The following is a 72,089-nucleotide window of genomic DNA, read 5'->3' as shown; positions in this document are numbered from 1 at the left end:
CTTATTATCAGTAGGAACTCCAGGTTATTGACTCTGAACAAAAAAACATTACGGTGTTTTGCATAGTCCTTATGGCACAAGTCACAGACTTCGATGGGCAATTGCAGTGAATGGAGCAGAGACACAGAAAACACAGGATGGGTGACCCTGGTACCTTCTAAGACTTCAACCACTGCATCTGGGAGCACTCAGAACAAGAGATTTTTATTTCTTTACTTTTTCTTTTCATTATTTATTTTTGTGTGTGTACTCTTCTTATGGAGCAAGCAAAATAAAAATTAGATTACTTTTTTCTTAAAACATTATATTTTTAGAGCACTTGGAGTATCCTGCTTCACACCACGGTGCCACCACCTCTGAATTTGTCATGCAGTCCCAACTACCTGTGGTGGGGGAAAAAGGTTTGCCTCCCAAAGTTAAAAAAAAAAAAAGGTAACCCCGAGGGGGTGGTGTCACCTGATGTGGACCCAATCAGCACTCCTGCAGAATATAAACATTATCACAACAAGACCAGAAAAGAAGGTTGATCTTGTAGTTGTTGCAGAGAGTAGCCGTGTTCTGAAGCCACGACGAGAAGGGGCAGGAGCCCCGTTGGGGGCTAGGCATCCCCCAGCCCCCGGTAGGAGGACTACAAGAACTTGGAACAGTGTTAAACTGGGTCAGGTTCTGTAGCTGAGAGCTGAAGGAGTTTCTCCACTGTAAGCAGCAGCAGGAGATACTGAAAAGCGGCAGCAGAGCAGCAGCAAACGGAGAACGGTGGCAGAGAGCCAGAAGAAGATAAGGAGCAACAAAACAAGCATGCAGCCAAGCAGGAAGACACAGAGTTGTCTGAAAGAGAAAGAGAGATGGCTAAAGAGCAGGACTAAGCTCTACAAAGAGAGTTTTGGGGTAAGAACTGAAACAACCCCCCCAAACCCCTCTGAGACCTCCTAGAGAGGAGGAGGAGATGGACTCCTGTTTGAGAGGAGTCTTGGAGTGCAGCATGCAACGGAGAGAGGGGAGCTGAGAAGCTCGGGCGTACTGAAGCTGGACTGGGACGGCCAGACGGAATGTGGAGGGGGTGACCTTGGCCCCCTTCGCTGCTGCTGCCAAACCTAGCAGCCTGAGACAGAGCACAGGAGCTCTGATAGAACTCTTGAGGCAAAGGCTTCCAACTGAAAGCTGCCCAAGATGTTCTGACTCAGGGGTGAATCCCCTGAGGAAAGGGACCGTCATGAAGATGCCCCTGCACCTTGTGATATGACATGTTGATGTGAGCTTGTCCCTGATATTGCAGTCCAGGGAAGGGAGGCGGGAGAGGAGACCCCCTTGTGTGTATTGGAAAGAGGTCCAGCTACAACGATCCAGCTACAGCTGCTGCACAGGTAGAAGAGAGACTGCTGCACTGAGAGTGGAAAGGATCTTTCCTTTTCCCTTCTGGACTTTTATTGGAGAGAGAAGAGATTGATCCATTGTAAATACTGCTTTATCATAGGAGAGATAGTTAAGATTATGTATATGATGTATTGTAATATTTATTTGTACAGTTATTGTAATATAATTCCCTTTTCCCGCATATTGAGTCTTATGTAGTGTCTGGAAAACCCATCTCACACTGGGTTGAGATGTGAGAGGGGGCTTGGACTCAGGAACTGGATTTTAGGGGTCTCAAACCAGAACACTATCTTAGATTTAGATGAAAGGTACATACCTGTCATGGTTTAGGAATGGTACTCCCTAATTTAGTGCTCCCACTGAGACTCTCCAAACCACATGCCTTTTCTTGCTCTCCTTTCCTGGCTGTGGCAGACTGGAGCTGAGAATTTGAGACACAAAAGATAAAGTTCACCGGCTGAAATAAGAACAGGAAACAGAAATGAGATAATAAAATGAATAGCAACAGCAAAAATACTAATGACAAAAGGTACAGGAAAGAGATGAATGATTCACATGGAAACCTCCTGACAATAGACAATACCTGACTGCTCCCTGCACCACACTAAGCCGATCCAGAAGAGAGCCCTTCTCCCAGGATGAGCCTCCTTTCCACCCCCCCACCGCCCTTTGCTCCTGGCAATGAGGTGAGGTGGTATAGAATAACCTCTGGGTCTTAGCCATGTTCCTTCCTGGCTACTGCAAAAATTAACCCTGTCCTGGCAAGAACCAGAACAATGGCATTTCAACCCTATTAAGGTTTGTATCTTTCTCACTGAGGTACAACCTCATGATCTGTTAGTGAGGAGAAATGGTAACATTTCCCAGTGAACCAAGAGGAGTCAAATATGGTGATTTATTGTGTTGATCCTTTTAAAGAAAGTACTTAAATTCCCACAGATTTGAAATAAAGTGTATTTAACCACATTAAAATGATCCACAAATTTATCAGTGGATAATTCAATAGATAGGTACCACACAGTTTAAAAGCCTGTAACCAAAAGCCGGTAAATTTTTCTTGCTGTTATCCCCATTATACAAGCAAGAAGTTTTTGAGAATGGTGTCTAAAGTCTTGATTGTTATTTTGCCCCAGGTATTGGATTTGCTGACCATAAACTGGTCAGGCCACTGATCAGTAGGAATTCAGTGTTGCAAGACTTCACAAGAGGGAGGGAGTGAGTCACCTCCTTTTTAAGGATTTTGCTGAAATTCTAAGCCATGATTGTGAGTACAAATAGCTCACAGTGTTGTGAACTCCCAGAAGAAAGCCCTCACTGCAACTGCAAAAAGAGTATTGCACTCCTTGCTGCTATTCATTCCATATCCCCAAGATAATTGAATGCTGGTGTGTTAATTGGACATGGGCAGGAAAAAAAACAGTCAAGAACACAGGCAGGAATAGAAACTAGGTCCATTTCCATTTGTGAGGTTTTATCGGAACCATGTTGGAGTGGGCTGTGACATGCTACTACAGTTTGCCTGATAGAAAAAGGACAGCATGACACTTGACAGTGTGACAAGGGTTTGTGGAATACCTTTACTTTTTATGGATTTGTGTCACATGTAAGATGGAAATATTAAGTCTAGGAGACACAACTAAACTATCTTGTAGTAAAACCCAAGACCACCTAGAGTGTTCTGCAATGGTAGAATTTCAGTTTATTCTCTCCTCCTATTGTACCATTAGTAGGTAATTCCCTGCTAATGTAGACCTAGACAGTGAAGCCTGGAGGCTGTGCTAAATTTTCTCTTTGGAAATCCTCTCCATAGCCCTATCTTCAAAGCGTCAAACTTCGTGTGGTTCTTTGGATATGACGAATGATTCCTGTCACACTAGAAAGAATAAGCAGTGATAATGCAAAAAAGGCGTGTCAGATTAGTTATATTCATAGAAAGGGCCACTCTCTGAAGGACAGTGAGAGTAACCAGCAGGGAAAAATAAAACTGAAGAAATCCTTTTGTAGTCCCTTTTGTTCTTCTCTTTAGTCAGTGGAATAGGAAATATGTAACATTTCTATTCTTGGCCGTATCACCAGAGTAGTCCCTAACATTAATAAAAATTATTTACCTGTGTCTAAATGTAGCTTTGTTTTTCTTCCATCATCCTAGTGTCCAAACTCTGTGCTGCTTAATCAGAGCTTTGTAATGAGGAACAAAACAGAACTTCAGAGAAAAACTACCTTTCCTATTATTTCTTGATAGGTAACAAAAACCAAAAACAAGACTAAAAAATGTTGAGATAAATTCTCTTCTCCAGCAAGCTTGCAGGTCTGTCGCTGAAGTTATGAATCACAGGTGCCCATAGGAGAATGAAGAGATGAGATCCAATCTATATATAGCCCTTCTTGAATAAAACTGCTGTCAGGAATCTAAGATATTCTCTTTCCAATGTTTATTCAGAATGTATTTTTGGTGCAGCTGGGATTATTATACTAACAAATAAGCAAACCTGAGGAATGAAAATGTAGCACAGCTGATATTCTTAAAGGTGAATATGAGAATTTGTATCACTTCTAGTACAAATGCAGATACAGCTCTCAAGACTTATGTGTGATGAGTGACTAATGCCAGCTCAACATGAAAGACTTCAAAGCAGTTCTCTGATCATGAATCCTTAAGGGATAACATATGATCACTTAAAAGTCTAGGAGTTTCTGAGTGGAAGACAATTTGCTAAAGGTCAGTTATAGATTTATTTATTGACAAATGTTATGATGATTTCAAAGCAAAGCTATAGTAAACATTTTTCTAATAGTCTCATTTTTCTATCCATTAAGTGGTTATTTAAAAACAGTTCTTTTATGAACAGAAGGGGGGGGAAGCCCACATTATAACCAAGGGATGAAGTAAATTTTTGCAGACTATGAAACTAGTGTCAAGAAGAAAGTGGTTAAACAACATTCAGAAAATAGGGTCAAATTCTACCAATTTTTTTATTTGAATATGGAGTATTTTCATCTACTCTATTTAGCATATTATAGAATTAAACATAAAAGCAGAGAAATAAAAGGCGTTATGTCCTACCAGTAGTCCATGAAGTAGGAAGATCAGGTCTGATACCAACTCAATATTGGTATAAATTACTCTAGTAAAATTCAAGAGAAAAATTTACAACTGGGTATATCAAAGGATATATATCTCAAGTATAAATTGGTTTTTGACTGCACAAATGTACTAGGAATAAAGACACAGTAAGAACACTTTTTTAATATAAGTAACAGTTCTTGATCTGAATATGTCAACTTAAATTAATTATATTAATCTTATTAACTCATCTTGAGTACACAGAAAAAAACAAATAGAAGAATGAGAAGAGACCAAGTTCTACGGTTTTCTTCATAATCCTGGATGGAGTTAATAAGGAAGCAGTAACAACCATCAGGTAGTCTAGAACAGAAGTAAATTCTTTCTTTGGAGGAAGAAGAAAGCCAAAATGAATTTACTCCTTCATAGTTTTGGTCAGGGCTGAAAGAGAGACAATCTGCACATCCAGAAAATTAAAAACTTGCAACAATCTAAATGTGCTTATTATCATCTATCTTTTCCTAGACAATGTTCTGGCCCCTGTTTCCTCTTTAAATAATCTCAAAATTCTCATTTGCATTGAGAGTATGATTATTTTATGTGTCTATATCCTCTTATATATATCTATAATGTTTTTTGGAGTTTCACTATTCCTTTCACACAAAAATGCTATAACTACTCCAATTTGTTTTATGCACATATTCTTAAATTACAAGGAATTTGCTCATCTAGGCAGATTTGCAGAAATTTTCAAAGCTTTGGAATGTATTCCCAAACACCCAAATGGATTTTGTGGCTTGGACAATAAAATTCTTTGTGCATAGAACTATGAATAAAACTAAATTTTTTAATGATACGTAACAAATCAATAAAGAACTACTTTTATAGTTTGGGATGGTGACATGTGGTTTATTCATTATAACATAAAAATTAAGTTTTATGATGTCATTAAAATGCATGTAAAGTAATAAGAAATCAACATTTATCAGGAAAATAATGATTTGGAAACAACTTTGTAATAAGACAAACAAAGAAATGAATAAACCTATCATTTTTATATCTGTACAGTAACAAGATAATGCAATGTCTGAGAAAAACACAACAAAACAATGAAATGAAAAAGGCTCTATAATTGTACCCTTAATTATAGAAGAATTATAACAGCTCCAATTTTTCTAAACTCATTTTAAAATCTACTTTTAGGTTTTAATTCATACAAAGTAATTTGATACTTGAAGTATATGATGGTATTTGCTTGCTATTCAATGTTACATTTAAATACCAGTCTATAAAAAAAGAACTGAGCATAAATTCAAGCTGTTAGTTTGATGCCTGTCAGGTTTTGTGAATATTATCTATCTAAACATTTTGAATGGAGTACTGACAATACAAAACACAATTCTACTATCCTTTCTCACACATAGAAACAACTTGATCCATTATAAGTTCTACTAGTTCCAGTGGGGCTTTTTACAGAATGAAATGACCCCTAATATATTTGAGATTTGGAAAAAATAAAAAAAAATCAGAGCTACTGAGTACCCACAGCTCAGATCAAGAGACTAAAGAGCTAAACAAATGTGCATGCTCATGTAATCAATCAGAGAAATTCTGAAAAACTGATAATTTAACAGGTTTTTTTCTTTCATTTTTCTTCCTCCCCACAATATACCCATATCAGGGACTCATATGTCATTTAATCAAGCATATAGTGTAGATATGACTTTCAAATTAAATTGGAATATTCACTAATTGTCCATATAAAATAGCAAATGTATTTTTTATTGTTTGAAATCTTAAAACAAAAATTAGCAGAGGGATTACTTTCCAGAACTACGTAGCAAAAGTTGTGTGTCTTACACAGATATCTGTATGAAAAGTAGGTATCTAATACATTGAGCAATACAGACGGAGATGTCTAGAGAGCAATTTAGCTAACCAATTGCCCATTTGGAGGGAGATGTAAAATTTCTTCTCCTTGGTTAATTGCATTGACTAGATCTTCAAGCTGAAATTAAGTTTCTAAAATATAGGAATTTTGGATGTCATCTTATCTTTCTTCAAATCTTTACATTTTGTTGTGTAAATAGGCTCTTTTAACACAGAAACTAAAATTTTGATATAAAAATATCCGTGAACCAAAACATTAATTTTATTTTTTATTATTTTTCCTGATCTAGAGCTGTCAAATCTTGCTAGTGAAATCCCTGAACTGGGATGCTGCCACTGAGCATCACCAGCAGAATCAATTCATGTGACTCTCACATAATACTGTTCTCAGGGGACTGTTTTGCATACAATAAAAGAGTTAGTAGTTATTGTATCCTAGTATTATGAGTCATTAATCAGATATTTCTGACAGTTAAAAGTATTAGGCTTCAAATCTAAGCAAATAGTTCTGTAGCATCTTCTTGGAATTCTGTCTCAGTATGTGAATTACAGGATTTCAGGATACATGTTGAGATGAGTAAAAACAAATGTTGCATAGAAGAATGCATCAGAGAAACCTGAGCAATGTATCAAGTTGTGTAGCCTTCTAGATATAATAATTAATGTTTTATTATACTGAGTGAATAAATTATAAGCTTTACTTAGCGTATTGAACTGAGAGAAGGGTCAGGAGTTTGAAGAAAACTATCAGGACACTAAAGAGAAGAGTAGGAGAATTGACGAAAAATCGAATTTATCTCTGAGAAGAGATGTGTGGTGAGTAGTCCTGTATTTCAATTTCTATGCTGTGGTAGAATATTAGGGCTATCTTTCAGGTCCAGTAAAATTGCCTCCAATGGTAGTGGAAAAGATAATGTAAAAATGTATAAATATTATAGCAATAATGTAAAACCATACAGTTTTATGATCTTATCAAGGTCAGAGAATAGACCAAGGAGGAGACTAATTTTTTTTACTACCTCTTTCTTCTCTTTTATACAAAGACAGAGATGTGCAGATGACGCTAAGCACGCTATTTCAAACTCTGCTTTACAGATGGCAGGGCAGAGAAGAGTATCAAAGAGATCACTGCATCATGAAATGGTACCCCAGTGAAATGACAAGAAGTTATGCATTAATTACAGTTCTGATGGTATGGGTAGCTGAACCAATTAAGATATAAGCTCAGTTTTAGTGCATGTTTTATATTCAGAAAGAAAAGGGTACCAAAAAAAGCATCAAAAAGGATGCCTCTCAAATAAATAACATGAAGCTTTGAGGGAAGGCAAAGTCTGTGTTCCACTACACAAAGGAAGGGGAAAGCTTTTCCATGCTACTATTTATTTGCATGTCTAAAATATGTTTGACTAATAAGGCATTTAAGAGGAATCATACTATAAAGCAATGAAATAGTACATCTTTACCTTTAGGGACACCAGCCATAGACAGGGATGTGCACTGTGCAACCATTCAAGCAACTTTGTTTTCCTTTCTGATTGAGTTTACATACTGAAGGCTGTTACCCCAAACAGGTCATTAGTGTCAAGCAAGGAGTTTGAAATTATTTTTTCCCATTAATTGTTCTTACATTTTTTCTACAATGCTTAAAAAGTTTGCACTATACTTCTGTTCTATCTGTAGCATTATAAAGAATTTAGACCTTATGTCTTTTTAAGCATCTTTTAATAGTCAAATTTCTTTTAAAAATCACTGTCTTGTGTTCTCTGAAACAGCCTGTCCTAGTTAGAACTGGGACCAGTTCATCACTGGATAGGTGTAACCCAAAACTATGAATTCTATAGCCTTCCATGCCATTTCCCAGAAACTGTTATCAATGAACCATTTACATCATCTGCCCATAGCAGGCCTGACTCCTCAGGCTATAAACTAGGTGTTGACAGGCCTGGGAGATAGGAGGGTGCCCCCTGTCCTCACACCCATTGTGGAACTCCCCGCCCTGAGGGAGGTACTGGGCATTCCTGCCTGAACGGATGGATATATAATCTTGGAGTCTTGGGACTTTTTTAACCACTCATGGGATCTCATGGTTCTATCATGTTAACAATATATTGCTGTGGGGTTTTTTGTGTACTACAATCTCTTCATTGAAATTTCTACCTAATTTCTGAAATGTTTGAGAGATTAAATTAGAAATTTTGAAATTTTTGAAATTTATTTGTTTGTATCTCTATTTTTAAGAAATACTCTTATTTTTAAGAATATCTCAATCTATGAAAAAAAATTACCTGTGACACTCAGAGCTGTTTAAAGCCTACCGAGTTCTGATGATAGTGTGGCTTAAATCCCTGAAGTGCCGACTTAGCTTCCTTTATTATATGAGATGTTGCCCAAGACTCATGATGAGTTGATACACCCATGGACAAGGACCCTTAGAGTTTACAGGTAAGTAAATTCTGTTGAATTTTCTGCAACAGTTAAATAAGTTTTGTGGAGGCTTTTTCCTTTTGTTTTTATTTCTGATTTCCATTCAGAGAATTAGATCTTAAAATTAAGATATATTGAACTAAGTTCCAAAGTATGAATTTATAAAATATTGTTTTCATAAAAATCCAGATAAAGCATTTATCCTTCCTTCCCTAATTATGTTGATTCCCTGGTATGAAAGCTGCTATTTTCAGTTGAATATGACAATGCAAGCAAGAAGCTGATCCTTGGGGAGGACATAATTTGGAAGAAGTATCTACAAAATCTCACAGGAGAAATGTAGGTGGAAAATGATGAACAAATTGTTTGAGTCAAAGCTAGCAAGAATTCAAAATTAGGTTGGCAAAAACAAAAGAAGTAAGAGTGTAACAGGGAGATGAAGGAAGGCAAACAGGACTTTTCAGTAAGCACTATTGTGTCAAGTCTCATGGCCTTGATCCTCTAAGATTTCCTGATGTGGTGGGTCTGGCTGAGCTGGAATTTTTTTCCCCATAGCAGGCCTCACAGTGTCGTGCTCTGCATTAGCAGCTAGAGGAGTGTTGATAACACACCCGTGTTTTGGCTGCTGCTGAGCACAGCACTGTAACATCCCTTCTTCAATTGAGGGCGAGATCCTGGGAGAGGACACAAGTAGGTCAACTGACCCACCCTGACCAAGGGGATGTTCCACACCACATGATGTCAACCCAGGTATAAAAGCTGAGACAAGGAGCAGGACCAGAAGCATTCCCTGTCTCTGATGGCTGCCTGCTGACAACCGCCACGTGTGCTGGAGCCCTGCTTCTCAGAGAAGTGGCGACCATCGCTGCTGATGGGAAGTAGAGATTAACTGCTGGATTCTACTTTGTGTGCGTGCACGCTGCTTCTGCTTTCTTTTTTGCATCAATATAAACTGCCTTATCACAACCCACGATTTGTGTTGTTTTCTTTTTCCAGTTTACTCTCTCCCCTGTCCAACTGGGAAGAGGAGAGACAGAGTGGCTGGGTGGGCATCCGTTATTCAGCCAAGGTGAACCCACCACACCTGACAACCTTTGTTTAGGCTACTCATATGCTGCTCATAGTCACAATGAACTAACTACAAAAAAATTTCCGGTTTAGGATTTTTTAAATTTTTTTTAATTTTTTTTCTAACCTTTTAAATGGAAAATCAAAGCAATTCCTATGGAGTTTAAAAGGCATCTAAGTAACTTCTTATATGGTTTGAATACTTTAAATTAGCAATTGCATTTTACATTTGTAGGTTTTTTTATATCTGTAATTTCCTGAGTTCATTCATTTATAATTTCATTATTTCTTTATTTCCAGTCAACTAGGGGGAGGGGGTAGGTAGTGTGGCTGGTGGGGGGGAACAGAATTAGTACTATTTGTTCTATTTGCATAGTCATATTATCAATCTTTCCCCCAACTTTCCTTGCTATAACTTGGATAAATATCCTTTTTTTTTTTCTTTTTTTAATCCATAGCTACTTAATTTCTTTGTTCAAGAACTACGAAAGACTGTTTTCTGAAAATGGACTATTCAGATACTAATTTGCATCTTTGGATCAATTGGATTATCTTCAGCTAGAAATTTGTAGTAGTTTGGCTTCCCCATATAGGCATGTGATTCTAAATATTTGGCTTCATGCTTTCATGTGCACTGTCTATGCTTGGCACTGGAGGCAAGAAAAGCTCACAAAGATTTGTACCGAGGGTTGTAAAATTCTGGTGGGAATGGATCCTAACACCTCTAAGGCAAGAGCTGCCCTCACTGTCAAGTAAGAATTATAAATGTCTTCCAGTGGGGATAAAGTCTGCCTGTCACTTAGGCAGTCAAACAGTGGTTCTGTGAGGCATTTGGAAACATGTAAGGTGTTGTGAATCCTCCTTTCTTGTTTGAATCAGTGGGAACTTCTCTGTCAGTTTCTAAAACACAAAAAGTTTATGTTTAGACAGTAACAAGTCTGAGGACTTTTCTTTCCCCTTATTTCATGATTTGTGTGTTTTTCTTCCCAAGGCAACGAGGATCAGGGTTTTCTTGGTAGGAATTTCTAGGACTATATATTTGTTATTTTTAAAAAAATAGTGTCATACCTGGATTTTTAATAGCCCAATGTCCATGACTTTTCACAATAATTATTAATGGTGGCTCAGTGAGTCAATTAGCTAATTCCCTCTGGGAAGCCTGTAGAAGGCCAAAAGATTCAAATGATGGTAAAATAAAAACAAGAAAATTATATTAAGTTTTATAAATTTGTATTAGTTTTCTTGAGACATCATTTATGTGCTTTTGAAGAAAAAAAAAAATCCTTATTTGCTTTAAATTATGATCAACTTTTTGCATTTCTCTATACTTCTTAAAGAGATCATTTTGACAAGCATAAACATACATTTTCTTGATGAAAATAATTTTCTTTTCATGATTACACTTGCTGACTCCTCATTACTTAAACTGCTAGAAAGAGATCTCAAGGGAGTGGCTTAGTCTATTCCCTTAAGGTCAAGAGCTTCACAAGTGGATGTAAGTAATTGAGTTATAGGGCAAAGATGAGTAAAGCTTTTAGGAAGTTAGGAAGAAAAATCCTCTTGATAAAGAAATGAATCTAATTTACAGAGCGTTATTTTAGTACATAAATTGTCTCATTATATTATATCTCACAGGCAAATTTCCTATTAATTACTAAAAATGAGGGACCAATTCTGACCCAGTTCCCATAATCCTTTTATCACAAAGTGGTGGAGTTAGAAGTTCAATAAAACTGATTGTGCCCTGAAAATAAATTTTAAATCCTGTACAGGCTTTACTGTTGATATTTTGTCACATAAGTATAGCTAAGTTGTTGGGACACAAAGAGATGTAGTTTTCTAGGGATAGTAGTTTCTACACCTTTGGTGGCAATTTTTCTGAAGAGGTATAGAAATGTGTTTACATCTACATCTCAGTCACAGGGAAATTGCTGTAGGAAAATTGACATTTTTAGGTCACCATTCATCCCACCATAAAGTACCTGTGCAAAATAGATCAGATGAATCCTGCTCTATAGCTTCTTCTGACTATAAAGGAAGCTCTTAAGAACTTAGTCTCATGTGGCAATATCTGTTTTAGACCTTCACACTGAGGGTTTAATTTAGTTACATTAAGTAGAGTACACAATGCCATGCTGGTTCCTCAAGGGAATTCTGCATGAGAAAGAGTATGAGTCTACACTGTATGTGTCCTCTGGAAAATCAGCTGGATGTCAGATGGTACACCTAAGGTATCTCTAATGAGATTCTGTCTGGGTGACTATACTGATCTGATATCATCATGTGAAATGCAAACACCCTTTCTGGGAATTGAGTGTTGTTACTTTGCTTCCTGACACATTTGCACCATATTCTTTGCTGTGTTTTAGTCTTCTGATTCAAACCTCTTGGAAAACCCTACAGTCTGTAATTCGCTCAACCTGTAATTACAATACTTGAGATGGGAGGAAGGTTTGTGCTTTTTGTCCCAGCTCACAATCTAGTCACTGAATATTGTCACACTGCTACATCAAGGATACCCTGAACAAACACATGAAGGAAAGAATTTTTATAGAAATTAACCAAGAAAAAATAACAACTTAAAAAAAAATCAGCTTATTGGGAATTAGTCTTTAAGTCTGCTGAGGCTATCTTTGTAATTGTCTAATGTGCCAGGCACTACAGAGCTAAAGAGCCTACCCAGGCCAGGTCTGGAAGATAACCCTTTGGTAATAAGGATTGCTTTTGACTTTCTCTGATGCAAGAGTGGAAGATGACTGATACTTTAAGCATGTTGTTACTGAAAATTACAGTGTTAATGAGCCATCATCTTGAAAAATACAGAGATGACAAAATAATTTGTAAAATTTCTAAAAAGTAGTGAGAAAGAAAAAACAATTACACTAAAGAAAAAACAATGAGAGTTATTTGCTAAAGAACAGAAAATAAATACTTATGCAAATGTGCAGGTGAGTCAGAGAAGTCAGTGGGATTACCAAAAAAAATAGTTACTCAGTTTCATAAATGGTCAATATTGACAACTGTGTGGGATAGGTTCAGAATATTAACGAATGTTTTAACTCCAGAGATGCAGAAAAAGGACAATAATGTGGAGGAGTGGCAGATAAAGAAGTAATAAGACATATAAAATTATGATACAGGAGCAGTAAGAAGCAAGAAAGAGGTAAATAAAGTCAGAGCATATTGATTTAGGCCAAAGGATGATTTCATAGTTTTTCACCATGACACAGAAAGAAAACAAAGGAAGGAAATGTAGGAGTTAAAGAGATTGAGGAATTTATTTTTAATAAGTTCTGGCTGATCCTTTCTCTTCCATTATGAATCTAGATAAGAGGTAGTAAACAGTTTTGGTTTGCTGGCCACGCAGCTTGACTTGAATATATAAAATGTATTGTACATTATTCAGAAACTCATAAATGCAAGGCCAGAATGGATCATCGGATCATCTTGTCTGACCTCTGCTATAACCCCACAGAATTTTACCCAGCTGAGACCTATAATTTATGCTTGAATAATATATACAATAGCATTTCTACAAGTTTTTTTTCCCCAAATCTTCTGAGAAATAGCTAGTTGCATTAAAGACTTTTCTGAACTGAGAAAACTAGAAACCCCAAAATCTTAAGACAGAATGGTACCTCATTCTCAGACTTGAATAACTTGAGTAAGTCAAGGTGAAAATTATTTTGATATAAATATTCATGTTTGCAGCATTCAGATGTTTATCTCTTTGCTTAGTGAAATGTGATCCTACCCTGTAGCGAGCCAGTGCAGCAGACCATAATGATGAGACAGTGATTTCAAGCAGAGTTTAGGCAGAGTTTAACCAGAAGTTTCATTTGTAGAGACTTGTAAGTTAGCATGAGTGCCTGTAGTTTAATGCAAGCATGTACCATGGCTGCTTTTAACAATATCGCCTCTATGTCCTAGAATCATACAATAGTTTGGGTCAGAAGGGATTCTTAAAGGTCATCTAGTCCAACTACCCTTGAATGAGCAGGGACATCTACAAGTAGGTCAGGTTGCTCAGAGCCCTGTCCAACCTGACCTCCTGTGTTTCCGCCTCTCTGAGCAGCTTCTTCCACTGTTTCACCACTCTCATTGTAAAAATTTTTTCCTTATATCTAGTCTGAATTTACCCTCTTTAGTTTAAAATCATTAATCCTTTTCCTATCACAACGGGCCTCTGTTCCCAGGAACTCTCTTCCCATCTTTCTTATAAGTCCTTTTTAAGGTTGCTATAAAATCTCCCTAGAGCCTTCCCCAGGCTGAAAAATTCCAACTTTCTCAACCTTTCCTCACAGGTGGTCCAGCCCTCTGGTCATTTTTGTGGACCTCCTCTGGACCTGGGAACCATTTGTAAGTGCTTGTTTCTATGAAGATGGGTAAGAGGGTATCACTCAATGTGTCCCAGTGTGTCATCTAGAAAGGTCAGTATTGCACAGGTAAAAGACTGATAACTTTGTTTACTTGAAAGAATATTCCAGAAATGAGAAGAATAGGGAGACTCTTAAACTTCACAGCATGCCGTGGTCGGCAAGTAGAGGCTTGCCAGATGCTACAGGAGCATAGGAAGAGATGTAAGATTTATGTGATTTTCCTGACAATTTTGATTTTGTACAGAATAAATCATTAACTAGCCTTTTGTGTGTGGACATTTCTTATTGAGATCCCAAAGGAATTCATATCACGTTGGTGTATAAACTCATGAAATATACACTGTTCTTTAAAGTTTACCCAAAATATTATTTAAAACTTCACATAATAATTATGGACATATTTATCACTTTTCAAAAACTACTTTTCTACATTTTCTTCTATGTCTGTCCTCTTCTGATCTTCCTAGTTCATCTTTCTCTATCCTTGCTTTACTAGTCATGGCATTATTTCTTCTCATGTATATAAGTTTTGTTTGTTCTTCTATGAAGAATTTTTTTATCTTCCTATAGTTCTTGTCAAACAATTCTTCTCCTGTTTTTAAACCTTTATTGTTGGTCTTTTCTTCTAAAAGTAGCAACATGAATTACAAGAACACTGGTAATTTTAGAGAAATCAAAAACAGTAACATTTTTAAACATCATTACATATATATCAGGAAAAAAATGAAGTCTGGTTTTGCACCAAAATTTCAATTTTTTTGCAATTTTTATACTGCACATTTACCTTTTTGATGATGATTAATAGATTAGAACTGAGAAGGACCATTCTTATCCATGTATATATTAAAATTGTCTTTTTTTTCCCCCTCAGATTATAGAAGTAGTACTCTATATGGGAATTGAGCAGAGAAACGAAGAAAAAAAATTGACCAAATAAATTTTTCTCTTTGAATGATCTACAAGTATCTTATATGGAATAATAATAATGATATTGTCTTTTTGTAATTCATATTACAAAACGTGTCATTTCAGTCTCGGGAAAATATGAAAAGAGACCTCCTTTTTGTCTTAGGAAGTTCATTGAGTTAAGCCTTTTCCTTAAAGGAAACCACATTGTCTATTTTTAAATATCCAAAATTTAACAGTCAGGTGTTAGTGAAGAATGTACTTGATAAATCTCACTATACAGCAGAATTGTATTGTCTTCTACACACATTATCTTTTGAGAAAAGTCAGTTATGCATGAGACTGTCCTGCACATTTTGACATGAAACTAAGCCAAAATCATGTTCATATTATTCATACATGACTTGTGGTTCACCAAACTGTAACAACACAAGCCATTTCACAATGTCTTTTAATGTTAAACTGGCAGAGCCACTTTCTCAAGGGATTTTCTATGCCAGCTCAATCCTTGATCTCCTTTGTGTAGAAATGCCAAGAATATCAACTTTTGGTTAGGAGTTCTAACAGATACTATTTTCCATTGGAGAGCAAATCTGAAAAAAGTATGTCTCCTCCAATTCTTTGACTCTTTCAGTTCTTAGCATGATACTGAAACATTGGGAGTAATTAAACAAAATTCTATTGTAAATCCCAAAGTAAAAGTGAGACTAATGATTAATTCTCTGGTATTTTGTCAAAACTCTTCTCATAATTTTAGAGCTCTAGTCAATATTCAGATAGCTAGTTCTCCCTAAGTAAATTTTTCTTTCCACTATGAAAATGGTTGGGTGCTGATTAATAAATAATTTCTTAAAGTTCTAAGGATATAGATTCTGTAGTTATTTTTCTTTAATATTTTGATCAAAATTTTAAGTTTTCAAACATATATGTATTTTGAGAGTCACACTAATGGATTTAATTTTTACACATATATGTATTTCATTCTTGCATCAAGAAGACAAGTAAGACTTATTTTCCATACAGGTGTAAAAAAATTTATGCTGCATTTTATATGGTCCTGCTTTACACTTCAGTTAAAAGGCAGGTTTTGTTCAAAAAAAGAGCTTTCAGAACTGTGTTTCTTAAACCATGTGTGCACAAAGAAAACAGATACAGAAAAAGCAATTTTTAAATCTCATTTATGTATTTATGTATATAAATATGTATTTATTAAACAGTAAACTATTACCTTGCTGTCTTTTAAATCTCCATTTATTCTTGCATTGCATTCTGTTGCCCATGATCTATCCATTGCTCTATAGATGTCTTTAAAATCAAACTACAAAACTAAGCAGTCAAATTAAACTAATTTGTTGAACTACAATACTTACATCTAAGCAGGGCTTTAAGCAGTCCATATAGTAACAAATTTCACTGGATATCTTAATGGAAATTTTTTGCCTATTGACTTGTAGCTTGAAGTTTCAGGGCTGAAGAATATGACTGTCTACCTCTAAGAGGAAAAAGTCAGGTAGTTACTTTCTTAATCAGAAAAGGAGAGGAATAGACAGTTCTACAGAACAAAAGTTGGATTCTGTTTCAGACATCAACATTAAAATAAGATACACTGTGTCTTTGAAGTTTGTGTTTTTTTCTACATGAAACCTAGAGTGAAAACTCAGATGTAGATGCCTAAATAACAGTCAACTCTCTTCCAAGACCCAGTGACCTTAGACAAGGTCTACATTTCAGAAAGTTGTAATTACTCAGGTGCACTGCAAATTATTGCTTCACCACATTTACTTATTTAGAATTTCTCTCTAATCCTGGTCTGACTGCATTTGGTTTTGATTTATACCATAGAAATTCTACCAGTGAGCTATGACACAGCTCACTCTAAATCAGGAATGCCAAGTAGAAAAAAAAAACCTACAAACCCCACAACCCATAAATAATGATTAATTTTTAGATACCTGGGAATATGGAAAAGAGCTGGACCACATCCTATGTATTACATGGATAGTCAGTCTAGAAGAGATTAGCCCTACTCACAAGTCAATCTGTATCTGGAGGCCAGGACTGATCCTGGCATTAATGCCTTAGGCAGTGTAGAGGTCACCAGATTAGCGCAAAAGTATTAGGGATGAGTACCAGGAGAGAATTTATGTCTGCCTATGTTTAGACACCTGTCAGGACAAGAGATTTGTACAGCTCAGCAGCAAACTATCTTTATTTATGGAAATTATAGAGAGCTTCTAGAAAAAAAAATTATTCAGACAAAGATCTAGGTGCATGTGAAAGTGCACATCTAGATACTTATAATAGCTCTGCTACACATGTTGTAGTGTCTACTAATAGCACCTTCCGTCTCTTAACAACCCTGTTAAGTTTGGGTCAAACAAAAGTGACCTTTTTAATTTTGACTGTTGGGAATTTCAAAGCTATCTGTTCTTCTTCAAACCTTATGTCTATTTACCATGACTGGTTATCATTTATCCCATTTGTCACTGTTCTCCAAAATCTCTGAATATTTAATTATACAGACAGATGTATATAGGTACTTACAGAAATTGGAGGACATTTGATTTCTATTTAATTAATTGAAAATTAAGTACTTGGAAAATGCTGTCAAACATCTACCAAAACCTTGGTAAGAATAACAGAATTAGTTTATGATCAACAGTGTTGGTCTTTATATAAACAATATCCTCCTTCAAAAAGATTTTCAAATTTCTCGCAAATGTCCACAGAAATAAGACCCTGAAGAAGAATCTGCATGCCACACCAGAAAGCAATGTCTTCAGAGAAACTCTTTGTTTCCAAATCCAGTTCTAATCCTGAAACCAATATTCAGTGTATACATAGAGAGCCACCAGAGAATACCTTAGAATAGAACTATGACCATCATAAAATTTCAAGGCTCCGAGACCTGTGTGAATGTCAAATACAAAAGATTTTGACTTCTTCACTTTTCTTCCTTAAAAAAAAAAAAGTTAAAGTAGAAAATTGAAAATTTATTCCAAGAAATAAGTTATTTGGAGACATTTTCTGAGGACCAATCTTGCAGCATTTACACAAGCAACAGTTTCACTTCCTCTGCTGGTGTTCATTCAGTTACACATCATTACCTTTTGCAAGCATGCTCTTCTAATGCTGTTTCATTTATTATTATTCTTAGTAGTAGTCCTAGTATTGTTAGTGTTAGAAATTCAGGTTTTATTATGAAGTTATTTTATATAAGACCTTAAGGCCAATTAACTTGAAGCTTTGTTGAAGCCTACATCCAAACTCACAGTTACATTATATAGACTTTACGTGTGCTTTTTATCTGAAAAAAATAAGATAATTTACCTCCACTTTTTACATTTTCCATTAAAAATAATTAGTATATACATATATACTGTGACAAGACAAGACAGAACAAGGACCTTCCCCTCCCCACCCTGTAAATTGTTAAACCCATAAAGAAACTACAGAACTTCCAGAATTTCAGGAACTATCAAGAGGCTCTTTATCACACCTCCTTTTTCTGTAGGAAGATCTAAAAATTGATTATATTATCTAGGTTATATTTACACTTATTTCTAATGAATATTTCAGGTAGTAAGTTCCTCATAAATATCAATATTGAACATTCTAACACACGTACTCTTAAAGGAAAATTTTCTAAAATTTGTTCTCACTTTCAAACCCAGGTTTTCTTGAAAGAAGTCTACAGTTTTATCTTTTTTTTTTCCACACTTTTCTTCTTGAGATTTTAAACCTGTAGCATCATATGAGAGAAAAGATAATGGGATTTTATTGACACCAAAATGTTTCTCCCAACGTAAAAGGCATAATCTGTTCTCCAGTAAAATGAAAATATATGGTAATGATTCTGTGTTAATAACCAGCTCTTGTTTTATAATTCATTTCCTCAAGAATAGGTACAGAAATATTAGAGACATTAGTTACAAAGTATATTCTGTTTCTTGTGAAACCTGTTCAGTTTTATAGGTATAAAATGAGACATCAGACATAAATCAGGCAAGGATTGAACAGTTTTGCAAATCCTACACATAAACTACAATAGCAATATTCAATTTGTGCCCAACTGCAACTTTTCTGTTAAATGTCAAGCTCTAGACTTCAACTGAATATAACTGTCTGATAGGAAATACTGATAGAAGAAAGAGAAAATAGGTATTTGGTAGTTCCTAAAAAGATCATTTCCTTTTCTTTTTACCTCCAAAGTGGATAAATCATTTTAACTGCTAACCCATTACCAGATAGGAAACTAGAAACATGCCACTTGTCTTTAGATACTCATAAATTAGGCATTAAACTCTAGAGTAGAAAATTAGTAGTCAAGAGAGAGGCAGAACCCTCGAGCTAATGATTAACATCACAAAAAATCTCAATCATAATTTAAGGTGCTAGACTTAGAGTCACACATTATTATGTTTAGGCTTTTAAAGTAGGGATGCCATTTACATTGGTAAGCTGGTAGCAAAAAAAGTTGTTTATCAAAAAGTTAGTAGCTAGGGATGTTAGTAGATAAGGATGAAATCCAAAGAGCTAGCAAGGCTCCTACATAACTAAGCTGAGATCTGAAATACAAACTGAGCAATCTAGTGAACAGTCAGCTAGCGGCTTAGAAGTCTGCAAGTTTTTATGCCCATCTGTTGTCACCAAAGAACTTACTTAGAACATTGTATTTATAAACTTGTCAAAATCCTGAGATACCTGAATATCTATGTACTATCTTATGCATGTGAACTTGCATAAGTAGAATCACATGTACTTTATTCAATCCTGAATGGGTTAGAGAAAAAAAAGAAAAATATTTTGTAGTTCAGAGATGAATGGACTTTTACAGGGATATATCTTTCCTAAGACATTTCTTACTGAATGACTTAGGTAATTTCCTGTATAGCATATTCCCTACTAGAAAATCAGCTCATAGGGTCTCATTACAAAAAAGATCCAAGGGTGTGTTTTCCCTACATGGTTTCATAGGATCCAAATCCCAGACCACAAAAAGAAATACTACATTTATACTGGGACAAGCCACAGAAGACAACATGAAATTCATTAGAAAATAAATGATATGAGACTAAAATATTAGTACTGTGATGTGTAGCATGCAGTATGCTACCCAATACTCAGTATTTAAAGGTACCACGTGGTTGAGATGAACACACAAAGTAGGCTAAGTAATATGCCTTTTTTCTTTTCCTTTTATTTTTTGGTAACTAAATAAACAATATATATTACCTCTTGATTATAACAGTCCCGCAATTTAAATATTAAACATTTTTTGCATGCTAATAAAATATCACCTGGCATTAAATTGATGTTTAACTAGCACAAAATTATATGTGAAGATATAATTAAAAAAGCCCATAAAAATATAATAGAATTCGTGTGAGGTATTGCCAGTTTTACATCCAGACTGAAAAAAGTCTTCAGAGACTTTATTTGATACTCACTAGCCACATATATTTTCCTTGTTGTTTTAACAATGTATGGAATGGAAAAGAAAAGCAAAATATCCCCTTGTAGATAGTCTAAGTACTGTGTGAAATAAGACTCTTGCTAATCACACATTACTGTACCTATATCTGTTTAAATACATTGAGAAAGAAAAAGCTACCACTTAAGAAAATAATTCATTACCAATAACAAATGAGGTTAAGTTCATCCAGATAATTTTTTTTAAAGTGCATAATTTGCTTTGTGGTGTGTTTTTATTTTGTTTTGTTTTGTTTTGAAAAATGACTGTGAGAAAATAATACCTTTTCCTTTATAATTTACTCTTTTACTTAGTGTATCTTAGTTTGGAAAGAGAACATCTCTTAGGCAATGAATTGTATGAATTCCTTCTTTGAAATGATACCAAAAGAGTGTTTAATATAGTTTTAATAATATATATGTACATAAACCAACCAGATCTAGTAAGATTCTTAAGTACCTTGAGGTGGATAATCTGAAGACCTCTGCTGACACTGTAGACTTTTGCTATGACAATATGAACATCCTACAGTTTATCTGTAGATCTATTTGTGTTTGGAAATGATCCATTTTAAATCAGTTTTCAGATAACAGGTTTAAGTAGTTTCATCCCATTGATTAAGCAAATTTAGGACACCATTGAAATTGTTCTCATGAATAATTATTATCTGACACACAAATTCTCATCCAACCTTGGTTAGCCTCAAATTGCCTACACATGCTTCAGGAACTAAATTTCTGAATGCAGTGCAATGTTTTTCCTTTGTCTTGTTATCTAGGAAACAAGATACACAGCAGCTTAATTGTTTAAAATAAACTGCAATTCTTTGCTTAAATAAAAATCCCATGAACTGAATAAAATCAAACCTACAGAATAATCTGGAAAGTTTCAGCATTTTCCTTACAACCACCTGTCATATTTTCTGGAGATAAATTCTCCCTCACATTTTGGGAAAATAGAAAATGAGGAAATGTTCAGATACAAGTGTAACAAAATACCTGGATATTAGTTGCTTTTATTCTTCATCTTTACTAAGAAAGAAGTTAAAATGACAGCCATTTCAAAGGCACAGATCAGAGGCAAACACAGATTTGATTTTGAATTGATATCAGTCCCATATGGAAGCCTGGGACTAATGCCATGTATTGGGAACTCAAATATCATGCAGTTTATAAGAAGAAAGAATCAAAACCCATAACCCATCTTAACAGAATTTAGCTACTATTAAAAAGGATGCTTTCAACAGTCAGTAGCTTCAGTTCCTTTAGTAATTTGCACAACTTCCAGCAATCATGGAAACTTAAAGCTTTTTCTCACACAATAAGCTAATATTTTCTTCATCTGTTTGTCCCTGGCAATTTACGTGAAAGTAATTTTCTTACTCATTACTTCTATATCATTTTTTAATAAATGGTATTAGATGTGTCTTAAAGATTCATTTTAAATGGCACCAAAAACTGTCTCCTCATAATACAGATCTGAAATGATTAGGCAAAGCTATGAACAAACATCATTTTTTTTTTATTTAATTCTGCTTATTATATTTTGAATGAAAATTATACTTTTTAACATTTCCTTCTAAATTGATTACTACATATTTATTCTACATTGTTATGTGAAGTCAAGTGATAAAAAAATTATAACATTAAATATTTCCTTATAAAAATATTTTTAAAAATAACTCTCAGGTTTTCCTATGAGTTACAATGTAACAATTTGTCTTTTAATTCTCTTCTACATCACAACAAATCAAATTGAGGTGCATTCCTTACTGAAATTCACTAACATCTCTCATTTGGAATGACAGAACTTCACTGGAATCCACAAATGAAACACTTGGGCTTTCAGGACCATGTAAAACTGAATTGATTTCCTGATTATCTCTCGTAGGTATAAAACTCTTTTTACTTGCAATTTAAAAGTAAATTTAAATTACTTTGGAAGATTTGTAAAGGAAGTGTTAACCTTGCTCTTTTATACAGCTCATCTTCAGGTAAGTAACAGGCTTTCCTGTGAACTCCTTGATTTTATTATTTAAATGTGGTATGAATCTATAATCAATAAAATAGCTTCTATGCAACTTCAGCTCCAAAGAAGTGGTCATAGCTAAAGCTCCACTAAATCCGGTAGTCATCAAATTGTCATACTGAGTTTTTTGGAAAAGCCAATGATCAGGAAATGCATTTTCCCTTCATTAAAGAGAGTGCATTTTCCTTAGGTTGTAGCAAAGTGTCTTTGATGCTCTTTTTAAAAGTATGAGTGAAATTATTTTTTTATAAGCAAAGTACAAATAACTGATAATTTTAACAGATAGAAAAAACATAGCTAGCCAAAACATTGCTTTATTATATACTGCCTCTGTTAGAAACAACCAGGTTCCCAAAAGGATAGCAAGAATTCTGAATTATTCAGGCCTTTGGATACAGTGAAAGGCTTCCGGACTCCTGTGGTGTGTTGTGGTTTAACCACTGCCAGCAATTAAGGCCCACACAACTGCTCGTACACTCACCCCTGGTGGGATGGGGGAGAGAATCAGAAGATTAAAAGTGAGAAAACTTGTAGATTGAGATAAACACAGTTCAGTAGGTGAAGCAAAAGCCACCCACAGAAGCAAAGAAAGAAGGAATCCATTCATCACTTCCCATCATCAGGCCACTTACAAGAAAGCAAGGCTCCATCATACAGAACAGTGACTTGGGACAGCAAACACCATCGCTCTGAACATCCCCTCCTTCCTTTTTCCCTCAGCTTTATATTCTCAGTATGATGCTATACGGTATGAGATATCCCTTTGGCCAGTGGGGATCAGCTGCCCTGGCTGTGTCGCCTCCCAGCTCCTTGTGCGTGCTCAACCTCCTTGCTGGCGAGGTGAGGTGAGAGGCAGAAAAGGCCTTGACCCTGTGTCAGCACTGCTCAGCAGTAATAAAAACATCCCTGTGTTACCAACACTGTTTTCAGCACAAATCTGAAGCATAGCCCCATCATTGGCTACTATGGAGAAAATTAATTTTGTTCTGGCCAAAACCAGCACGTGCAATTAATGACATAATTTTGTAAACTGTCTGTGGATAATAGAAATGACTCATATTCAGCAGAGATATACTCCCTTGAAAATTATGCAAGTTCTTTGTATTTCTCCAGTTCTGACAGAATTAACAGCCATAAAACATCCAAGAAATAAAAGTATAATTATTTATAATTATGATGATATACAGAGTAATGTATCAAAAGTGAATAGACTATGGGGGGTTTCAGTTTTGTTTTGTTTTCAGGACTATATTCTTTTATTCAAATAGAAGGTAAGATAAGATTTTGAAATAAATGCTGTGGATTGAACCATTGTGATTGAAACATTGATTTCTTTACTACATTGACTGTAAATACATGATTTAAATTAACCTGGAGTAAACTTTTGTCAGAAATGTGAGTCATCATATTTTTTTCTTAAGTTATCAAGTCTGTGGCTGCAAAGACATGATTAGAGTAAGCTGGAAAAGAAATCCATCTATTTAAAATGAGAAAAAAATTTTAAAAAGTCAGAAAAAAAGGTGATTTAAAAGTGAGAAAACAATGGAATGGGATGAATAGCAAAGGAAAAACGAAAGATACCTCAAAACCAACAATGCAGGGCTGAAATGGCCCATCCCAAGGATATATGTGTAAACAAGGAAGTGCCTACTGGACAACATTATAGAGGAAGCTCTTGCACCTTTTCTGTCAAAGTCAGCATGACAGCATGCCTTCTCAAGTCTTTAGGAAGGACAGAGTAGGACAGTGAGGAGAGGAAATTGCCTTTTTGTCAGAAAGCAGTGAGAGTTCTCACTGAAGCTCTGCCTAGGAACAGGTGTTGACCAAGCTGAGAAGTAAAGGGTTGAAATTAGAGATCAGATCAATGTGTGCATTGTCACTGTAGGTGCCTTCCAACTAATGGAGGCAGCATTACATTTACAGAATCTGGTCCTCATGGGAGACCTTAACCATGCTGATATCCACTGGGAGGGAAGAACCACAGAGCAGAAGTAACCAGAGAGGTTTCATAGAGTGCGTTGATTACATCTTCCTGGCAGAGGCAACTGAAGAAAGAAAAAGAGAATATGCTTTACTGGACTTAAAAATAATGAGGGACTGGTCAGGAGCATGATGGTCAAGGGAAGCCTTGACTTTAGTGATGAGATCACGGAGTTCAGGATCATGAGAAAAGGAAACTAAGCAAAAAGCAGCACAATAACCCTGGACTTCAGGACAACAGTCTTTAATCTGTTCAGACATCTGATTGGAAGAGTGCCATGGGTTACAGTCCTGGATTGAAGAGGGGTTCACTGGAGCTGGTTAATTTTCAAAGAGTTCCCTCCTCCAAGCTCAAGAGCAAGCTGTCCTGATAAGCAGGAAATCCAATAAAGGCAAATAGAGGCCTGCATGGATGAACAAAGAGCTCCAGAATAAACTCAAACATAAAGAGGAAGCCTACAAGAGGTGGAAGCAAGTTCACCTAGCCCAGGAGGAATTTAGATACATCATCAAAACAAAGCAGGGTGAGGTTAGGAAAGACAAAGCCCATCTGGAGTGGAAACCTGTATAGAAATGAAGGACAACAAGGAAGTTTTCTACAAGTTTATCAGCAGCAAAAGGAAGACAGGGATGGGAAAGAGGACTTGGGGACAAAAGAAAAAGAAGAGAGAAGTGTCAACAGAGATGGACCTTGGGGTCCTTTAGGACAACAAGCTAACCATGAGACAACAATATCCCTAGGAAGAGAGTTGACAGTAAGTCAAGGGAGGTGATTCTTCTCCGTTCTGCGCTAGTGAGACATAATTGGAGCTCTGGGTCTAGCTCTGTGCTCTGAGGTGTCTCACCACCTTCATCATAATATATTGCTACCAAGAAGGTGTAATTTCTTTCTTAGAAAAAACAGTATCTAATACAGAGCAAAACTTGTTTGTATAGTCAATCTTTTAATTTTGCTCTTCCAGTTTGACCCTCAATCCATTACTAAGAGTTTCATGAGCTGCGTAACCAGGAGCAACCATATTGACTTCTGTTAGTGCTTATGGTTATTGAGTTTCACCTTGTTCAGAATTTTATGAAACATTACATCTATAGTATCAATTATAAGAAAAACTATTTGGTTTTAATGACAAAATTGCTGAGAGAAAGGGTATTGAAAAAGTCCACTTATTACCACTTACTAAATTATTTTTCAAAATTCAGTGCAAGGTAGATGTTTCATTACAATAAAATTAGATTTAATAACAATTTCAAATGTAATATTTTTAATAGGAGAGAACTCAATAAATATACAACATAAACAGAACACTTTGTAGAAATAATCAAGGTAAATATGAAATGATCTTCATATCCATTGACAAGCAAATCTCTGATCTGTAAACCACATGAAATTCTTTTATTACAATATTGTTAGCAATTTCCTGATATGACGATCAGAAAAACAACACAATAAGCAATCTTGGAAACCCTTTTGCAAATATTTATGAGTGATCATGTTAGTTTTGTCCATGGATAAACTGACCTGACTTTCTGTTTACCTTTTCACAAAGATGCCTCCTGGCTGGAAGAAATGTAATGTCACCTTAATTATGTTCTTGTTTTGGTAGCATAAATTATTTATGCCTTAACATATTTATATTTGACCTTCTCTAGCTTTCACTTCTGTCCTCTGGTGTGTGCACTCTGTGAGGAAGCATAGTGTTAAGCTGTATGACCTGGCAATGTTTTGGATTTTTTTACTTTGTCATATCTCTTTGTAACATGGATCATTGAGACAGAGCAGCTACGCTAGTCAGCCTATGAAGTTGTTAAGGGGAGACTGATCTTGGTTGTTTAAAGTGGATTAAGATTGTATGCACATCAAAAAGGTCATTCCAGCTGTTACATCTACTTTACCATAAGTGTACATTTCTGGAGATTGACAATGGGCAAATTGTCATTAGCTAGATCATTAAATTGAAAATTGTCATCATGGGACTGTTTTAGGAATACTAAAAGTTATAGTGTACCTCTTCCCATCATCTGCAGGAACTGAGAGCAGCCAGTACTTGAAGGAATTACAAGACTGGATTTCAAACTGATGACCCAGTACCTCTAAAATACATTTCTTCTTTTGTGCCCTTTTCCCAGAATCAGTATAAACAACATCAGCCTCTCCATCAACTATAATTCCTGAGTCAGGAATCAGAAAGTTGCAGAACTCAAATGCTTCTGGAGCCATGGAAAACATCACTGTCAGCAGTAGATTCAGTTTACTTTCTGGACACTGTTGACATTTTGGAGCCATCAGTTACTGAAATTTCTTTCCATCCAGTGCATGGTAGCTCCTGCAAAGCAGTTGGTAGCTGTGCTCCCACTTAACTTTTTGGATAGTAGTTTCAACACCAGAAACTTTAACTTGTTCCCATAGCTTCCTTCAGAGAAGTGGTACCACTTCAGAGGAGAAACAGACCGCATACACCACACAGACACACAGACACATGAACGCACACACACAAAGGTTCTTGTCTGCTACTGTGCAAAAGCCAAACTTTTGATTCTGAACTTCTCCCCTGCTTTCACTTCAGTCTGGAATAATTCTGCCCCAGATCTTTATGATACCTTTCTCGGAAGGCAGCTGCCCAAGTAGTCCTCAATTCCTCAGCTATCATGAAAACAAATGGATTTTCTGTTTGGAAATCTTAGCAGCAGTTTATGAGGAAAGCTAAAGAACAGGATAAATATACCTAGGAAAAGTCTTAGAGACTGACACCAACCGGTGTGGAATAGCTACCTCTGTACATTAAACTTCCCCAGGGCTCCTCCAAGAATGTCTATTGAGAACAGTCTCCGGGTTGTACTAACTGGCAATTTTCTGAGGAGCACTAGCTGGCACATCCTTAACCATAAAAGAGAATGTTCTAGCAAGTTAATAGAATAGACAGCAAAGTTCCATATTCAGGAACGCTCCCTGACACAGTTTTATTTAGTAGCGTATATATGACTTTTGATTTCAGTGCAACACTACCACAGGTAACCCCTGGCCTTGTCCAAAAGGTGCCTGAGCATTCTGGTGTGTCTAGCCCTGAATAGTTAAAATACAGTCTGTCTGGATTTGCTTAGTAATCACTCTAAAAAACACAGTAAAAACCTGGTGGTTTTTACTTACTGCACAAGCTACACTTCAGAAAATCAGCATAAATCAGGCTATGATTTCTGTGTGGCTACTCAAGGTATAGGTAGATGTTCTGAAGTATCTGAAAGTAATATCAAATTAAACTGTAATTTAAGTATCTTCTTTTCTTCGTGTTGTTATATCCACTGTCAGCAATTTCTCAGTTATTTTACTCCTTTTTTTTAACAAACATTTCTGTTCACCCATAACTGTAATAGTAAACTTGTCAAACGCTTCTGGAAATATTTTTATTTCTCCATTGTAGGGTTTAATGAATACCTGAGTTGATCTTAATACCCTGCATGAGTGTCAATGTTCTCCAAAATACAGTTGACCAATTTTTTTAGAGCACCTATAAAGTAATTTTGACCAATCTGGTAATAGCAAACTAATGAACTGAAGGTATAGATTGTTTTACATACAGTTATTATATATTGTTTCTTCTGCAAATGGACTTGGGAAGAGGGGATAATTCTAAAAAAGATCTGAAACCCAAAACTGCATTCATATTCCTATTTGCTATCTTTGCAATGTGTATTGTGTTTAATAATAGTAAATGTACAAACAGTGGTAATTACTACCCCACTCATATTCTGATTCCCAACATGAGTTGAGAAATCAGTGATTCCCACATTTTTCAGGACAATGGATGAAATTAATGAACTAGGCTCAGACTCATCTTTATTCGTGATAATTTCAGGGCCATCTTACTCAGAGTTTCTAAACAATGTTTGCAGAAGTTTAGGAAAGCTATCCCCCAGAAATCAATAAGAATTCTACAGATTGTTTTGACTATCACATCTAATCAGGACTTTCCTGGAAATAGTTTCGGCTTCTAATATTCTTGATATTCCAATCTGAAATTCTTATAAAATATGAATGAATTTTACCGTAGAATCCATTTATAATATTTTAAGAGAGACATTGTTTGGATAAACCTATATAATTATTTTGTCTTCTATTTGTCAAAAGAGAAATGAAGAGTAGATGAGAAGGAAAGGTGGGAAAAGGCATATATATATATATAAAGATTGCCCTGAAATGGTGTCTGAGGGGGACATACTGAGATGACATTTAGCTTGAACCTCTGGAGAATCAATCAATCTTAACTTGAACACAGATGTAGACTTGGTTTTCTGTCTTTTCCATTGTAACTTCCCCCCCCCCCAAATAAGCAAACAAATGAAAAATTAGACTATCTATAACACCATGCTCCCAAGCTATAAGAAAGAGTTCTGGACTAAAGCTTGATAACAGTAATGTCTAAAATTGTTCAAGTAAGATTAACAGCTATGGACCATTTCCTGAGATGATGCCTCCCACACTTCTGAATCACACTGTTGTGTTTGATTTTTGTGTTATTTCTCAAAGGAAAATTCTATGAGAGAAAGAAAATGAGTAGAGCTATTTCTGTTGATTAGAACAAATTTGAATAAATGAGACAAAAGTGAGGTACTGTAAACCTTGGCAATTGCAGTTATAGGACTCATTCACAATTTCTAATTTTTTTTTTTTTGTGAATGCGTACCAGGTTTCATATATACAGAATGTTAAAGGCAAACTATTTTGTCATCATAAAGTTAATAACACATCAGATATTATATTTGGAATTTGAGTATTAAAACAATTTCCCTGATCATGTGATTATCCTTCTGATTACTGACCGATGGTTGAAAATTCAAAAGAAGACGAAGACCTCTAGGAACAGGAATAAAAATATATTCTAACTAGAAATGAGAATCCATGTCATAATAGCCTTGGATAATTCCATTCTGGTATAATTTCTTCAGACTTTCAGTGTTTGATGATAGTTCATGAGTATACTAGTCATTGCTAAATTATTCATATGTAGTCACAAATCAGAGGGAGTAAAATCAAGTTCATTAGTGCTTAGAAATGTCTCATTGCCTCAAAAATTCTCATGAAAGTTTAGTCTGGGCTCAAAAATTGCTTAAAAAATATTACAGGCTAGACTCAAATAGAAATGTAGGTCTGAAAACAAAAAAGTGTCTAAGCACCTGTGTGATCTGCAAGTTCTCACTGGCTGAAACTCGGGGTATATAAATTTCAGTAATGGTCTTCACTTCCTTTTAGAATGGATAACACGTCACTCATTGAGAAGTCAGAAGCCTCAGTTAGATTTTGGAGGTGACATACTGTTTCATATGAGGCTCCACTCTTGCCAGGACCAATGCAAGATAGGGAAACATTCAAACTTCGCATCAATTTCTTAGGTCTTTCAGAAGGTTAGTAGCAATTATCCACTTCAACGTGACAACAGTTTCAAAGGGACTGACCTTGACCCTTGGTTCTTCTATGTGTAACCTAACAGCAAAAGGCTAAGTAGGACAGTTATGAGTATGCATAACATTAGCTATAATCTCAAACTACTTCAAAGGGAGAGAGAAAAATATAATTCATTCAGCCAATTCTGTCCTGGAGGAAACAAGGTATACAAGCATATAAACGTTTGCTACCAAATCATTGGCCTTATAGGACAATAGTAGTATGTTGGCTATGCAGTGGTTATGCAGTGTGGATACATACAGAAGCCTGTAGGCTATAACCATGCAGTGCTTCAGTGTACTCTAGATCTATACCCAAGTTAGCTCTCAGTAAGAGGTTTCCCTGGAATCAGTTCTACCTATTCGAGAAGATCAGCAATTTGTGCTAACCAATAGTTACTATAAGAGCCAACTCCTGAGAGAAGGTCAGTATTTTCCTGCCAACAAATTGTTAATTTTGCCTACTTACTTGAGGTAAGTGCTAGAGACATTTGCATTATAATATATTTTAATAAAACTCGTTGCTGCAAAAACAGATGGTGTTGCCCTTACAAGTCGCTTAACCCTTATAGCGAAATAAACTGTCTTTGAAGATACACTGCTGAGATGTCTTCCCCTGAGCAAGACAGTATGGGAACTTCTATAGAAAGAGCTATATGAATAAGAGCTAGGAAGCAGAAACACAGCCAGAAATGTGTGCACCACTGACTCATTTCCATGATGAAAAATCTAATAATCTGCTGTCTCTTAAAGAAAGTCCCTGGGTCCACTGCCCATCTGTTTTACCTGTGTGCACTTAATGATGGGGGAATTGTCTATTCAGTCTTACAACTGCTACTGGGGTGATATTCAGACTCTTTTGAAACCCATCATGTTACTCAGTAAGAGTAGAACTCAAATAGCATTTTGAGTCTGTTGCAAGGGAAGACCCCTAGTGTTCAGAGCCTCACCACTCATTGTCTCAAATACCACCGAAAGTTACGGGACTTTTAGGGTCCGGGTATCTGGATTGAAACTAACAGCCAGCTGCCACTGTGCACCAAATCCGATGATCAGTCTTAACACCACATGCACAGGATACTCTGCATTGAACAGACTTGGCTTCGCTGTACATAGACATAAAACCACCTTACTTGCTTCCCAAAGAGTTATTTGCCAACTTTAATGGTGTAACTTCGTAGACCTGTAATAGCATATTTTGTTGTTAGTAATAGGCCATAAGCTCTGTACTGAGTTTGCATGGCCTGAGGGCTGATGCTTGTCAGATCTGCTCTATCTGAAGTTGTCTTGGCCTGCCTGCAGTTTTGTTTCATTTGGTTTATCTGCAACAACTATTTCTCTCAGACAACAGATATCTATGCCTAATTTATTTTACTTTTGTTGTCTTTGTATGGTAAAAACTAAATTTTAAATATATATCAGGCAGTTATTAGTCAGGATCAGAGCCTTATGACTGTAACATAATGATAGACCAGAGGAATAGAGCTACACTACTGTCCTTGAGATGTGGGAACTTAGGATGTGTCAGAGAGGGGTACAGGAATGGGTCTTTAAGGGATAGGATGCAGGTTGATGTTGGAGGTTCAACAACTATGAACAACTCAGTGATGGACATTTAAAGAAACAGACTGGAGCAAAACCAGTTTTGTCAATAAGAAAAGAAAGACATATTTATATAACATACATCAAGGGAAGCATATGGAGTAATTTTGATACGACATAGAACTGTAAATCATTGAAGAAACAGAAAAAAGTGTAAATGTGTGTCAGTATATATATAAAGGACCAAAAGAGGACCTCAGAGTGAGGAAGAAGCCATTAACACAAATATCACATTCCTCACAGCCAAGGACTCCAGCTGCTGATGAATCACCATAGCACCCCCACCACTGTTGCCATTATGAAACCACCAAGGAGCAGGGAGAGGATGAAGTGCGACATCAGAAAAAGGAGCATGTAAGGGATGTGTACATAATTTTAACTAAATTGCTATTCACTTTTTCTTTTCTGTGATAATCAGAACTATGCTAATGATTATTTTTGAATTGCACTGGTAAGATTTCAATGACATCAACAATAAATTCTCATCTTTATTTGAAAGATGTCTTTCCCTTTTTTTTTTTGCCCATTTACAAGATTTTGAGCGTAACAAGAAGAAAAAAGAAAACAGTCTGTTCAGACTGACTAGTATCTACCTCAGAACACTCAAATTATTCAGTAAAACCTAATGTATTGTTTAATAATAATGTTATTAACCTTTAACAGAGGTGATATTACTCTTTGAATAGTAGAAAGATAGATAAAGTTGTGTTAGTAATTACCACAGTATATTTCCCCATGAAATAAAATTTAATAAAACATGGGCCATGATCCTACCCATAGTGTTTTGTAATAATTAAATTGTCACCATACTACTGCTTTGAATGATATTTTATGAACTTTAATGTCTATATAAAAATTGAATATTTTCTTCTCTCAAGGAATAAACCAAAATAGTTTGGTTTTCTCTTTTAAGCCATACAATGTCCTTAATGACGTTCGGAATCCAAGAGATTTGTTAAAAATACACTGCATAAATTAAAAAAAATACACTTTGTGCTATATGTAGAATCTCGTGTGCTTTGAATATTTCTATATTTCTACATAATGAAGTACATGTACTGAATGTGAAAACCTTGTGCTGAAACAAATATTACATGTACCCATAAATTAATGTGTCCCCTTAGGAAAATGAAAGTTCACAATGTAATTACCCCATTTCTTCACTGAAGACATAAAGGAATTTATAGAACTAATTACCCTGATAATGGAGAGGGATTTTTCTTGTCCTCTTTCATTGCAATCCCACCTAGAAGCACAATATAGGAAGATGTAATTCATTGAATTCCACAGTGACTCTGCTGTTATATATTTATTAGAAGAAACTGAGGCATTTTAATACTTTTGTGTCAACCTGATACATAAACTTCCCATATAGTGTTGCCTAAAGATCCTGGAGAAAAAACTCCAGACAATGTTAGGTATAGATAAGGTAGAGAATAGCTTTTTTAACGAAGGCCTTCTGGCCATGGAGTACAAAGGCCCGCGTTCACATACAGAATTCTTACATTTTTATATCTTTTACTAATTATCATGTCTAATGGGGACATACAATTCTAAGACCCCTTTTGGCCTCGTACCACCCTCAGAACTGCCCCACTGGAGCCCCTTGAGCCCAAGGGCCCCCAAGTGCCCCCAAGGGCCTTGAGCCTTCTATCTTGTTTTGTCTACTATATCTCTTGTTATTCTGACTCAGGTGTGTTGCAATCCAAAATTCGGATATCAGCAGAAAAAGCTGCTAGGCTTAAGCCAAAAGCCTTGGGCCACAGGGGCTGGGGGAAATCCCACCATCTAAGGACCAGACAAGATCCACTGATATATTCATCTGTGTTGATTGTCCTGTCTCTGGCAGCAGGATATGGAAAGACTGTGTGATAATGCTATCAGTCCATGCAGAAGCCCTTTTTGTTTTCTCCCTTCTCTTGTAATTCTTGTTGCGGGAAATGTTAAAACCATTTTTACCCCATATGTAATCCTTGTTACTAGAAATGCTAATCAATTGTGGAATCCCCTAGTTGGCATAACTTGGCCACCTCATTAGCATGTTCTGCCCCCGAGACCCTTAAATAGTGTTTCATGTGTTCAATAAAGCATTCCAGTTTCTTCCCCCAAGTCTGGGATCATGTAGTTCTTGGACCTTTACACAGGTGCACATCCCAAAGGAATGTTCTTGCTAAAAATCTATTACCTTGAAAAGATGGTTAAAAGACGGTTAAACTGAAGGTTCAGGAATGTGGTACACAAACTGTGAGAAAGTAGCAGTCTAAAGTGAAAGAAAAGTACAGTTTGCAAAACACAACTAGAATAAAAGAGTTAATAAAGAACCCCCCACATAGAATCATAGAATCATTTTGGTTGAAAATACCTTTAAGATCATTGATTACAACCATAAACTGCCAAGCCCATCACTAAACCATGTCCCTGAGTGAGATATCTGTACATATTTAAAATATTTCCAAGGATGGTGACTCAGACACTTCCCTGGGCAGCCTGTGGCAATGCTTGATGACCCTTGCAAGGAAGAAATGTTTCCTAATATCCAATTTATATCTCCTCTGGTGTAATTTTTGTTTGCAAACAACACATCCAGTTGCCTTTCTTAGTTGGATCTCTCACCAACCGTATCAGGAAGTTATCTTCCACACACTCCAGGAACCTCCTAGACTCTTTCCCCTCCACTGTACTGTATTTCCAGTAGACATCTGATAAGTCCAGCAGACTTGATGATAAGTAAATCCTCCATGGGAACAAGGGCTAGAACTTGTGAGACTTCTTCCAGCTGTTTATAGAATATTTTGTCTGTCTTTTCATCCTGTTTTGGTGGTCATAGCAGACTGCTACCAGAATATCTGCCTTGTCACCTTCCCCCTGATTCTGACACATAAACAACCCTATCATCACTATCATCAACCTCTAGACAGTCAAAACACTCCATAACATACAGGGTTACCTCACCACCTCTCCTTCCTTGCCTATCCCTTCTGAGAAGTTTCTAGGCACCCTTTGCAGCACTCCAGTTGTAGGAGTCACCTCACCACAGTTCCATGATTGCAACTATATTTTTATACCATTTTAAAAAAATTACTTATTTTTTAAAATGGCAAAATAAAGCAATCAGAAGAGTGAGACTTCAAAGACATTTAACATACCCTACTCTTACAGAATTGTAAGGACTAGTTATTATATCAAAGTGCAGACAGTCATAAAAGAAATGTCAGGTAGGACTGGTTTACCTGAACATCAGTGCTTTAAAATTCAATGGCTAGTGCTGTGCTAGTCATCTTGGGCTTCTGTTATTATCAGTGAAAAGAAACAGGCGTCTCCCAAGAGAGATTAATCTCACTCTATTAAAGGCAAGCAAATTAGATCAAAGCAGCCACCCTCTGCAAGTGCATAGTTGTCTTCAACAACCATAAATGAAGCCTGAGGTGAACAGCTCAGACTTAGATGTCTAACACAAATGTTAGGTAAAGTGAATCTCTAAAATTTAGCACTGAAAATTCTTTACATTAACTCCATGTCTTTCTCAACTTCTTTTATTTAGCATACAGCACAAGTCTCATGCAAGGATGTATAAACTTAAGACCTTTAGAACAACAACTGAAAAAGTTTTGCAGAGATGAAGTCGCATTGACAGTGTTCCGAGGCATTAAATCCCATAGCAGGGAATTTGAGTGAAAATGTCCAGATAATCCTGAGAGCAGACTGCAGTTCCCAAAGGAAGAAGCAAACACTCAAAATAAAAATGTCACTACCAGTCTCCTCAGAAGAAAAAAATTTTTTGACCTAGAATCTGAATGTTTGACTAATACTATCTAGCCAGGCTTTTGAGATCAGAAGACCAGTTGCTGAAATTTTCAGTATTTACAAGGAAAGTAAAGAAGCAAGACAGAAAAAAGTGTTCATCATCTGGTTTTTGCACCAGTGTATGCACAGTTTATTTCATATATTGTTCTTATCTTGCGTTATTTAATCTGTTATGCATGTTGGGAATAGTATATAGTTTTTCAAAATCAGTTCTATCACAGTGATTGTAGAAAAGTATGCTGTACATGCTGAGTTAATCCATAGATCCTAAAAAATTCTCATCTTTCTTAAAAGAAGAATAACTTTCCAAACTATGGAAAGATCACTGATGTATACTTCTATTCACTTATTATTTGATGTAATGCCTATTTGTGTATTATTGTGATTGCAACAAATCATGATCAGTTGTGTGAAAATTTTCTAGTAAACAGTAGTCATAGTAAATATAGATTAGATATAGTCTAATTTTTTGATAGATTTTATTCAGAAAATTTTCCTTTAGCCTTGCTTGAGTACTGTAGTGGAAGTTTCAATGGATCAGCAAACAGATGGATAGATAGATTGAACAAACTCAGATTTTACTTTCTGTTGTGCGGGATAGAAAGTCACATCCAGGGAGCAGGAGCCAAGTATGCTCATATGTGAAGGAAAAGGAAACTAAAAGGTGAAGAATGAACTCCTAAAAGTGTTAAAGTATATCTGCCTGTGGCAGACTAGAGGAAGTAAATAAATGGCAGGCAACTGGGACTGAAACAGAAACTTTGAGGGAGACAAGATGGGATACAGTGGGCAAAAAGTAAGACAGAAGTGCACACGTAAGCTGAGAGAATAAATAAAGATAATAGAAGAGCAAGATAAAGAGCAATGCACAGCAAAATGTGAGGAAATACAGGCACACAGAGACCAATGCAATAAGTAGGAGATCATGAAATGTAACAAAGATGAACTGGTATCCAGATAACTCTGGTAGGAAAAGGCAGAGGTGGAAAGAACTATAAAATATTTACACCATATTGTCTTCCTAATGCTGATTATATTCAAAAATATAATTACAATATGGAATTGCAGTGTTTTCAAGCTGCGGTCCTAGAAAAAACATGTAATAAAAATTCATCGATGTAAAGTTCGAGTGCTAAGGAATCAACACTTCTCAATGCAAAAAAAGCATCCTGCAGAAAAATGTAAATCTAGGTCTACCACCTAAGAGTTTATTATTGTGTATTGTATTTCCTTCAAGAGAGATCATATTTAAACCATCCTAATTAGGTGTTAAAGCTAACTATTATTATTATTATTACTACTACTACTTCTATCTTCGAGATAAGTCCATAGTTTTTTATTTGACTTATTTCCCACCCACAATCTCTTTGGAGTGTTAATGGAAATAATATCTGGTTAGATCATACAGTATTTTTCACAAGAAGATGGTCTCTTGCAGTTATATAAATGACAGGCAATGTCAATGCAGTTATAGAAAACAGGTACAATAGGAAAAATTAAATTATTTTATAAACAACTAGGCAAATTTCATCTCCTTTGTTTTACTCTGGAGGGCAGTCAACAATCTTCTAAATGCCAAGAACAGAAGGAACAGAGGGATGTATCTTGGGTAGTATGCTTCAGAGATTGGTTACCTTGGGGTAACAGTGAAATACTGGAGAACTTGTAGAAATTATGAGGCTATCAAGTAGGAAGAGAGATTGAAGAAAACTTTCTGATGCTCCCTGTTTTCGGAAAAACAATGATTAGCAGAACACCTTCTGTCCTAGTTAGAACAGCTGGGACTAGTTCATCACTGGATGGGTGTAACCCAAAACTGTGAATTCTATAGCCTTCCATGCCATTTCCCAGAAACTGTTGTCAATAGACTATTTGCACCCTCTGCCCAGAGCAGCCTGACTCCTCAGGCTATAAACTAGGTGTTAAGAGGCCTGTGAGATAGGAGGGTGCCCCCTGTCCTCACACCCATTGTGGAACTCCCTGTCCTGAGAGAAGTACTGAGTATTCCTGCCTGAACTGGAGAATATATAATCTTGGAATCTTGGAACTTTTTTAACCACTCATGGGATCCAGAGGAAGACTGCAGACCACCACTCTCAACCAGACTGCAACCACCACTCTCAACTGGACTGCAATCATCACTCTTGACCAGACTGCAACAGCACTCTCACCAGCAGATTTTTTCCCGTCTCCCTTTACTTTGGACTCAGGGGGCCCAAAGAACACCACTCTGTCATGCCCCAGGGTGCTGGGTTATACATTTGGGTTTTGTGGGTTAAAACCAATTGTTTGTCTTTATAATCGTACTTATTGTATTATTTTATTAAATTGTTATTCTGATTTATAATCTCTCTTTTGAGTTGAGTTCATTTCCCCTGCTGGTTTACCTTTAAACCAGCACACCTTCTGAAGATAGAATTTTCTTTTTAACTTCCATATTTACAGAATCACAGAATGGGTAAGGTTGGAAGGGACCACAGTGGGTCATCTCGTCCAACCTTCCTGCTCAAGTAGGGTCATTCGAGAACACATGGTACAGGATTGCGTTTGGATAGTTATTCAAAATTCTGAGTTGAAAACTAAACTTTTTGTATCATGACAAGATTTCACAAGATTAAGAGTATAGTAAGTCATTATCAATGAAGTTTTTTATGTGTCTTAAGGAAAAAAATTATTTGGTCTTGCTTTATTTTACTCCTAAAAGTATTAAAGTTTTTCTTTTTTAAAGTTCTGGATTAGCTGAAATTTCTTTTTCTTTTCTTTTCTTTTCCATTTTATTCAGTGAATGATCTTTTACCAGCCAACAATGAATCCCTCCTTACAGAGAGGTTTAATAGCTGTGGATCTTGCTGAGGTTCTGTGAGAATTAGGCATCTAACACTGGTAGTAAGTGCTTTACAGATGAAAATTGCAAAGTAAGCGCTAAATATAATTACTGTTATTAGAGATACATTCCAATCCAAATGTTTCTTTGATTTTATGGTTGACATAGATTCCATTTGGTATAATAAGCAAAAATAGCTATTATAAGAGTGGTCAGGTAATAAAAGTTCCTGTGAGGTGTCTTGCCGAGCAGTTCATGACAATTTGTAAGCAAAGAATCAAATGCATTTTTAAACAAACAAGTAGTTCTTCTGGTTTTAATAGAAATGCTTTCAAAGTAAGATAACATTTTCCATGAGTCAAAATGGCATGAAAAGGCTATCAGAATTGAGAAGACTCCCAACCGGAACCAGATTCTGACAGGTTTGTGAAGATACAGCTCTTTTCCTTTGCACAACCACACAAGCACCAGAAGTGCTAGCAGAAAAAGACCTAGGTGTGTGTCTGAATGCCACATCAGGTAGCAAATTTAGTGGTTGGTGCACTACTCTGAATCATAAAATGTACCAATGTCTTATCTTTAAGAATGTGTAACTTTATACTTGGAGAATCCCTAACCAACCATATGTCTTCCTGTGAGCACTCCTACTAGATTTATCAGTGCTTGAAGGACATCTGGGAATGAAACTTTGAGAGCTAGAGATGAGAACAAGCCATTCAGGCAGTGATGAGAGCTCCACTCCCTATCCGACTTAGGCATTACTTACAATGCTACCACAGTACAGGTTTCTTTGCCTTCGTTGTCTTCACTAGATATACGTGTTTATTTCACAGAATCACAGAATCATTTCATAGAATCACAGAATCATTAAGCTTGAAAGGAACTCTGGATATCATGTACTCCACCCCCCAGTTCAGGCAGGGTGACCTAGAGCAGGCTACACAGGAATACGTCCAGGTGTGTTTTGAATGTCTCCAGAGAGGGTGACTCCACAACCTCTCTGGGTAGCCTGTTCCAGTACTAAAGTGTTTACAGTACTAAAGGTCTGAACTAAGGTGTAAGCAACCCCCATCTCTATTACCCTTGCCTTATCAACAATAAGAAGACTTAGGTGTTTTCTAGCAAAATTAACTTGGTCATTTTTTTACAGGTTAAGTAAGTTTAGCTGGCAAGAGAAATGGAGGGATAGTACACATGGAATACTTTTATTTACTGTGGGGAATAAGATATGACTATTTACTTGTATAGAAGAAACAGGTATTGTAAGGCTTTTTTCACACTATAATGGATATCTTGGTCTTTATCTGCAATACTGGAGATTATAGTCATCTAAAAATCAGACATTCTAATACTGAATTGTGAGACAATTAAGATCTGTTCTGGAAATAATTATGTGTGAAAGTCTTGTTGTTGTGCATCCTGGGGGTGTGAAATATACCCTACCAAACAGGGAGAACCACAAAGGTCTGTGACATATTATCAATATGAATCTCTCATGGTTGATGCCAGTCAGACTACACTTCTTTAGGTCTACTCATAAGACCCTATAGGGAAGTCTAAAGAAAGTGGAGTATCCAGACAAGTTCAATCTCCTGGGGAAAAAGATAAAAAAAAAAAAAAAGGAAGAGAGAACTGAAAGGTTTTTATAGTTATCTTTTTATTCAAGCAACAGTCTAGCAGCAGCCATCGCAAGATACAACTAGAATAATAAAAGCCAATGTCCCAGGAGTAATAATTACTACAAAAATATTGAAAAATTAAATATAACCAATATAACATATTTTTCAGAATTCATATTACCATCATCATCATGACTAGGCTTCGTGAACGAAGATTTGGGAAGGCTCTATCCACATTTGTTACAGGCACGCTGGGGACTTATGAGGTCAATACGTGACAGACATATCCGATTGCAAAAGGCACAGCAGAAAGACTCCTTAGACGGTGTATTCTGCAAGACACGGTTCTTTCTGCGTTGCCTTTTCTCCTCAAGAGTGATCCTGCGTGTGTTCTCGAAGGAGACAGCTGCGTTATAGATGGTGTGTCTCCAGGCCTCCCGATTGGAGGCCAGAGTAGACCAGTTATGGTGATCAATATTACCAATAACAAGGTATTAATAGTATTGCAATTACTTCTCCAAACAGTAAGATTATTGCTACTCATTAAAAGAATATCTTTAATTCTTATAGTGTAGTAGTAATCATTGATTTCTATAATTTTTTCTAATAATAAAACATGGCTCCAAAGCCTATAAAGATTGGTTGAAAGTCTTTGAGAGGACAAAAATAAGATTAATTACCCTAATCTTTTGAGATATTACTGTCTTCTATGGACACAAGGTCTCCAGAGGGCACATGGAGAGACTTTCACCTTTCCTGCTGCCAACTAGCTTCTCACAAACTTGCACGGTGGATGCATCAGCACGATTTGCTCAGAAGAAATCTATTCAACAAAAAAATATTCCTCCTGGGAATTATAGCTGTCCCTCAGCATTCACTGATGACATCAAGGTCACAGTCTAATATGAAACTAAGCACTTTTTTTGACTCTTTATTCTAAAAATTAAGTGGAAAATCAATATCATCTCTTATTTCCTGGGCAGGCAACAAACATTTCCAAGGAGATTTAGTTTTAGGTGCTATTTAAAAACAGAAGCAGAAAAAAGATTTCATATTTCATTATTTTTTATTATGAACATGTTTTTTAACCATTACTGTTAACATTTTTTCTTCATTTCCTTCTTTCTTTTTTTCTTTCTTTTTTTGTTTTTTTTTAATCCTAAAATGTGTCTATCATAAGTTTCTGGAATTTGCATAAAAATACCAACTTCAACATGAGCCTAAATGAAGTCATGCCAATTTCCACAGAGATTGAAGGGGAACTTTGATAGACAGTGCTACAAGATCTGAACCACAAAATGTAATTAACATAAACATTCAATTGTGTCTATTTCCTTCTTTTTCATGAAAGATATAATTACTTTTCCATTAATGATTACTTATCATATTGTCATGATGATTTCAAAAATAAATATTCCTTTGTGTGGAAGACTACAGACAAGTTGTTTGTTAGCATCCAATTTAATGTCGCAAGCTACAAATCTGGAGTTTTTTCCTTGGTCAATTATGTGTATTCTTATGTTTATTCCAGGGATCATCTTATTAAAATTATTAATTGTATTATCAACCTTTAGCATAATTGAGGTTAAAATATAAAAAAAGAAGAAAATCTCTGAATTGAGAATTATCCTAGAGCTTTGTGTCAATATAGAAAATATAAATATATATATACTAAGGAAATATATATTTTAAAGAGATGTAGCACTTTTGTATGCAAATGTGATAGCAGCTTTCATTGGCTAGTGCTTTAGTAAATCTAATAAATTAGATATTCACTTTTTCTTTGCTGGGAAAAACCATAATGTCTTAATAAAATGAGTGTTCTGAACAACACTATTCAAAGTCATTTCAGTCTCAGTAAAATGATCAGATTGTTAAAAATCAAAGTGCAACTGACAGTGTTGATCTGTGTTAACACCTAAAAGAGTTGTGCTTTAGAGTTTACCAAGTGACCGTAATTTCACATGTGAAGTCCCAGCTCCTAGTTCTGATCTTGGTTATTGTGTGGGAAACCATCAGTCACCTTCATTGACATGACCATAATTTATGCAATATTAGATAAACCCATTTCCTAACTATATACCAGATGATTGTAATAGTTATATCTGTATTAGATTACTCAATTAAAAATCTTGCTTTCCCCATTCTTATCTTGATTATGGTGAACTCTCCCTTTCTCTTTCTCTCTCTCGCTCACTTCCCCTCTCTCTCTCTCTCTCTCTCACCTAGCATTCATTCGAAGCTGAAGAGGGGAAGAGGCCTTTTTTATTAACTAGTTAAACCTAATGTAGGTTAGTGATTTGGAAACAAGTGTTTTACAGCTTTTAAATAAATTAACTGGTGGTTTTGGCTGGAGGAAATTCAGTAATAATGAACCAATGGGAGTGGTATGAACTAGCTTCACTTAAGGAGTCAGTATAGAAACAGTCTAAACCTGACTGAAAAGAATACTGGCTATTTTGTAACAAACATTTCAATGGTATTTTGGTTTTACTTTTATCAATGATATTATATTCTACCTTTTAATCTCTAAAATGTTATATTTTAGTGCCTTTAAGAAACATAAATTGTCCTATATTTCCCTTTCCAAACCAATACCCCCATACAGTATATTTACGTATTTATATAGATATATATATATTTACATACATTTTATATTCACACTTATGTAATATTCACATTTTATTTAGAAGTCTTCTAGTGCTTCTTTAAAAAAAATAATTAAATATCTCTATATTGTGTTTTCCTTAACCCATTTTTTTATTTGTACATCGTGTATCACTATGGTTCAAATGGGACATTATTGTCTCTTAGATATGTGTATTTAAAACCAAACCAAACCAGAAACAAAAGCAAAGGTAAATACCTGGTTTTGATGACAGACTTCAATAGTTTAAATATCACTTAAAGTCTATAGACATATTTAACTTTTGGTACTAAAACCATATAAAAATAGAATTTGAGTAATTAAATTTAACAAAAGTCCCCCAAACATCCTGTTTTACCTTCTTGCTCACCTCAAAGCCTTCTAGCAAAGGCTTGTAATTTTTATTTGCCCCAGCAAACACATGTGGAATTAGGTTACTCTATGATTAAAATTTTATATCATTAATCTCAAACAGATGCCTACATACTCATACTAAATAGTCATATTTGAATCTTTGAATTGTAGAATTTTCATATTCTACAATTTCTACCTGACTTGAAACATAAATAATGAAAAAAGTTCATGATAGAGAAACTTAAGCACTGAAAAATATGTTCTATACCTTTATTGTTTATAAACTATTTATGAGTCTAATTATTTTATTCCTATCTTGTTTTTTGCCATTTGAGAAAATAGGTGTGCAGAGTTTTTTTTTGTTTTGCCTTCACATAATGCAAACCAAAACAGTTCTCACTGAGTTATTATAGTCTAATTGGTCTGAAAATTACTGATGGTCCACAATTCTAAAGGAAATGGTTTGCAGTTCATTCGTAATCCACAGTATGTTTTGATTTCAGTACAGATTCCCATTAAATGTTCAGTGATGGCAATGTGTGATTTGATAGTGAATTGCTATAAATGTTTATTTGTGTTGTTTACTTAACAATAAGCACTGCCTGAGATTCTACTCTGTGTGTGTGTGCAAACTTGTACTCAGCCAAGACTTCCTACCGTTGAAAGAGTCGATGAAGAAGGTATATGAAGGCAGACCTCAGCAGTGATGACAAATCAATGTCAGACATACTCAGATCAAACTCCCCCTATTAACAGGAACAGTACTCAATAAGCTTCCTCCTGTCCTGTGCTAAATTTTGCCCTTGAAATGCTCACCTCTGAATAAACACCACAGCTCTAAATAAAAGACAACAGTATGAAGTCTCATATTAATGTTATTTTAGACAATAGTTCTGTATTTCACTGAACATATCCTTTCACTGTTGGTTAATTGGTGTCATTATCACAAATGTCATGGTTACTTAATTTAATTACTTCTTACTCATACATAATACTAATTTTCTCTTTCAGAAAGCTAAATGAAGAAATGCAACTGAAAATAGGGGGTTGGTTTTGTTTGCCTTTTCTGTTGTGTAGGTCTTCTACATAGCTGATTTCAAGGAAATAGTTCTCAGAAAAACTCTATCTTTATAAATAATTGCTTTACTATTCTACCATGCTCACAGCTTTTGGTCTGCTTAACTGTCTGTGCTAATCAGACACCAATTCACTTCAATGCTGAATCATACATTTATATTTGAATGTCTAAATCTTTTCATTACCATTAATCAAATGAATTGGGTTTCTGGATTGCGGTCTTGTGGTATTTCTGATTTTACTGCATATCCTTACATAATGTAGAAATCATTACTTGAAAATATTTATCATGTAATGAAAACTACATCACAGTAGTCACACCCTCAATTTGAACTAGCTATGGAAGCTACAAAAAATCTTCCCCCATACTCTACCATTTTTTTCTTTTCAAATAAATACTAAGTATAGTGTACTGTATAGGTGATTCTATGAATCTATGATTTACTATAGTAAATAAAATGCTAATTATATTTTTTCCCTATTATAATAGCTTCTTAATTTTTTTTTAATTTTTTTACTTTAAGTGGCTCCAAGACTCCACTGCTATTAATAAAGCTGCAGACAGTGACTTGCTTTCTGAAATGACCCCTGCCCCGAAGATGTGACAAACTAAACACAACAAAATACAATGAGGAAAACAGAACTGCTTAAGATCACACACAAATAAATTACCAAGATAAATTAAGAATTGAGGGACTTTTCCTTACAGTTAGTTGTCTTGCACTGCCTCAAACCTAAATCCCTTTTTTACTGTCAGGAACTACAGCATACTTCCATAAAGATTTCATCATCAGTTTCTATTGTGTCTTCCACTGAAGTCTGAGCATTTTCTTAGGTATGGCTATATGTGCCAACTACCACACTTTAATATACAGCACTGGAGTTATGTTGAAATAATAGGTAAAATCTACTGCAGATTTTCTTTAAAAAAAATAAATAAAATATCAGGTGGCAACTTTATAAAGGTTTATACTGGTGCTTTCTTTTCTACGACATGTGCAGTGGAAGTCAATAGACCCCAAAGAAAACTCGTTAAATGAAAGAATTTTAGCACTTATATCACTCCCTATAGCAAGATTATTGATTCAAACAGTATTCAACTTTTCTATTATAGTAAATAAATTGTGATACTGTAGTATTCATGATGCTACAGATTACACATGGGAAGAGATCAACTTTAATGAGAAAGAAGTTAAACAAATATTTCTAGTTATTTGAACACACTTGGCTGTGGAGGAGGAGATATAGTAGCCTTTCTGAAGGTCCAACTCTCATCTGAGAACTTACAGGTATGTTAATGATTCATACAGAATGTCAGAATTTAATTTACTATATAAATTAAATTGAACATTCAGTTTTGGTAATTTTTGTAGCAAGAAAAGAGATCCAATAAAAATCAAGTGAGTTTCTTATAACGTGAGACTAGAGAATTTGTATTTACCCTGCAGTCTCTTTAAAATGCAGTACATTTATAATGCGATATTCAAAGTAATAGAATAATTTCTCTCTCCCTCACTCTTTCACCTCCCCTCACCCCTTACATATCATTGTAAAAAGAGATGCTTGTGCATCAACACATCTGTTCAACCACAACAAAGTAAAAACTTCAGAAGTTTAGTAGGTTTATATTTGGATAGAAAGTAGATGTGATGCCAATTTATGCCCCAAAACAAGGCACGGAGAAACTGCTCAGAGACAGAATTTCAGTCTATAAGCAGGAGGTATTTATTTCACGGCCGGGGAGCAGCCAGGTCGCCCTGGACAAACTGCTCCGACTCGAGAAACACACAATCCAACTTTTATACACCTTTTACTAAGCAATTACATCATATATTATGAATATTCATTACATTGCAACATCTGCTTTTAATATTCATAACAGGTGGAGTTGAGGCGGAGTTATAGGCGTGGTCCTTAATTTGGGGAGAACTTCGGTGGGAGTTCCGGTCTTTCTTCATCATGAGCCTCATGTCCTTTTCATCATCATCCTCCTAAACTTTTGAACCTTTCCTAATTTGGGTAGCTTCCTTATGAATTTGGCAGAGAGTTTTGGTATTTGGCACTAATACCTAATTTCTTGGCTTGTCCCTCTCTTTATCTCTTTGGTTTCCTCTCCATATGCCTTTTTTGTGTGTGCTAGCATTTTCTGTTCATGTTTATGTTCTTCTGTGTCAGGGTGTCCTGTACCTCAGTGAATTTATTGTCTCCGCTTTCCTAATACTGAATTCTATGTGCTTTGCTAAAGCTTGCATCTATATTTTGTGCTTAACTCTTTATATTGCTTAAATTCGCTTTTCAGGTGTTACCTGGCTTCAGATGATCTTATATTGAAAAGAAACACAAAAGGCATCGATAGACTACTTTGGAAAACAATTTAAACACTCCAGATAAAAGCTTAGTCAAGCAAGGTAAAAGTGGTTATACTTTTTTTCCTAACTTGACTGGACTAAATTTGGCTTTTGTTTTTACCCCTATATATTCCTTCTCAGTGTTCTCTTTTATTGTGCAAAAAAATGTTTAATACCAGATATTAACTATTTATAGTATGATTCCCATAAAGTCCTGTCAGTTTGCAGTTCAGAAATTGTGACTAACAAGGAAACTTAGAATCCTAGAACCATAGAATTGTTTGAGTTGGATAGTAAAATTTGATCTTCCACTTCTCTTGAAACACAAAATGTATCAAAATCTTTCCATTGTTTTGTGCAGGATTTGTGCAAAAGGAAATTGAATTTCAAACAACAATATAATATTTTTCTTTTTTGTTTGTTTGTTTTATCTAACTCTTTCTTTGTATTCCGCCAGCTACTACGTCTCTGTGGTTTTTTGGCTTTTTGTGGGAGAGAGTTTTTGATTCCTACTTCATAAACAGACTTTTAAAATGTTAGAAAAAAACCCAAGTTCTAAATTCCCTAAAGTGACAAAGGTAGACAAAACCCAAGTCCATAAAACCAATATGCAGTGAATTCAACTGCAAAGCCTGTTGAAAATTTCAGCACTTATTCTACTATAATAATTAATTTATTATAGGCTTTGCAAAGGAAAAGGATTTCAAATTGTTTGGTAGAAAATAATAGAGATGACAACACATTCTGGATCCTTGGGCTTCATAAATGAGTTTTTAACATACAAAGAAGAAAGAAGTACTTGATTCTCAAAAAATTCATGTTCTGTGCGTACAAGGGTTAAAGACACCATTATTTTGTAAGCAGCAGAGAGAATTTTGTTTAGGAATGTGTGAGTGGTAATGTACTTTGGACAGTGACATTTGCCCTAAGCAGTCCGACACAAAAGAAGAAGTTATCAAGAAAAAATGCCAAACTTTAGTTGCACTTCTAGAGAAACTTCTTAGCAAGTTTCGTTTTGGACTTTGTGAGTTACATAAATAGTATGCAATGAAAATATTCTAACATTACAGAGGGTCTTTTAGGGTCCAAATCATAGGGACTAATTTCCAGTGAACTTCACACTTGTGATTTTCTTTGTTGTTGTTGTTGCTATTAATACATGAAAAAAGTTATATAAAAAATTGTTCTTTTTATTTATATAACACTCCTGAAAAAAGAATTCAAGTAAGATTTTCTTAATTTTTTTGTTAATTAAGATGACAATGAAACAAGTAAAACAATGAGAGATATCATTAAGAACTGATTAAGTTTAAAATTCATTGCATTATGGTATTTTAATAACAAACTTCTGTTTTGAGGTAGTGAAATATTTTAACTAGAGTACCAGTTGTTTGAATTGTTCTAACAGTTGTATCAAATGTATCTAGATCTGAGGTGTCCAAGAGACCTATGAAAATGAGAATTTTAAGGGTGTTATATGCCTAGTTTCTCCCAGATCTTGAAATTTCATATTATAGGCTGCAACTCACAGTACAATAGTGCTAGCCATTATATGGGGTTATGCTGAAAATTACTGTCCCAAAAAACTTGCTTTGTCTGAAGTGGGAGGTAATATTTTAAAATTAAATAAAGTTCTAGGTAGTTAGGAGTGTAGTAATACCAGAGTATATAATTTTCATACTGGGGGGCTTGGGGTTTCTTAGGTTGTTTGTTTTGATTTATTTTTTTCCTAGCTGAAACACTGTTTTCCATCCAGAAATTTATGGCAACATTTGTATATGAAAAATCATACAATCAAGTACATGAACAAAATATTGGTGTACCATATTCTTATTGATATTATCAAGTTTAAAAGCAGAGAGTCCCTTGTTTTAAAGATTGCACATCTGTCATAACCAATTGAAATTTGTGGCATTAACTTATATTATACTTTCTGAAGCAAAAGATTAGATTCCATTCCTGCTGTCCATTATTTCTTAGTCTAAAATGTCTGTGAAATTAATAGAACTTGATTTTTCTTATCCTGTGATATCTACCATGCTACAAAATTGTGTTTGCTTATTTCCTCTAATGGATTGAATAATTATTTTAGCAAAATGGAATCATCTTCAGGGAGTCGGAAGCAAGTCCAAGGAAGAAAACCCTATATCTTGTAGCGTAGGTTATACAACTGGACACCTAAAACTAATGAGATAGTGGAGCTTGGATTCTTCCTGAAACCACTAAAAGACTTCCTTTTCCTGTCTGCCAGAAATTATAGCTTCAGTCTTTGATATCACCAAAAGGCAGTTTTAAATTCTAAATGCAGGGAATTGTATCTCTATAGCCTGGTACTTAGGGGGGTACTTAGGGGGATGATATTTAAGATAAACCCTCTGATCAGTTTTTCATATAGGTTAGATATTTCACATGGATTGATAGGAATATCTCTTCCTTAACTGGAAATGGAAGTTTATTCAGGACTTGTGCCAGTTCTCTCCAGAGACCGCTCCCAATCTCAATAGTTCTGTAATTGTAAGTTCTATCATTTAACCAAACAAGTGATAAAGAGAAAATGTGGGGCAAGTTGCAATCTTGTCTAGCTGAAGTTGTCACTGCTCATTGCAGGGGGTTGGACTAGATGACCTTTAAAAGTCGTTTCCAACCCAAATGATTTTTTCATATGAACTATTCCTTTGAGATATAGAATACTATAAAACAAGAAAACCTATATTTCATAAGAGAATTAACCCTACACAAGTTAAGGTCCTTAAATGTGGATGGTGTTCAAGGGATTTGAAGTTCTGCTTTTCTGAAATCCAGTTGATTGCTAGGGTTTTTTTGACAAACAGTTCTTCACCCATAGAAAGGTATTTCTCACGGACAGGTTTATTAATCTCTTTCCTAAGGCTCTGATCTACATGTGAGTTAAAACTTAAAATATTTCCCAAACAAATCAAACTTAAACCAGTAATTTATCCTGAGCAGAACTTTATGTTTCACTTTGAGTAACATTTATCATAAGGAGTTGCAGCAGAAATTGGTTCAGCCTCAGCTTTATACTAGTCTTCAGAGGGCATTTTCTTTCATCTTTTCATTTATTCACTTGCTGAAAAGAATTAAACAGACCACAGGATCTGACCTGATATTTTTTAACATAATTGACTATATTATGATGTCCAAGTATATTTATTGATATTCACCTTATACTATCTTCTGTGCTGAAAGAGGAGTTTTTTATTTCACTCTTGGTAATACAGTTTGTAAATATTTCATATTATCTGATTGGGGTTGAATCAGATTTCCTTCAGTTTGTTCTACTTTATATAATTTTAAAATTGTACTTAAACAGCTAGCAGGGACACTTTTTGACAATTTGTTATGTTCTATTTGTTTTGCTTGTCAGACTTTTTCTTTTTTTTTTTTCTTTTCACATTTTGCTTATATTTTAAATGGGACTTCAGAAATCATTTAATTTTATTTATCTTGCCACAAGCAGATCTATTTTTGGAATTGCAGAGACTGCTTTGAGGTGTAAGCCTCTGAGCAAAACTTTAACTCTACTGGGAATTTTTCAATAACATCCTCATGCCTGCTTCTGGCAATCTGCATTTCATTGTTAGAGAGAAAATACTATCTGTTTACAAATGAGATATACAGAGATTTAATTTTCTTTCTCCAAAATAGAGATTCCTATTGAGAAAGCAGTCTGACAGACAGGAAATCCTGGTACCATATATCTTTTAGGCATTCTGCTCCATCTTCTATTTTCAAATTATGTAAAATTTGGGCTTAAAAAGGTGATAGATGGGTCACTTACCATACAATTTTGTAGTTAACCAGACATCAATTTATCATAAGTGAGAACTGCTTTACTTAGAGAAAAGCAAAAGATTTACTGAAAGCAGGCAAAGCAGTCTTATGAAAACAGAAGAAATGGATCAAAATTATTAATAATTACTGGTGTTTATTCTGTTTGATCTTTATGATTATAGTAACTGTGAAAATACTAGGGAACAAGCATTACTTTAAACTTCCAAACTAAGGTATCTTATGAAATTTTTAGGGCTAAAACTAAATGCCAAAGTTGGATTGAAGGATTTGTATTAGAGTAGTTCTGGAATCCTATGGAAAATTTCTTCTACTTTGCAGAAAATGTTCCTTTTTTTTCAGCTTTCATTTTACTGTTTCCAAAGAGTTCAGTTTGATATATTTTCATATAGGCTAGCTGTTATGTACGGAAAATTTTAATACAGTCCTAGGACTTTAAACAACTTAATCAAAGCAGGAATTCAGATGTAATTGTAATGGTTAAGAGCCCTCAAGCCTTGGGGGGAAGAAAAAGAAGGTTACAACATTCGAAGGACCAAACGTTTTCAACTGTTTGGTTGATGCAGGAAGAAATGGGCAGGGAGGGGTGGAGAACCAAGCAGGGCTTTGTTTGTGGCATTTCATTGCAAAATGAACAAGTGAGCATCATACTACACAAAATGTAATGCTATTTACAATAGCATCAGTCCTTCACAAAAGGAACAAAGAAAATTAGAAGTTAAACAGGGTTCAATCACAAACTGATTCTCACTCTGTTCTTACAGGGTTTTGACAGAGTCATGACTGAGTGGTAGTGAGGGGCCACAAAGTGATTTCTCATTGAATTAATGATTATTCTATAAAATTAATGTATCTTACATATGTATCAATGCCATACTTTTATGGCTCTAAATAGACTCAGAGTATTCTCTGAGATAGAAATTTATTTTTAGATGTTGTAAGTAACTCCCATCTTTTACAGTAGAGAGAGTGAATTAAGAAACCATCAGATAACACCATTAATTTTGAATGAACCATATATCCTTTCTCCAAAATAACTGCAATATTAATAAAATAAATCAAGACAGAACTTAACAAGTTAGAAGATGTTGTAATTTATTTGCTTTTTTTTTTTTTTTCATAATCTGTATAATCCTCAGGAAAACTGCATATGGGTAGAAAATCTATAGCATTCCTTATGGACACACGCAACATGTCATCACCATATGTTGCTTAAATGTTCTCAGGTGAGTAAAAAAGATTGTCATTAATGAACACTTGTTTGCTCATTTCAGAAAAGACAAACTTTGGAAAAGAGAAATAATTTGTCTCTCCCAAGCTCCCAGAGAACTCTGACACCCTAAAATCTCTTTTGAAATGTGTGACTTCTAATTTTTTAGTCCTCCATTCATCCACAGTTCTGTATTTCTGCAACTGAAATTGCACTGAAAGAACTTAGCTTTTCACACGATCTTAGTCCCAATTAACCGGCTAAAAAAGATTTCTTCAACTTATGCTACATGTAAGCAGCATATTATTAGGCATAGGATACGACCCAGTCCTAGACCTAGAAAGCTAAACGAGTCCATTGGCTTTTAGTCTAAGCTGCTGTTATAGGTGCTGAATATGAGCATCTGGTGCTGTTTAAGACACTGAGTATAAAAACTGGCCTCCAGATGAGGAGGTTCTAGGTACGCTACAATTTTTCTTCAAGTCTAATATTGTATCTACCTGATCTAAGTCCCTGTCTCAAGTACCTCAGGGTAATCTAAATGGCTCTAGCTACATATCCTTCAGAAACTACATCCTGTACTCCAGTGACTTTGCTGAGCAGGGACGAGAACCACCTCTTAAAGAGTCGTATAACAACTAGGTGTCATTTAGAATACTTAAGGATGTCTGAGTTAATTGTACAACCTTAACAGGTATGACATGACCTTTGGAAGAACCATGATATCTCATTGATATCTCATGAGTAATCAGACACTGAAATGGGTTGCCCAAGGAGGTGGTGGATTCACTGTCTCTAGAGGTTTTTAAGATGAGACTGGATGTGGTATTTAGTGCCGTGGTCTTTACCAACCCAGTTGATTCTATGATTCTATGATTAAAATTAGAGGTCAGGTAGAATAATAGAGTAGATATTTGGCACCACAAACCCATATTTAGGCAACAGGAATCTATTCATAATGTTAATTATTTTACATAACTCTTTTCTGACTTGTCCTTCTATGTTTTGTAGATGGCTTTATAGGTTCTAGAAATTTCAGTTAGCAAATTCTATGTCCCTCCAAATTTTTTGCACCAATTATCTGACCTATATAGAAATAATAATAATAACATGCTGCTAACTGGGGACATATAATGTTCTCCCTCTTGAGGAAAAAGGACACAAAAAGTCACAAATAGAAATATTTCTTATTGGTGAGGAAGTAGATGAGATTATGTGTAAGTAAGGATCACACAAAAGGATTATATATATTAAACATTTCTTACACAATTAAAATATTCACAAAATATTTTACTGGTGCATGTAGATCTTACTATATAAGTTTAATATCCTTTAAGAGGACCAAGGATATATGTGTATATATATATATAATATCACATATAAATATCACAATAAATAAATTAAAACTTCAATTAAAAAAAAGGTAAAACCCCAACATTTTATGTATGTACCTAGGAATGCATAATAAATTTATTTCATACTTGTTTTTGATAAAGGTCTCATTTAAAACAGGCTTGAAATAGTGTAGTTTTTGAAAGATTTAGAAAGAGTAATCTTGAATTCTTGCCAACATCAAATCCTTTTTTCGTTATTAGTTTTAATACCATTTGTTAAATGCAGCACATTAATTTGTGGTACATTCAGTACAGTTAGATAAATTATAATTAAGAGTCTATCTTGTTTACGTTAGGTCAAAACCAGCATGTTGAGACTATTAATGGGTAATTCATTCACACAAAATACTGTTATACACCTCACAGGAAAATAAAATGGAGCAATTATCACTTGCCTATTTGTAGGTTGGTTTCTAAAATTAAATTTCAATAACTGTTTTAGTGTAACTCAGATAATACATGGATCAGCTGTACTCAAGTGAGTTAGAATGCTTATTGCAGTAAATAAAGTTGAAAGAAAACTCCAGCTGAATGTGATTATCACAGCCCTAGTCATTTCAAGTGGGCTTTCAGCCTGGGTTAATACAACACAGATTTTATATGGCTTAAAATTGATCATTCTTTTGCCCTTATTCCCACCACCTTCTTTCTTTATTCTTTTTTTTCCCATGGGCACACAGAATCATAGTATCACAATTTCATAGAATGGTTTGGGTTCAAAGGGACCTTATGATTGTCTAGTTCCAACTCCACTGCTATGGGCAAGGATAACTTCCACTAGATCAGCTTGCTCAAAGCCCCATCCAACTTAAACTTACACTTCCAGGGATGGGGCATTCATGACTCTTCTGGGCAACCTGTTCCAGTGACTCATTACTCTCACAATAAAGAATTTCTTCCTAGTATATAATGTAAATCTCTCTCTTATTAGTTTAAAACTCTTCCCCACTCGTCCTAGACCATGTAAAAAATCAAACTCCTTTTTTCTTACAAGCTCCCTTTTTCTTATAAACTCCCTTTAAGTACTAAAAGGTTGCAAAGAGGTCTCCGTGGAGCTGCTCCTTCTCCAGGCTGAACAAGCCCAGCTCTCTCAGCCTGTCTTCATAAGAAAGGTGCTCCAGCCATCAAATAATTTTCATGGTACTCCTCTGGACCTGTTCAAACAGGTCCATGTCTTTCTTGTGCCAAGGATTTCAGACCTGGATGCAGTGCCCCAGGTGGGGTGTCAGAAGGGCAGAATCACCTCCCTCGTCCTGCTGACCACTCCTCTTTTGATGCAGCCCATGATCCAGTTGGCCTTCTGAGCTGCAAATGCACACTGCTGACCATGTTGAGCTTTTTGTCCACTAGAAACCCCCAGACCTCTGCAGTGCTGCTATCGGTCTGTTCATCCCCCTGAGTCTGTACTCATACCTGCGATTGCCCTGACACAGGTGCATCACCTACACTTGGACTTGTTGAACCTCATGAGGTTCTCATGTGCCCACTTCTTGAGTTTGTCCAGGTTCTCCTGGATGGCATCCCATCCAACTGCATTGCTGAGCTTCATGTCACCAGAAAACTCAATTCCTCTGTCTGTGTCATTGGTAACCATACTGAAGACCACTGGTCCCAAGACAAAGCCCTGAGAGTGGCTACTCTCTGCCGGCATCCATCTAGACTTAACCACAACTCTCTGGTCACAGCCAGCCAACTCCTCATGCAAATAATTAACATGATCCTAACCTTTCTAAATAAAGTGTTCATTCCACAAACACTTTCAGTAATTGTTTCTGGTGGCACTGAAGAAGGTACTATATTGTGTTCTGCTGCAAAAGTTTTAAAAATCATTTTGAAGAGGGTATTTCAGAGTTACAATTGGACGTGACACAGTGTTTTAGTAGAACTACAGTTAATATGTGCAGAGACCTAAGAGCACTGTATTATCAGAATAAAACCCCTCATTGGTTGTTCCACTGGAAAAGCCCAAGGGAGAGATGGCCAGAGACTGTATTAAAAATGCTTCAGTTGTAAGTATAGTTTTCGATAGGTATGGTATCCTCTTCATCTTTCTCTGAATATATATGAGGTATATATTAGAGCACAGGCAGTTCAAAGACTATGTTTTCTTTAGGTTTGTAGCAGACTTTTGTAGGCATGTCAAATATATGCTATTGAAGAGATAAGTCTATCTAGCTCCTTCAAAGTATTAAACTTTCCTTTGTGTCTTAGTAGCCCCATATATGTGAAACTTTGCCATGTCTTCATGAACAGGGGAAATGTACACTCAGAACCTTATTTCCAATTAAACTGAAGAATGTTGCCATCTGGTCTAACTAACCGTTGCGTGGGGTAAATTTCAACTTTTACCAAACAGCATACTATCAGAAATTTTTACTTAAACCCATCAGTCTCTGCTAATTGCTTTTTGTTTGCTTTATGGATGTCTAGTGCTGTGCAAGGTACGAAAAATTTATCTGTTGTAGTAACTCCATGTAAACACTGGGCACGGCAGTGCTTAAGTACACTGAGTTTAGTATAACCACCGATTAAATAACAGCAAGGTCAGTATTAAGTCAAGGACATGTTTATGTTATACCTAATTTGTGAAAATAGGAACCTATGTATAAGTTCATGTTTACAAAACACAATGATACATAAGAAATTGTTAAAGGCTTTCAAAAATCATGTTCTAACCTCTTTCAATTTAAAGATTTAGAGATAAAGCAACACTTTATGATGAAAATCAACATTTTAAAGTTAAATTTTCTTAATCAACAATGCAAATAAAGCTCAGCCAACAGCCAAGTTTTATAGTCATTCTGTATAAACAAATTATTCAGTAGTTGACCTTAATTATACCTGTAAGTCAGTACAGCTGCAGAATTAGTAGCTAGGTGAGATCAATTTAAAGTGCTATCCTTTTGTTCTATTAAAACCATAACTTTTCATATTTGAAGTATCATGAATAATGATTAATAAGTATTTTATGTTTAGAATTCAGACATTCTATTAATGAAATCAATCCAATATTTTTCTGTCCTTGAATAACATGCTAGTTTCTGTTATCCTGTGACTGATAGATGATGGTGAAAACTACTGAGGCTAGTAACAAAATATTTATTTCACTTCCTAAATAATAATTACTCTTTATATGTACATATTTAAATATTTGAGAATAATTTTCCAGTTTTATCTACCTGTAATATTTTGCTTAGTTAAAACTTCAAAAGGTTCTTTGAGTTTTCAAACATGTCTGTGTAGAATAATAGAAAGATTTGCATAATTCTATGATCAGCAAATACATTACACTAAATTTTTTGTCTAACTTACTTTACGTTTTAAATAATGTTAGAAAAAACAGCCTGATAAGCCAGATTATTTTAAATAAGTGTGTACATAAACAAACATAGATATATATATAAATTAAATTTTTCTGCCTCCTAAGGGTACTAAAACTTATTTGGAGAAAATGGAGGTTTAAGAAAGAAATAGTTACATTGGGTAATTAAAACCTGCTTTTTTAGATGAATAAATTATTCATTATTTCATATAACCAGTGAAAAAAATTTTTACATTTTCTCCTAAAAATTTGTCTTTATTTTTTTGCTGGTTTCATCTAATTTCTAGGTGCCCAGCTATCCTGTTCTTCAAGCAAATCGCATGCATGAAGCCAGAGAGTAGGATCTGCACTAAATAGCTGTATTAAGCTAAAAAAAAGAATGATAAACTGTAACTTAGCAAAATGCTGGGTTGTATTGGCTGAATATATGTATAGCATCCCACAGTCATAAAAGGGAGTGATAGTCAAGATCCATGGTTAACCAGATTTACAAAGAGGAGGCAGCAATAGAAGACTGAAGGGGCACTTGAAATCTGTTCAGACAGGGGTGTATAAAGGAGGTGGGAAAATATATCCTCAGAGTGATCAGGTATCTGGCTTACTGTGAGACTCTAAAGTGCACACCAGTCATGTGCCAACAAGTGTAGGACATTCTCACTCTGCAAATCTGCAAATCTGCAAGGTTATAGTTAAATTATATTAATCAGATTTTAAAAACTGTTTTAAGAGAAACTGTCCCTCTGTCATTTCATGATGTTGTCAGAACTCTCTTCATTGTGTTTTTTTTTCATTGTTCTACCCTCATTGTTCTGTACAGAAACCTACTTTTTATGGAGAAGCAATTTTTCTTATACAAGGGGGAGTTTCAATTGTCTTCACACTCCCAACTCCTATTTCTCTCTTCTTGTCACATTACCTATGCTTTATTACTTTTATTATTATTATGTTTTTCAAAATGTTCTTCATTATTTTTGGTTAATAGTGGCTTAGATTGATTACAAGTCAAATAATCCATATTAAAGTTAGCTTTTACTTTCAGTTCCTTGCCTGAAAAGTTTTCATCTAGGTTATTTGGAGGTCTGAAACTGCCATTTCCACTGTCATTACTTTTTTGTGTACAAATAAAATATAGGTAGAGACACCTTTCATCTTTTTTCCAAGGTAAAAATAGTTTAAAAGGAAACAGTAAGTTAAAACTAAAATTACAATGGCCCATCAGAAGTAAGCAAATAAAGGTATATTTTGGGGATTGATATTTCTTGAATTCAAATGATTGATACATTCTGTTGGAGGGCACAGAACACGATACCTCCTGGACATCTTTTGTACAGCAAAAAGTGCCTGAAAAGAAGTTTCAATGGACAAAAAGTCTAAAACAAACAAACATAAATGCATTCTTTGATTACTTACTGTATTCTACTTGGGTTAAAAATTTTGGTCAACTGCTTAAAGCCTCAACAGTTACACTTTTAAAATTATATGTGAACTTTCAGGCAAGTATAAGTGATAGTATAGCTGTTATTCAATAAATATGTGGTTAGGTTATTAGTATACAGATCCGGTACTGAAAAAATATCAGTGGGATAATTTTAAACGTATCCACAAGTGTAAACTATTTTAAACATCTGCAAGAGAATATACACCCAAAATACCAGGCAGTGGAAGGAATTAGGAGAATTTATTTCTGAAAACTGAGAACACAACATTTCAGCACAAATAAGGAAAGACACTCCTCTGTTCTTCTCAGGGCTTTTATTGTCCCTCAGCTCTTCCCTCCCCCACTGTTTGGGGCCTTCAAACATGTCCTCAAGAACTTCTCTTTTCTCATACCAGGGAGTCAGCTTAAGACTCTGGAATTCAAGAGGAGAAAACATCTAAAACTGCCTCCGGAAAAGACACCTCTTTTCAGGCAGGAAAGTTTTCTTGAGTGACAAACCCTCTCCTCTCCTTGTAATAAATCTTCTGGAAGGTTTTTTTATAGTTACAGCATTGTAAAAGATTTCAAAGTTCTACTTTATGTCACTTAGACTTCAGAACTGTTATTCTCCTTAGTTGCTCTGTATGTCTTAAATTAATTTTCTAAGCATTCTATTCTGTAATTCTCCTCTGAACTCAGAGGTTTTCAGTATTTTATTTTTTTTCTAATGTGTAAGTCCCCCACCTGTGACATAAATTGTGTGTCATTCCTTCTTACTGACAACAATTCAGCTTCAACCACTCTTTCACTTTATTCCATTCTGACCCTGTATTTTTTTTTTGGAATTAGTTGCATGTAAGTGCTATTGATGAAGCCTCATCTTTAGAGGAAACAGCATGTTCAGTTTTTGTGACCTGCAGAGGGGGATAGATGTTGCCTGTAGCCCTATTTGGAATAAATGTTTTGGTATAGTGTATAAGTAATTATTGTTTCTTACTACAGGTTTGCTTTTTTCACATTACAGCAAAAGTACTTTTCATCAATATGCTTAGCTCACACACAGAGTGAATTAGCTGATGTCAGGAATGTGGGCTATATCCATGCACTTGACAATGGGAGTATTCATCTTCAGAATTCTATAAAGTTATGAGCTGACAATACAGGAAAAGTAAGTATTATCTTATGTGAAACAAGAGGAAATTTTAAAACCTGAAAACAAAATTCTGAATCTTCAAGTTGAATGTTATTTCTGATTTCCCTCTCAGTATGCAAAGACATAAAAATAAATGCCTCAATAAAAATGATAGAATTTTTTAAAAATAAAAAATTAAACAAATTTAACAATTTTGTCACTCTAAATTTATCCTGAAAAGGAGATGGAAACATTTGAGACATTTTATTTAAGAGAAAAGCAAGTCCATCTGCTTTGGGAGACATGTCATTGTGAAGATCAATGGGAGAATAGCTTTAAGCGACATTCAAAAGAATTTCTACATTGAACTGAGTAATGACTCACAAAGGAAAACCTTGTGGGGTTTAAACAAGGGGGAATGTGTGCAAAGTTATGCTTAGGAGAGAAAGGAATGAGAGTTTTGTTTGCTCCCTGATGGTGAGCAAATCAAGAGTTTCATTATACTGGGAGGAAGGATTCTAGTTCAGATTTTTCTCTTTCACATGTTCTCTTAAGAGAGTTTCCATGCTTCAGTGAATGTTTTCATTTATATTCAATCAAAATTAAAAAGCATTATTTCTTGAAGCTATTAATTAAACATTGTAAACTGTACAACAAAAATGGTTGCTAGTTTTCCATATGTGCACCAGGTTGTGCAAGATGTTATTAATAGATTTTAAATAGTTAACTACAGGGAGATTTTAATCTCTATTATTTATAACTCTTACCTGGTTGCACCAAGAGAAAAGGTACTAAGGCAAGAATAGCAGTATCTTTTTCAATATTCTTTTGACTACTACATCAAACTTCCAAGCATCTATCCAAGCTGCATCACAATAAATGAAATGCACTGTGACACATAAGTAAGTGTTGTCAAAATAAAGAAACACATTTAGTATTTCAGAATACTTCTGTTCTTTATTATGAGATAGGGATTTCACGGCATGAAAAAATTGTCTTCCAAAGAGGCATCATTTCAGTTCAGGACCCCGATTTCTGTATTTTAGTGGCAGAATCCATCAGGAAGAAGGAAAATTGTCACCAGCTTCTGTTGCCTTGGCAACTTGTGTTGCCAAACAACAGACTGGGTACCTTCTAGAAGGTTAAACTTCCAGGCTGCTGAGAGACTGACTGCAATGACAGTAGAATAAATACCTTTTGCTAGATGCTTTCGTCATATCAAAACAAGATAATATTTTGCATATTTTTTCACAACCTTTGATGCTCTTTCCCATTTTCTTCTTGTTATATTTGCTGATAGCATTGGCTGTAATTAATCTGAATTCTAAATCCTCTTCTAAGTCTCTTACTTTGGATACACAATATTTTCTCAAATCCCCTCATGATAGTACTTGTTTCCACACATGGTCTTTTGTACAATGGCAATTTTTGGTAGGATGGCTGAAGAGAACAAAGTATTAATTTTTATGATTTTTTTTTATTCAATTTGTCTGCACTTTCTCTGTTTGGAGGTGCTAGAGTTTTAAAATATTTGTAATAATAATAAGATTACTGGGTGGGATTAGACACCTCTAGCTTCAGGGCAAATTTAAGGACAAATACAGCTGTTCCTATAATTGGCATGTCGATAAAGGCTACCTCTTGTGGGGTTGTAGCTTTAGACAAGCCTGTCTGGAGCAGATGGTGCAGAGCTTCTCTCTGATCTAAGACACACTATTATCTACAGACACCCAGGTGGGAGTCCTCTGATCAAATGTAGATACCTGAATTTAAACTAGTTTGTCTAGGTTCTTTTTATTGCCAGTGAAGAGAAATAGAGACTGTTAGGAAGAAATTTATTTCAACCTAATGTAGACTAATAAACTAGGAAAGAAGAACTTTGCCCTATATCTTCGTATTTCTCTCTGTTGTATATAAAAGAAGCTTAGTTTCTAGCTCAGGCACAGAGGTCTACTCAATGCCTAAAATTGGGTGTTCTGATTCCACCTTTTTTCAGGTTTATAGAGACCCCTGTTATCATTGCTCTGGCCATTAACTGAGTCTCATTTTGTGACTCTCCTGGACACACCTTTTCTGTTCTTAATTACATTAGTAGAGTTATTAGTCACCCCCAGCTACAGGTTCAGATCATCACAAGTCATTCAACTTGCTTTAAACTAGCAGACATCTGGGTTTGGCCCAAATTGCTCTATGAGAAGGCCCTTCTGTGCTATTCTTTCCAAATATTTGTACTATATTCTTTAAATTCCTCTTAGTGCCGTGTTTAATTTGTGTTTGGGCATCAACTCGAGATGCAAATCAACAAATTATTTTTGTCTTCAATACAGCTGTCTGTATGTGAGCTGAATGTCTATGTTCTGACTATAATTGATGGAGATACGGGATTCAATGCAGTTGCCAACCTGTGGGCAGCCGGTGCCATTTCACACTCCTTAGGGTAAAAGAAGTTTCAGAATAAGGTTAACAGATATGGCACAGGAGCAATGGAAGACCTGTGCCATGTTGATCCAGCTGCAGGCCAAGTGATATACCTACAATACGATATCTAAAAAAATCCTAAAAATTATAACGTGGACATCAACTTAATTCTTCCCCTAGTAAGATGTTCAGTTGACCAGCTGTACCACAACATCATAAAATAGTTCTCTGACAACTGGTATAAAGGATAAGGCAATATAATTCAGTCGAAGCTATAGAACCAATTATAGGCTCAAGGTTTATTATATATTATAGGTTTGAAGGTTAAAGATTTTATTAGTTTTTGTTGTGAACAATTCTATCCAGATGGGCATAGGGACAGGGTTTGGAAAGGAGGTGAAGGAACTGTTTACAATAAATTATAAAAGCAGAGTGTTAATTGCTTATCTGAGAGTCTGTTTTCCAGAACTGTGGCAGTTCTGGAAACAGTTGACTCTTTCTGAAAACAGTATGCAAACACTGTGTATGATAAGAATTCATCCTAAAGTACTGTCACCTCCTCATTTTCTACTATTTTTTTTATAAGTGATTTGATTGTGTCTGGTTGCAAGTCATAAATAAATGAATGTACATTTATACAAAGCACTTCAACATTTCCTGTAAGAACCTGGTACAAAACAAGTTTAATTAATTCTGTGTGGTTTTGATGTACTCTCAAGTGAATTCCATTTTCTTATTTTTCTTTCTGTTTTCTGGGACACCTGGGTCATTTCTTTCCTCTACAGCTACCTTGGAACCTCAGCCAATGTAAGTTGGGAGAGATCTGTTGATTTCATTGACAATGTATTAATCTACTTCATCTTAGAGTAGCTCTAGAGCTGTAGGAGGTGACTGTGTAGAACCAGACACGTTCAGTATATATTCAGGATATCAAACTTCTATGCTAAAGGTACAGATGCATCTTCCTCCTCTGGGAGAAGGACTCATCAAATATGCAGTGTATCACACATGTATTTCAAAAATGTGCTGTCAGAAGTAGTGTACCTGGTCCCTCTGGGCTCAGGGTACTGACACTTACTTCCTTTTCCTTTATCTGTCAGTGATCATGGAAATTTTTAGAGTGATAATTGTGTCTTTTTCTTTTTCTCTTTCACTAAAAAGAAATCTAGCTTCTTTATATTTATTCTTATATCCCAGTTCTACTTCTTTAATCTCAGTCTTCTATTTCTCCTTTTGAATCAAACACCCATTCATAAACATCTTCAATGATTCTGACAGGAAGCAAATCCAAAAATGAAAGATAAAATAAGTCATGGTTTGGGATTTCTCTATGGAACAACAAGCAGAGACGATTCTGGTTTACAAAAATGAAATAATTTTCTCTGCAAGCTCCAACTGTCTAATTCACTGCCATGGTGACCAACACATATGTTTTGGACAGGGTAAGTATTTCATACTACTCATCTGTGAGGTCCCATACAGGAAACTATAGCTATCTCTGAACCATTGAAAGCTTTTAATTTTAAAATCCTTTCACCTTTCTTAAAAGAAATTAAAAGAAAGTAGTTGAGACTATAGATGAAGAAAACACATAGAATCATTCCTGATTTCTGTTATTTATATGCTGCTTGAGAAAAAATGTAACAACATCTCAGATTACTCCTAACCTTCAGTAGAACATTGGTTCAAATATACTGAGGTAAGGATTTATTCTTTGACTAATGTACAGAAGTCAACTGAAAAGAAATTAGTAAAGGTTATTCAGACTCTAACAAACAAACAAACAAACAAACAATGCCCCCCAAACCCAAAACGAACTCTCAGGAAGGCCACCAAGAAATAACACACAATGAAACTAATACAGATTTACCCTGAAAAATTGTTTTCATTAAAATCTAACCAATTGGTTGGCACTTCTTGACACTAAGTTTTCAGTGCAAAAAAGGCCTAAATTATTCTGTATGCTTTCTGTAAAAGGAGGACAAAATGAAAGGAAGAAAAGTGTCCCAAATCGGATTTCACATTTTATTTAACTAGATTCTTATAAAATAATACCATATCTTATATCTGTTTAAATATTAATATAATTTGCTAGTGGTATATGGTGTTTGGTCACCCTTAGCTGTGTGGATACCATATGCTTTATACTGGGCAAGGCAGGATCTTATACCAAGGAGAAAAGATTGCTTTGCTGTTTCCTCTAGAGCACTTCTGTCTGGTCACCAAAGTGGTGGTTTTGGGATGCAGTACATGGCAAATAGAGAGAAATACATCCAACATAAGATCCTGCACTATGACTTCAGGCTCACTGACTCCTCAGCTGTGGTTAAGCTGAACTGAGCTGAGACTGGATGCACTAAATGTAGCTACCTGATGTTACCTGAGCCAGAAGTGATTGCTGAATGGACTGAAAATTATTCCTGTTGCAAAAAAGCATTAGACAAGTCCATAAGGCCAGAGCATGAGAGGACAAGACAGAGGAAGAGGAAAAGCTTTCAGCAGCACCAAAGTGACACTGGTTTGGAAAGCCTTCTGAAAACATAAGATGTAAGCAGCAGGAGGGATTTCCTGAGGCATGGATCAAACCCACAGCCAAGCCTGACTGATGACAGAGAAAAGATTTTTTTTTCTCTAGAAATCACTCGACTAGCAAGCCATGCAGAGGGAAGAATTTCTTACATGGACATAGTGGACAGTAATTTTTAAGCCTTTTTATTTAGCTTCATTTGAGAGATTAGAATTTTCTCCATTTCTATAGTCTACTTGTGCTATGATGAAAAAGTAACAGAATTGACTAGACATATTTGCTTTCTGGAGGAAGATGGGTAGTTACAATAATTTGCATATTGGTTTTAAGGAAGAGGAAGGAAGGAAGGGAGGAAGGAAGGAAGGAAGGAAGGAACTGTTTGTTTAACCAGCTTAACCTGACCTTAAGCAAGTCATGTTTCCAACTGAGGTTTTAACACAGGAGAACTTAATGAGTTATGATCATAAAGATATGAAATTTACAGAACTCAGGGCTATTAACAAATTTCACTGTTTGGGTGCATTTTCTTTCTGTTACAAAAATTGTGAGTTTCTGGTTTTCACTAAAAAGATAAATCAGGAGGATTCTTTATTTTTCAATACAATAACAAAAATATAATGGACCAGGATAATGTGAAAATTTTTCTTACAGCTCCTAAGGCAGAAAAAGACTAGTGAGCTCAGACATATTTCAGTTATTACTTATAACTCACTGAGGACAGTCTTAAACGAATATAGAAGAAGGCAGGTAAAAGAGAATGACACAGAGATTCTTAAATAACTTTATTAATATGTGCTGATTCGATGACAGAGCTTGTTGAAATATTTTCAGTAAGCACTGCATTAAATGTTTTTAAACAATCTATTTACCTTTGTGAGCAGTGAACTATGATTTTACTTTATAATAATAAAGAAAAATAAGTGACTGACCATTTTGAATCCACATTTTATTTTTAATCTCAATAAAAGTAGGAGAAAGAAAAGCCATGTCCACAATTACTGTGAATTGGAATGACAGGTAGAAATTAGGGCTGGAAAATAGAAGGAAAGGATTTAGAACGCTATAGGATACTGAAGAATATTACAACCACTTAACAATTTCCTCAAAAGTCTGGACCAAGGTTCTGCTGCTGAGCTACATCAGAGCTGGGTCAGGGAAATATAGATGACGAGGCCCAGAAGAGGCAGGGGAGGTTACAGCAGAAGTTACAGTAAGAACAGATTTTACAAGAGTTGAATTTCCATGGCTGGCCTGGACACATGGAATAGAATTGATTGTACAGTGACTTGGCTTCAGCCGACTTTGCAGCAGTGTGTAAGTTAGGTGCCTAATTACTGGAAACTTCCCTCCTGTCAGGGGAGACAGAGAAGCTTCAGCAGGCAGAGAAATAGACCTTAATGGCCTAAATAAATATCTGTAGATTCCATCCTTTCCCTCCTAACCCTCTGTTCCTAGAGGAAGCTTTGTCTAACAATCCAAACTAATTTAGTAAGTACCAATTCTGTACTCCTGAAGATGAGCCCAGGTCTTTGCTCATAATACTTTCTTATTGAAAAAACAAACATTTACGCAACATTTACTGATAAACGATTGATGCTTAAAGTTTTACTCATATGAACAATTTTTATTCCTGAGTAGGTCTGTTAAATCAAGCAGACCATTTACATAAGTAAGAAATGTCACATAAATACATTCAAACCACTTTTTAAAGGACTCACTCTGCTTCTCTGAACTCAAGATCCAATGGTGTTGCTGATATTTCATGAAGCACATAGCTGACTCAAGGCTTCTCAGATGTACAGGCATGGAAAGGAGAGAGGTAAAGAGCTGGAGACAGGCTGTGACACACACCTAAGAATTAAAACTGCTGTCCCAGTGCAGAACAAAGGACCTTGTAAAGTTGAATTTGCAGTCTTATTTCTGCAGTTGAGATGTGAAGGATTCTAGCACATGTAATGAGAGATGTTGCTGAGGGAAGCCATAACATGGTCTTGATAAGTAATCACAAACCACACAACAAAGCACCACTTACGGCAGCAAGGACTTTAGCAGCTTTTGGCCATCAGCCTTAGAGGTCTTCTCTGAATCTCACTGAACCACTTGTCTCCTGCCAGGAGCTCCTCATCGTTTAGAAGTACTTGGCAGAGATTAGGTACTCCACACCGATAAAAGGAGAAACCTTCTGGCCAAATGCCTGTCACATGAACCCTCTGTGCAAGCAGAAGAGTTCTCCTCAGTGTACCAAGGAAGTTCATGGTAAGCACAAAGAGTTTGGCTCTGTGCTACTTGTACAGTCCATGGGGTGGTCTGATTGCTGCATTTCCCCACAGATTGCTCAAGGAAGTAAAGAGTACTTTAAATACAGGAATCCTCTCCTATATCATGCATGTTCTGAAGGAGAATATATCATGCTTACCCTCCATTACTTCTTCTCAGGCCTCTTCCCTTTGTATCTAACTTCTCTGCACAGGCTGCATAACATCCAGTCATGCCAGGATGTCATCAGGATGATGTCCTGCCCTCGTCCAGAGTAAAAATACCTTTTACAACATGAAGAAAGGATAGGAACCCAGTGGGTCACCTTATGTTGAGATCTGATTCCTTAATCCACTGGACACACATCAAATGAAACTGTATAACAAAGTGGTGAGCATGAGTATGTTCATAGTATGTTTTTTTTGTTAGGTTCCCCAACTGATCTCTTCTTTTTGATGACTAGTGACAGGACCCAAGGCAATGCTCTGAAATTGTGTCAGGGGAGGTTTAGGTTGGATATTAGGAAAAGGTTCTTCATCCCAGGAGTGGTTGGGCACTGGAACAGGCTCCCCAGGGAAGTGGTCACAGCACCAAACCTGACAGAGTTCAAGAAGTGTTTGGATGATACCCTCAGGCACATGGTGTCTCTCTTGGGGATGGTCCTGTGCAGGGTTAAGAGTTGGACTCGGTGATGCTTGGGGATCCCTTCCAACTCAGCATATTCTGTGATTCTGTGATTCTGTAACTGTTATCCTCTGCAACAAGAGGGCAAGTAAGGCAAAAGGCTCCAAGCGTGCCAGGATCCTGTCCTCGTCATCAAGGTGGTAGCTGCTCTTTTCCCTCACCTTTTTATTTACACTCTCATGTTCTAAGGGCTTATTGAGTTGCAGGATCTCCTCACGCTGTTCCCTGACACCATCCAAGCTGGTTGACCCCGCCAAGGAAAGGAATCTTGACTGGAGGGGTCTGTGTCAGGAGTCACAACCACTGTGAGGCCTTTTCCCCTTCCTGGCTGGTGTCAAATCCCAGGACAGACAACTTGGGAAATCTCAGAACTTGGGAACTTCTATAAATTTGATTATGTAACATATATAGTGTTTCTTCTTTTCTACTATTTTTTCTCATAGTCTCCTTGTTTTATCTTTTTTCCTTTATACCCTTTCCTCCTTGGGGAGACCTCATGTTTTGTTAAAAACTAGTTCTGAACATAACATTGGGAGCCACCCTGGTTCATCAGAGCTCTGGCACAAAAAAAGCATATCTGAGCCTTATTTACCCATGGCTACCCCCATCAAGACAACATTCAATTAGTTTCCCAAAGCCCCACTTAGTTACACATTTTTGAGATTCATTTAATACTGAACAGGCATAGACTCTGTAAATCTTAGTCATGCAAAAAGTCTGAATGATCACAAGTAAAAATATGCAGATGAGTAAGGTTTGCAGCATCAGACCACTAATTAATAAATGTCAGCAAAGTACTTACGATGAAAGATGTTATGGGAGTACAGCGGATTCTAATTAAAACGTCAGATTTATTTCCACAAGTTAGTCATGGACTTTGCAAAAGATCAGTGTCTCCAGAACTTTAGAAACTTGAGAAAAATTTCTTTTCACATGAACTGTGTTTATACTGAAAATTTGTATTCTGCATATTAAACAAAAATAAATCAGAGTATTGAAAAATTTTAAGTGATGGCTTAAGGCTGCCTGAAGGAGACCTTGCAATCTATTCTTTTATATTGCAATCTACTGTGCACTGTGTCAAAAGGCATTTATTTTTGATTCACAGAAGATTTCAAATAGTGAGCAGTGCTATAAAAGTTCTCAAAAAATTATTTTAAATCCTTCCATCTAATGGACTATTTGGTGAAGTCAGATTTTTTAAAGACGAATTAATCACATCTGATTCCACTTAGCTATATAAACACAAGGAAGGAAAAAGAAACATCAGGGACTACTGTTTTTCTTTTGGTTCTCAATACCAGTTATAGAAATGCGATATATGTGTATGCTGGTATAAAAACAGAAAGTAAAAGGACCGTAGTTTAAGCATTTCCCCTGGATAAAAATTAAAATGTGTTATTTTGCCACAAAATTACAACATTTGCAAAATATTAGGCTTGGTGAAATATTCAGGTTCCCAAAACAGTATTTCAAGCGCTTTTGCAGCAAATGTTTTTATCTTCTCTTCCAGCTTTAGAAAGAAAGATTGTAAGATTAATAGACTAAAGGGAGGAGGGGTATTGGATACACTTTTCTGATGTTAATATCAAAATTTTATTTTCATTAGAAAAGCAGTGTATTTAAACTCTAATATTTTAGAAAATTCTTTTGTCTCTAAACCAACCCATTAGAATATCCATTTTTCTAAAGTAGTTCTCCAGTTTCCGCTTTTACCTTACCATTTTCCCTTTTATTTCTGTTTTAAAAAAATGATCATGTATCTGGAGCTCACACTAGGTAACACCTACTCCAGAAACAGTGACACCACTATCAGCAGGTCTATTTTAAGAATTATGTGTTAGTTAAGGATGCAAGTGGAAGTGCATTACTTTTTTTTACTATTTATTTATACTTTTTTTTAAAAAAGGAGAAAAATAATATGTGCACACCAGGTGGGGTTTAGAAGCTCTCAGAGTTTTATTCTAAATTTCTTATTATCCAAGGATAGTTCCCATGGTAACAATTACATCATTTGGCACACATGTTACTGGAGGGAAATAGAACAATTTAATAAAGAAACACACATTCACCATTGTACCATGTGAATTGATTTACTTATTGCCTAATTTTGTTTCTTAAAAACGGGAGACTGCAACAGTTTTCAATGTCAGTATGACCACTTGCTTGTCAAAATTATCATTTCTGCTCCCAGTTCTTTGCAACTCCAAACCACTCTCTGCCATTCATTTCTTAGAAATCCTGACACTGCTCAACTATTCTTGAAAAAGAACCTATTCTACCTCTGTCATTTCTTTCTGTAAGCTCATGCTCTTTCTTATTCAGATGCTGAATGGTATTGGCGATTTTCTTTAAAAATTTAAAATAAAATAATATAAAATAAATGCATTTTGACTGCTAGAGATGAATGGTTTTGCTATGGGTATTTGCTTAAAAATGGTTTTCACAAATTTAACCAGCTGTTTGCAAGACAATTTAGATTATCCATGACCCTTGTAGAAGTATGCAAAGGGCAATAACTTTTTGTGCTCATGTCCTCTATATATGACCCACTTACAAATACTGCATATGTAGTCCAATGAGTAACACAATTAAGATCTGCAAGCAAGAGTTGATGTTATCCGAACTTTTCCTATTGGTCAATGTTCATTTCTCCTTCCATTTTTTTCCCCACTCTGTGTATTTTCATTTAATTTCTGCCTCTCAGACTGTAATCTCTCTTGAGTACCTGACTCAGTTCTTTGGAATTTTAAAAACCTAATTCTGCCTTCCGTTCCTAACAATTAATTATTATCACCTGTTATCTATGCCTTTGCTTGAAGTAATTCTCTTGACTCCTTCTTCTTAATTTTTTTGGTTGCTGCATGAGACTCTGCTTCTTGATAAAACAAGAAAATCCTTCTGTCCTTCTGATTTGTAATTTCTCCAGTGGTTATTTGAATTCTTGCTTTCTTTTACTAAATAAAATTGGGAGTATACTAGGACATGTCTGTGTGTGTCAATCTAGAACAAAAGTAGGATGGATATTTAACTGCATTAACCTTCACAAGTCAGGCAAAAGAAAAAAAATTTTTTTCTTTTTTCAATCTTATGAGGGCACACATTTTCTACAGGTTTAAACCTCGTGTTCAAACACTAAAACAGACACGGAACCTGCTCGGAAACAATGTAACCCTAAAAAACACTGCAACAATTACTGTCTCCTTAGGATAAGTGCTATTTAAATTCATTCATTTCTTGGGAAACGATTTTCTGATCTATCAAGGCAAATAGGTACTGTGGGATGCAAAATTAATCAAGGAAAAGGAAATGAGATCTTTTTTATGTTGCTTTCTATCAAAGAAACCTCTCATTATTGCAGTGGACTAAAATGAAGTCAAGTGGCCGAAGATAAGTGGAGGAACGGAACTTAAAAGCAGTGAGAAAAGGGTTGGGCTGGATAGGTCTTCTCTGAGAGACAGAAGAGAATCTTTGTAGGTGACTGAATTTCACTAACATAAATTCTAAGGCCTTCTACAGAAAGTTCCTTTCTCTTTGTCCTATATATGGGAATTGCAAAAGAAACGGTCAAAAAATGTCTTCAAATGAAGTTTGCAAGTCCATAGTTTTTCAGAGGGGATTGTGCACCTGAGATCTTCAGGGGCATTGAAATTATTCTTTCACAGTCCTAGTTACATAGAGAGTTAAGGTAGCTCAGTTTTGCAAAATTGACCTTTTGTTCAAACTGTATATGACTATGTACTTATATGATCAGATTCTGCTTCCTGATTTGTCCAACTCCTTTACAGCCCCCTTCAGTGTTACACAAGGTAATGACTTACTTTCCAGGGCTTTTGTTTTCCTTTACATTTTTGCATAGTTAAAAACATTGAATATCTTTTTCAATTTCATAAAGAAGTTTATAGGAAACAATTTCCTCATAACACTGCTCGTTTTGCTGTGTTGTGCTTTGTATTCCCAAGTTCTCACTTACGACCTTTCATGCTGGAGACAGATTACACCTAAACAGACAACACCTAAGTCTTCAGAGAAGACTTGCACATCAGAAAAGAGATGAAATGAAAGTGGAGGTAACTTAGCACTTTCATTACTTTCAAAGGTCTTCAAGTCTCTAGTGTTTTCTTAACAAAAAAAAGCATCTGCTGAAAATCCTGGCCCATGAAGTTATGTGACCTTGGTGGTGCTCCTTCTTTTCAAATAATTCAAGATTCATTTGTTATTTAGGTATGTTATTTAACATTATTATATAGACAACAGGTTAGTAAAGGCATATAGTGCTTTTGGAAAACTCCATAGAAGAGTATGGCGTAATAAACACTTGAAGAAGAGTACCAAGATCAGTGTTTACAAAGCCATTGTGTTGTCTACTCTTTTATATGGTTCCAAATCATGGGTCATCTACCGCCACCACCTGCGTCTCCTAGAACGCTTCCATCGACGCTGTCTCCGTACAATCCTAAACATCCACTGGTCAGATTATGTGACCAATACATCTGTTCTAGAACCAGCAGCAGTCACAAGTATTGAGACCATGTTACTGAGAACACAGCTGCGTTGGGCAGGACATGTCTCAAGGATGAAAGATCACCACCTCCACAAGATCTTGCTTTATGGTGAACTTGCCACTGACTGCTGCAAGAGAGGAGCCATGAAGAAAAGATACAAGGACTCCCTGAAACATCTCAACCTTGGCCATATTGATCACCATAACTGGTCTACTCTGGCCTCAAATTGGGAGGCCTGGAGACACACCATCTATAACACTGCTGCTTCCTTTGAGAACACACGCAGGATCACTCTCAAGGAGAAAAGACAACGCAGAAAGAACCGTGTCTTGCAGAATATACCACTTAACGAGTCTTTCTGCTGTGCCTTTTGCAATTGGACATGTCCATCTCGTATTGGCCTCATAAGCCACCGGCGTGCTTGTAACAAACGTGGATAGAACCTTCTTAAATCTTTGTTCGCAAAGCCTAGCCATGATATTCATCTCAATACATATGCTGACACTTGAAATCTTGACTTTGTTGCATATTTTGATGTTTGATTTTTCCTCAGGCTCTAACCCCAGGAGCATGACAACTCTTGTATCTTCTTTGAGAAATTAAAGAGAGAATTTGTGTCTGGGAGGTCCTCTGAGTCTGGCTAACATGAGACTCATAAAAGTGGATCTCTACAACCTCCGAGTGACTGACGAGGTAAAAGAATGCTGACTCCATGACTACTCTATCGCTCTAACTCACTATAAATCTGCCCTGCAGCTGAAAGAAGCCATCTGATTCCCATATCTGCACAGAGTAAGCACATTTTTCCAAACAGATGGCCAAAGAAACAGATTATGTCACTAATCTGGTGCAAAACTGCTTGTTTGTTTGTTTGTTTTCTTGATTTATGTGTCATAGAGATCAATTTGCATAGCTGCATGAATACTTGTGCTGATAAATAGAAATGTATAGCTAGGGAGAAGAAGAAAAGTATGGCCATCCTTTTGGACAGTAAAAGTGAATTTATTCTATTTAAAAATGTACATATAGCTGTGAACTGACTCAGACAACTAGATGATAACAACTTCTATATAGCCCTCCTCAAGTTTTCACCTGTTCTTTTTCTCCTGACATGGAC

The sequence above is a fragment of the Manacus vitellinus genome, unplaced genomic scaffold, assembly GCF_001715985.3.
Source record: "Manacus vitellinus isolate BGI_N305 unplaced genomic scaffold, ASM171598v3 scaffold_2_pilon, whole genome shotgun sequence".
In the NCBI taxonomy this organism is placed as follows: Eukaryota; Metazoa; Chordata; class Aves; order Passeriformes; family Pipridae; genus Manacus; species Manacus vitellinus.
The sequence above is the reverse complement of the archived record's forward strand: the minus strand, read 5'-3'. Positions refer to the sequence as shown.